The sequence below is a fragment of the Spinacia oleracea genome, chromosome 3, assembly GCF_020520425.1.
Source record: "Spinacia oleracea cultivar Varoflay chromosome 3, BTI_SOV_V1, whole genome shotgun sequence".
Classification (NCBI taxonomy): Eukaryota; Viridiplantae; Streptophyta; class Magnoliopsida; order Caryophyllales; family Amaranthaceae; genus Spinacia; species Spinacia oleracea.
The window spans coordinates 110,761,557-110,833,645 of record NC_079489.1 but is presented as its reverse complement, the minus strand read 5'-3'; the positions used below and the strand labels follow the sequence as shown (position 1 = coordinate 110,833,645).

The 72,089-nt window shown below is 37.1% G+C and overlaps 2 protein-coding genes, 2 long non-coding RNA genes and 1 other non-coding gene across 6 annotated transcripts; 3 read left to right on the top strand and 2 right to left on the bottom strand.

The window, feature by feature from the left end:
- Window positions 1-29,277: 29,277 nt before the first annotated feature.
- LOC130469957 (uncharacterized) lies at window positions 29,278-29,982 on the top strand. The gene is made up of 2 exons (XM_056839503.1): window positions 29,278-29,692; window positions 29,816-29,982. The coding sequence occupies exons 1-2, from the start codon at window positions 29,278-29,280 to the stop codon at window positions 29,980-29,982; spliced, it is 582 nt and encodes a 193-aa protein (XP_056695481.1).
- Window positions 29,983-34,731: 4,749 nt separating this feature from the next.
- On the top strand, window positions 34,732-34,834 carry LOC130471158 (small nucleolar RNA R71). The gene has a single exon (XR_008931821.1). It is a non-coding gene; the product is annotated as a small nucleolar RNA R71 (small nucleolar RNA).
- A 13,220-nt stretch (window positions 34,835-48,054) lies between these two features.
- LOC110797932 (uncharacterized) lies at window positions 48,055-51,277 on the top strand. Its single transcript, XR_002535970.2, has 4 exons — window positions 48,055-48,213; window positions 50,549-50,627; window positions 50,724-50,861; window positions 50,929-51,277. It is a non-coding gene; the product is annotated as an uncharacterized lncRNA (long non-coding RNA).
- Window positions 51,278-51,982: 705 nt separating this feature from the next.
- Window positions 51,983-55,745, bottom strand: LOC110797942 (uncharacterized). 2 transcript variants are annotated; one of them, XM_022003076.2, is made up of 3 exons: window positions 53,792-55,745; window positions 53,385-53,711; window positions 51,983-53,308 (listed from the first exon to the last, which is right to left on the bottom strand). In XM_022003076.2, exons 1-3 carry the CDS (start codon window positions 53,967-53,969, stop codon window positions 53,049-53,051), a joined length of 765 nt encoding a protein of 254 aa, XP_021858768.1. In that variant the 5' UTR covers window positions 53,970-55,745; the 3' UTR covers window positions 51,983-53,048. The 2 variants fall into 2 exon arrangements, with proteins under 2 accessions (XP_021858768.1, XP_021858769.1); XM_022003077.2 differs by having other exon boundaries at window positions 51,984-53,296; window positions 53,792-55,742.
- A 9,149-nt stretch (window positions 55,746-64,894) lies between these two features.
- LOC110797944 (uncharacterized) lies at window positions 64,895-67,717 on the bottom strand. Its single transcript, XR_008929704.1, has 4 exons — window positions 67,355-67,717; window positions 67,085-67,222; window positions 65,755-65,927; window positions 64,895-65,669 (listed from the first exon to the last, which is right to left on the bottom strand). It is a non-coding gene; the product is annotated as an uncharacterized lncRNA (long non-coding RNA).
- Between the last annotated feature and the right edge of the window lie 4,372 nt (window positions 67,718-72,089).

The following is a 72,089-nucleotide window of genomic DNA, read 5'->3' as shown; positions in this document are numbered from 1 at the left end:
TCAGATTAACTGTTCATATGCAGCAAAAGACTCCAAGATGCAGGCCTACCTAGAGGTAGCCAAAAGGCTCGTCGGTAAATTCGACTCATGCACCCTGCAACAAATACCAAGAGACCAAAATACCCAAGCTGATACCCTAGCTAATCTTGGCTCAAACATCAAAACCAAGCTCACCTCAATCCTCGTAGTCCATCTGATGTACCCAGCCATCACAAAATAAACCTTACCCATTAGTGAACAGACCTCACCAACTCAAACTCCCACATCATGGCGCGATCCCTATATACACTGGCTCAAACACCATACCATCCCACCTGAAATCACTCATGAAAGATCCTTTCGTATGAGAGCCTCCAGATTCATCTTGATCCATTGGGTGCTATTCAGGAAATCAGTTGCAGGACCATACCTCAGATGCCTAGACCACGACGAGATCGAGTCGACATTGAGGAACATCCATGATGGCGAATGCGGAAACCATGCCGGAGGGCGAAGCTTAGCCCACAAAACATTAATCGTGGGATACTTTTGGCCAACTATGAAGAAAGATGCAATCACCTTCGCCAAAAAATGTGACTCATGCCAGCGGTTCGCATCTATCTCTTGCCAACCTTGTGAAGAGCTTCGTCCCATCTTGTCCCCCTGGCCCTTCATGAAATGGGGAATGGACATAGTGGGCCCTTTGCTACAATCTTTAGGACAGCGCGTCTTCATGTTGGCAATGACCGATTACTTCTCTAAAAGGATCGAAGCAGAGGCGTTCAAACGTGTACGAGACACTGAGGTCATATCGTTCATCAAACGAAACGTCCTTAGTCGTTTCGGAATCCCATCCGAGATCGTCTATGACAACGGTTCTCAGTTCATTAGCAACAAACAAGAGAATTTTGTGCCATGTACAACATTACCTTGCATACTTCAACACTAAGGTATCCTTAAGCCAACGGACATGGAAGATGGGCAGACACAAACACAAACAATTCACACAAACCAAGCATAAAAATTAAAACCATCCACAAATATTTACACAACTTGTCCCCATGGACAAGCCCAAAAAACACACAAAAGCCTGTTGCCTTAAAGGCGAAAGACAGCCACAATATTTTTTGACCTCGTCAAGACCAACCATAAAACCATTGTTTAAAAAGTAACCACAAATTATATATATATATTTTGAAGGGGGTGGGGAATGGACTACTCCAGGGGGTCTGATGGTCCCGCATTCTCCTCTTGCTCGCCATTACCTAGTGCCGCCACCATCTCGGCATTGGGAATGGTTGCAGTTGCACCCTCCTCAACGTCCTCTTCATCACTAACGGCACCAGGGGGGACATACTCCTCGGGGAATGCGGTTTTGAACTGAGCGATGTCTTTCTCTGGAGTCCAATCCGCATGCCTGCCCGCAATGAAGTCCTCCATCATTTCTGCCCGGGTTTTCCAAGTGTAATAACCAGCACACTCGAAAATCCTTGCCTTGACTTTGGTAAGAGACATCTTCAGCTCGTCAACTTCAGCAGCCAACACCTCCTTCTCGGCATTCAGCGCAGCAATATCAGCAGCCCCCTTTGCTTGCTCTGCCTCCAGCATCTCGACCTTAGCCGTCACCTTTTTGGCAACGCCACCAAGTCGACCGACCTCCTTCTTTGCTTTTTTCATGTTGTTTTTCATTTTTACTAACTGATCTTCCAATGTTATGACATGATGGCGAGTAGACAAAGCAGATTGCAGGGCCTTTTTTCAAGATAAAGGAAAAACAAAAAGGCATTTCAGTCACCTACGTCAACCTAAGGATGGCAGTACAAATAAAAGCTAAGGCAGAAGAGCAGAACATACCTTGCAGGCATCCGAGACGCTCTCGACAGTTGCAGCAACTGGAGACAGGGTCTCTTGACGCTCACGGCTGGACGGCATCCAGAGGCGGTCCACTTCTGGCCATAGCTGGTGCAGAGGAGCATCAGCCGACCCGAAGTCGTCGGGGAACTCGACAGTGAGTTTCCTCTTCCGAGATGGAGGCGGAAACTTGAATTCCGGAACCGAAGACGTTCCCGTCTCCCCAGTCACAGTAGCATCAAGGGAAGCCTTTGGCAGCTTCCGAGGTGACACCACGGTGATGGGTTTAGGCCGGACTACACTCCCCAGTGTCTCCAGCCTTCTCTTCAGCAATGCCTCCGCAGACGGGGCCTTACCAAAGCGTGTCGACGGACCAGTTCCTGCACAACAACATTAAATAGACAACTCAGTCTCGTCAAAACAAACTTGTAATCTATTTTTTGAAAAAAGGGCAACGAACCCAACTTGTAAACTAACTCTAACTCGTTTACCTGTTGAAGTCGACATGTTTGCAGGTTCGGAGTATTCCTCTTCCTTTGAGAGCTCTTCGCGCTCGAACTTCACACCACATAAAGACCTGTCCTTCAAAGGAACCCCCAAAAGAACAACAGTCTTTTCTACCGCTTCGGCGCTGACCCCGACATTGTCGAATGATGCCCCTACAAAAACAAACAAGTGAGACAAAGTCAATCAACAAGTATCCCAAAATACAAAGTAAAACAAATTATACCTCTAGCCATCCATTCCCCAATCAAGAAATCGGAGTCGGGCCCCAGACTAGCCAACTCCACAAAGAAGAAACGACCCATCCACCCACAATCGTTTGACTTGTCCAAACCCAAGAGAGCTTCCCTGTCATCCTTCACATGCAGCAGGTACCGGTCGGCCCCGTAATTTTGGACTTTGTAGGTGTAAACCAAGTCCTCCACCCGGAATTCCATATCCAACTGGCCGTCCAGATGATCGACGAGGTGCATGACTCACCAGACCTGCGGAGGCACCATTAGGGTTTTCAAAACCCCCCCTTACCAGCGGCGTGAAAGGGTAAGTGTACCCAATCTTGAAGGGGTACTCATAGAAGCACACCCAACCGTCTGATACCCAATCGACCCATTCATCGGGCTGCGGCAGGCGAATCACCGCCGACGGAGGAAAGCCACACTCGACCTTGAGCGCTGCCACATTCTGTTTCCCCCAGGTGGCCGCTCGAGCGTTTTTCTTGTCCAGAATATTGGTCGGGCTAAAAATCGGCCCCTCATCTAGATCACACTCCACCACCACCTTTTGGTTCTTTGCACGAGTAGATTTTGTCCCCATCTTTGCGACATAAGGAATGAAAAGGGAAAAGAAAGAAGATGAAGAGGAAGCGGTTACCTGCAAACAGGAAGGAGAAAAACCACCGACTTCTTTTTTGCAGTTGAGAAGAGAGAGAAAGAGGAAGTTTGAAGAATTAGGTAAGGAGGGTGGTTGTATTTATGGAAGTTTTGGGCGGTTGAGTTACCGAAATCATCATTGCATTAACACCGTCATGAAGGAAATAATGCCCTTGGTCCAAGTATGCATTCTATGTTAAGTCTAATAAATGCGGTTCAGTATTAATTAACAAGTTAATAATTCAGTGAGATCAAGTGAGCTGAATGCCTAGCTAGAGGCCGCTTCAGTTCAAGTGGAATTAATGATATTAATCCACAGCTTACTCTTGACTGAACCCGTAGGGTCACACAAATAGTACGTAAACGGATCAAGTATTTAATGGCATTAGATACTCCATCTATGGATATTCGGAATCGACGGATCTTGGTTTCAGTGGGAGCTGAGATCGTCACAGGCAAGAAATGAATACTCCGGAAACGATGATATTGCCGGAAACGGAAATATGGATCGTATCGGAAATATAAATATTATCCAAGTCGTAGATGTTGCCGGAAACGGAAACATGGTACGTATCGGAAAATATTATCGGAAATGGAAATATTACCAGAATCGGAAATATTGCCGGAAACGGAAATATTGTCAGAATCGGAAATATTATCGGAATCAGAAAATAATTCCGGAAACGGAAATATTAAATATTTGTTCGAAACGGAAATTGATTCCGGAATCGGAAATATTAAATATTGTTCGTATCGGAAATGAATTCCGGAACCGGGAATTTAATCGGAAGCGTATCGTACGAATTAGCATCTGACGAGGCCTGCCGGACGAAGGCCCAGCACGAAGTCGGGCCATCGCCCAGCAAGCCAAACGCGCACCCAGCCAAGGCAGCGCCCAGGCCCACCGCAAGGCAGGCCCAGCGCGCGCCTAAGGCCATGGGCCTCGCTGCGTGGGCTGCTGCTCGCACGCACGCATGGGCGGCCCTCGTGGCTGCCGTGTGTGTGTGTGAGTTTGTGTTCATGCACGATTCCTAAAACTATTAGAATTAGTATATGATTAAATTCCTATTCCTAAAAGGAAAAATTAATTAATTAGAGTTCTTATAGGATTCTAAGTTTAATTAATTCGTATCCTACTAGGATTTAAATTCCCTTTCCATAACTCTATAAATACGTGCCTAGGGTCACATTTTTTCAGAGATTAATTCAAGTATTCAAAGTGAGTTTTAAGAGAAAAATTCAGCCACATTCCTTGCTCAATAGTGCCGAAAATTCTAGTACCTTAAGGGCGATTCTAGTTGGTCAATCTTAAGGCGGATCCAGACGTGCTGTGGACTATCTACGGAGGGACGACACTTGGAGTCCTAAAGACTTGTTCTTGTTCGGTTCGGGCGCAGCTAGGGAAGGCACGCAACAAAGAGTATGCATCTAAATTATGCTATATGATTATGTGTAAATAATATGTATTCCTGGCTTAATGGTTGTTTCCGCATGATTTATGTATTATCATATGTATCATAACCTGACAGTGGTATCACGAGCCCCTTATTATTTTCATAATCTAAATTGCATGAACATGGTTAAATATTACAAATTTGCAAGAATTAAAAGGGGTGATTAATTTTCGTAATTGTTAATTAATTGCAAATTGCGTTTATTTAATTATACGTACGCAGTTTTTCGGCAGTTTCTTCGTTACTCATCCAAATCGAGTGATTTTTGAGTCAATTCCGCATGTAAAAGGCATTCTAAAATTTTGACAAAAAAAAAATATTTTTCTGCCGAACCCAGAATTCTCAAATTCGAAGCCTAACTATGACTTTTCGAAGGTTTTAGTTTTTCGAATGCAAAATTTCGTAAATTTAAGATGTTAAATTAAATATTTGCGATTCTTGTTGATAAATCTTGAATTTTTGATTGACCTACTGTATATGTTTAACAAGTTTGAATGCCTAGCCTTGTTAATTATGCAATCTAATTTTTAATTATGATTAATTTGTTGAAAATTAGAATAATTTAGAATTAATTTGATTTTCATAATTAATTATAATTTAATTAGAAACCTATGATTAAAAACCACCATAAAAATTGTAAATTTATGATAAATTTTAAATTTTTATGACCTAGACTTGAATCCAAGACAATCGGAAATCAATTGAATAATAAATTTTCAATTTTTCGCCCTAAAATTATGAAATTAATATTATTTATTAATTTGTCATTAATTTTAAATATAAATTTTAAATTTTTATGCGATTCGTTCATATAACTTGCACGCACAAAGCAATGGACGCTTCGTGTTACCCTTAAGGGGTGTTGTATAGTGCGGGCATGCGACGACGAGCAAGGGAGCTCGTCGCCCGTGCGGCACGAATGCAATGAGCAAGGCATGGTGCACGAGCACAAGGTAGCAGCCCTGCCTTGTGTCGTGGGCCACGAGCTATGGACGAATGGGCATGGGCGAAAGGCAAGCCATGGCAGTCGCGTGTGGGCAGCAAGCGAGCTGCGCCACAACGCGCACTGCCTCGCGCAAGAGCGCGCAGCCTCGCGCGCAGCGAGCGCAAGCTCGCGTGCCACGAGCGCTGCGCCCAGCGAATGCTCGCGCGCACAGCGTGCGATGGAGCGCGCGCAGCGAGCGCTGGCGAGCGCGCACAGCGAGCGATGGCTCGCGTGCGTCGAGCGCTGGCGCGCGCGCAGCGAGCACCACAGCGTGCGATGGCTTGCGATGGAAGATGCAGCAGCTATGCGACGAGCGCATGGGCTGCGCGCACATGGCCAGCAATGGCTGTGTGCGTGCGGCCCATGGGCGTGCAATGCGTAGGGTGTTTGCGTTGCGATTAGATCGTTTTGAATGTTTAATTTGAAATTTTTCAGTTTACGTAATTTTAATTAATTTTAAAATTAATAATTTAAATTATTTTCTTGGATTTTAATTTTGAATATTGTAATTATAATAAATTTTATTTATTCTAATTATTTTACTAAAATTAAAATCATGAATTAATTTAAATACGACTGAAATTAAATTAAACTTTTGGATTCAATTATAAATTTATATGAGCTTTAAATTTTAATTAAATTTGTATGTTTCCGGTTAGACTTGAAATACATTTTTATGTTTAAAATTAGTAAAGCATATGAATTTATTGGTTTGAGTGGGAGCCCTTTTAGTCATAAAACTCTTGATTAGGTCTACAAATCCTTAAGGTTAAAACAACTTGATTAGAATTAATAAGGACTGAATAATTGGTAGATTATTGGTGCCCTTGATTAATTGCTGCAAATGTTTACGTGATGCATAATGTGTTTTACTAACCAGCTATGTGGGCCATTCATGATAATGAATGGGTGAATGGTATATATTGTATATGTACTGTTTTGCAGGTTATGAAGTGACTAGTATGGCCCAAATAGGATAGAAAATATGGTCTGCGTACCATTAATTTGAATGTAATTGGTCTAAAGTACCAAAGTTATTTTTCAATTCAAATATGGTCTGCGTACCATCAAATAGTTGTAATTAGTTATAGCTTATCCTATTTGAAGAAAATGGTGCCTCCCACGGAGATTTTCAAGACGGACTTTGAAGTCAAAGCTTCAAGATGAAGTCGGGCCATACTAGATCACATCTATCTTATGCATGCTTTAAGTTATTTATTGCTTTAAATATGTCTTAATTATGCATAAGATTGTGGCTTGATTATGTTGCATGATTAAGGATTTTAGTTCACTTAAAATCTAACCAACATAGTAAGAGCCTTAAGTTCCAAACTTAAAAATTGAGTTAAAAGGTGCCATGCCAAAATATACACTTGCTTGGATATCCTTTACATCAATCTAGTAATAGTTTTCGCTCAGCGAGGTGTTACTTATTGGTCCTAAAGGGGCAAGGTACACAAATAAATTGTGAGTACATGTTAGTTTTGGTGAAACTCAACGATATAAGTAAGGAGTCCTTTTATGTCGTGGCAAAATCGATAGGTTTACCTAATAAGTTCTTAGACGTACCTATCAACCAAGAATAGTTTCTAGACTATTAGCAAAAGGCTTTTGCTTACCTAAGATGTTCTAGGATTAAGTCGACAAACTGTGCTTAGTTCTTCAATGATTTTAGGATCTTGGAATCATTTTATTCACACCTGCCGGAACAATAAAATCGAATAAAATGCTAATAACTTGTTTGAATTGCATGGTTGCTTTAATTTCAAGTTATTATTCATGATAAATGTTTAGACTTTGCATGCTTCAATGTATGTTTTAATTATTGTTTATAATTAAATATCTTGCACTGCAATAAATCCTTTTAGAAAGGTAACAGTAAATTTCCTCGATTGGTAGTGAATCCAAGAACGATTCACGGAAATGAGAGAAAGTGAGCAATTTAAAATGTACGTTTCTTATAGCGACTTTTATGGTTGTTTTCGAACATCAAAGTCGAATGGCAAACCAATTGGTGCTTGTGAATTCAAAATACACTGTAGTTTTGAGATCATAAAGCATTGAGTTTAATACGCTCAGCTTTACCAATGGTTAACAACCTAATATCTTTGTCCATTTAATTCTCGAATGAGTCTAGTCCCTAGACATTCGAATAGATCGATGCTTAGAGAACTTTAGAAGCTTCTGGTAAGATCATCTAGTTGAAACAGAATATTCAACATAAATTAAATAGAAAGAACCTTGTTGGAGTGACATTGGACATGTCTAACAAAATATAAAAGTCAACACTAGAGAAATCAATTCTTAAGGCTATAAGAAAGGGTACAAGAAATAGGAAAACAAAGGAACAGATGAAAGGAATTTACAATTCCGTTTCTACCTGTAAGTTTATGTTTAAAGAGAAGTGACCTAGCAATCAAACTTCCTTGGTATCATATACCGCTTGAGGTTCTTACTTCGGTAATAACTCAAACAATGGAAGCTAGGATACACTAATGACCTACAAGTGGGAAATGAAGCATGTCAATGCTACATTAGTTGTAGGGTCATCTAGTTTGTTTTAAGTCCTTTCAAAGGCTGGAACTTAATGGCTATTTTGTTCCATAATCAACATACCTAAATTTCTGTTTTCAAACACAGAAAGACTCACATTCAAGAAAAACAAAAACAATGTTTGTTTGTTTATTTGAATGAAATGGTCAATTACAGGTTGAGTCAATATGCTTGATTAAAACAAACAACTCTTTAACAATAAAAGTTTACTAGGTTCAAATCAACCCCTTGATTTGAGTTCCACTAATCTTTGGCATTGTTGCTTAGACCATATCAACAAGTTAACATTCATAAGCTCTATTTTGATGGACTTTTTGAAAGTTGGTTGATTTCTAGATCAACTTAAGACAAGCCAGTCTTACTTGTTGAAAGTAACAAAGAATATGAACTATTGTTAGAACGCCTACACGATAGAGTTCAAAGCTAAAGAAAGGTTTTATGACTTTATTATTTCACATGGATTTGAGTGAATAAAGGTTTATTTACTCAAATGTGATATAAGTTGAATCTGTTTGGCTAGTTCAAAGATTCAGAAGTATAAAATCCACTTGGCAAGAAATCATAAAGATCTAGGTTAGATCATGTTGATGATTACTTGAGACCAAATATGATCATCAATGATTGTGTGTTGTAATTTCACAATCTAGGTCCATAAGATATGGCATATCTTAGTTGGAATAATCGACGTCAATTAGTACTTGATTCGATCAATGATGGATCATAAAGACTTTTCCTATAATTTCTAAAACAAAATGCTCAACTACCACCAAACTAAACCAAATTCGTCAAAGCTATTGAAAAGTAATTTCAGGATATCTTTTCAATTATATATATCTAAAGAGTTGCTAAACTCAGTGGGAGCTTAGTGTTTGTTATTCAACAAACAAAGGCCCAAGTATAGATATATGTTTCATTGTGATTTATGAGACACAAGGGTATTGTTTCTACCACGAATTTTTGAGAACATAATGTTTGTTTGCTCGAAATGATGTCCTTTTGGAGATTCGTTTCCAAAATGACAAGTGGGAGAAGATAGACCTCGAAAGTCTTCGAGGCAAACAACAAACATAAACGGACATTCCGGAGGCTTTTCGAAGTGCTTCAGAAAATCCGAACATATTCTGTAAGGACTTTACAAGTGGCTTTAAAGAATAGACATCTCTTAGAAGACTTTACAAGTGCTTCAAGGAGAACAGAATATTCAAAGGACTTTCAAGTGGCTATTGATATTCTATTGTTTGATGTTCTATACCCAAGTAGGCATAGAATTCAAGTCACTGAAACTATGAGATTCTTCTATTAGATAGTGAAGAAACATAGAGATCAGGTCAATGAAACTATGAGATTCTTCTATTAAATAGTGAAGAAACCTACAACTTGCAGTCAAACTATTATCATATAGATTAATGAGTTTGTGACTTGTAAGAAAGCTATGACGAAATATAGATTCCCTAAAATGGTTAGAGACCATATATAGACTATATGTTTAAATGGTTAGAGGCCATAAAACATACTCAATGTTTTGATGACAAAATTGAAATTTTGTTGATTTGCAAGAATAGTTTCACACCTATTGGTTGCAAGTTTGTTTTAAGGATAAAAACCATCAAACATGGAATTGTGTTCACACACAAAGCTAGATTAGTTGCTAAAGGTTACAAGAAAATTCATGGCATGGATTGTGTTGAAACCTCATGCATAATCATAATGCTCAAGTCTATAAATCAAGCAATGATTGCATATTGGTACATATGGCAATTGGATGACAAAACAATTCCTCAATAAAATGTTGGAATAAACTATGTACATGGTATGTCATAGGATTTGTGGATCCAAATAAATGCTTGAAAAGGAAAGCTAGCTTATAAAATCTAAGTACAGATTTAAGCAAGAAATTGGGAATTGGAACTGTATTTTAAGTGAAGCTAATAAGCATTTTAGTTTCATAAAATATACATGATTCTTATAGATATATAAGAAGTTTAGTGGGAGTACTTAAAACTTAATTGGTCCTATGTGTATTACACACATATCTCTCTATTGTGAAATAACATTCAAATGCTAATGACTTAGATTTGAAATTATTCATCAATGATGGACCATGGCGAAACTTAGTACATACTGGGTATTAAGATCTATTTACAAAGATCTTATGATATTGTTTTGGATTAAGTAATGGCATTTACTAAATCAAACACGAAAGTCTCCATTGGAGATATTCGACCCATGTGAATAAATCTAAGTAAAGGATGTTTGAACTATGTATAAGCATTTACTAAGTTAAACATCAAAGGATCTAAATAAGATTCTTAACCTATATTATATGTCAAAGAATTTAGCTGAATTTAGTATGTGCTGAAACTAGATAAGCTAAAGTTACATGAATAGAATTCAATTGGGAATTATTCTGCAAAAGAATTTATCATGTATGATACAATATGAGGATCGCCAAAAACGTATCGTATGACTTTAGGCATGACGAACATATACCAATCTCTATTGATCTAAGTGAAGATCAACTAGATTGAGATAAAGAATACTTATGGTACTTGAAAAGGTACATAGGAATAGTTCTTGATTCAAGGAAATAAAGATATGCTAAATATTGATGCTACACGCATAAACGCTGGCAAAGGATCAAGCAAGACCCTTTGGAGTTAACCATTGATAAGGACGAGCTATAGAGCATCGTGTTTTAAAATGGCAACATGGATTGGAGACCATGAGTTGTTGCGTGGGAAATTAAAATAATAATTTCTATGTTCTAAGATATAGTTGGAGAGTCTTCCACATATCTATAAACTACTTGGATAGGTAGATCCAAACAAAGCATCACTAGCAACCTATACAGTTGAAGTAAAAGTAATTATTGCCTAAGAAGCAATAAAACAGGGTTGTTTAAAGTTCTTCACTGAACTTGGGTAGATCACCTATCTGCTGGCTTGATGGTTCTTCATTGAAAAATGCGTAGAACCACTCTTGAAGCAAGAAAAACGTCTGCTAACTTAATGGTTCTTCATTGCAAAATGAGTAAAACCACCATCAAAGTAAGAAAGACTAGATCACATAATAAACAAACTCGAAAAGATCTTATCATCATATCTCGAAGAACATTCGATGAAAATGATATTAAGATTGGCAAAGCATGATAACTAAACCTATGCAACAAGTGAGAAGCAACACTCACGTTGTAGCACAAGAAATCAAGCATAGCTTTGAATTCCATGAACTGTTTTAAAGATGGGTTTGAGGCCCATGGTTGTAAAACAATGGGGTTGAACATTTATCATATATGAAATGTATTTTCATATTCCATTTAATCTTGGTTTAGTATTAAATGATGAGTCCCTTCAATTTGACGATATATTCAAGATAGACTGTCAGGACCAGTCCTGTGACTAAGAAATGTCTATCAAGTGAACTTGGATGTCAAAGGTTGAAAATGGTCCCTAGTCGGAGTTTTCTATAAAATTGGACGCATAGAAAACGTTAGACGATTAGAATGCAAGATGACCAGTAGTTCTGTTTCTTGAACTATGTGGACATGGCAATGTCATAATCATTTGCATAGATACTTACTTTGGGAAGACTAGTATCGGACAAGACCTATGAAACTTTACTGTAAGAGATGAAAATCTGTCATAAGTAAATTTCATTAAAATTATTAGACACTAAATCCTCAATACCTGAGTGATTTGAGATTACTTGTTTGAGAACTGGTTGCTTTGACGTTGACCAACCGTCGCACCGTAAAAGGAGGCTATAAAGGCAACGCTCAGGTAATCACCTATCAAACGAAGTCTAATCTCAAGATCGCAAGATTGGGATTGTCCTCCCATAAATCGGGATGAGATGCTTAAAAGTTGTACAAGGCCACTCGGAGAGCTAGAAACTGTGAAATGCATGGCCGTGCTCGGATGAATCATAGGCTATGATTATCTGTTTATTTGATCAGTTGAACTCTGAAACCGAGGAACACCTCTGGACATAATAAGGCTGACAACTCTTACCTTATGTTCAAGAGCAAGCATCGAGCGACAAAGGAATTAGGAAATGCACACTTGTCCCTAAGGACAAGTGGGAGACTGAAGGAAATAATTCCCTTGGTCCAAGTATGCATTCTATGTTAAGTCTAATAAATGCGGTTCAGTATTAATTAACAAGTTAATAATTCAGTGAGATCAAGTGAGCTGAATGCCTAGCTAGAGGCCGCTTCAATTCAAGTGGAATTAATGATATTAATCCACAGCTTACTCTTGACTGAACCCGTAGGGTCACACAAATAGTACGTAAACGGATCAAGTATTTAATGGCATTAGATACTCCATCTATGGATATTCGGAATCGACGGATCTTGGTTTCAGTGGGAGCTGAGATCGTCACAGGCAAGAAATGAATACTCCGGAAACGATGATATTGCCGGAAACGGAAATATGGATCGTATCGGAAATATAAATATTATCCAAGTCGTAGATGTTGCCGGAAACGGAAACATGGTACGTATCGGAAAATATTATCGGAAATGGAAATATTACCAGAATCGGAAATATTGCCGGAAACGGAAATATTGTCAGAATCGGAAATATTATCGGAATCGGAAAATAATTCCGGAAACGGAAATATTAAATATTTGTTCGAAACGGAAATTGATTCCGGAATCGGAAATATTAAATATTGTTCGTATCGGAAATGAATTCCGGAACCGGGAATTTAATCGGAAGCGTATCGTACGAATTAGCATCGGACGAGGCCTGCCGGACGAAGGCCCAGCACGAAGTCGGGCCATCGCCCAGCAAGCCAAACGCGCGCCCAGCCAAGGCAGCGCCCAGGCCCACCGCAAGGCAGGCCCAGCGCGCGCCTAAGGCCATGGGCCTCGCTGCGTGGGCTGCTGCTCGCACGCACGCATGGGCGGCCCTCGTGGCTGCCGTGTGTGTTTGTGAGTTTGTGTTCATGCACGATTCCTAAAACTATTAGAATTAGTATATGATTAAATTCCTATTCCTAAAAGGAAAAATTAATTAATTAGAGTTCTTATAGGATTCTAAGTTTAATTAATTCGTATCCTACTAGGATTTAAATTCCCTTTCCATAACTCTATAAATACGTGCCTAGGGTCACATTTTTTCAGAGATTAATTCAAGTATTCAAAGTGAGTTTTAAGAGAAAAATTCAGCCACATTCCTTGCTCAATAGTGCCGAAAATTCTAGTACCTTAAGGGCGATTCTAGTTGGTCAATCTTAAGGCGGATCCAGACGTGCTGTGGACTATCTACGGAGGGACGACACTTGGAGTCCTAAAGACTTGTTCTTGTTCGGTTCGGGCGCAGCTAGGGAAGGCACGCAACAAAGAGTATGCATCTAAATTATGCTATATGATTATGTGTAAATAATATGTATTCCTGGCTTAATGGTTGTTTCCGCATGATTTATGTATTATCATATGTATCATAACCTGACACGTCAGTCATTGGGGGAATAAAAGGCCCCCTCCCCTTTCTCGTAACCAAGGAAACCCATATCTCCTTTTGAACTTCCCGGAATAAATTCAAAATGGGTTTGGGGACAATTGTTAGGGGGGAAAATACCCTCTTGGTGACATATCCAAATGTGACACCATGGAGCACACGTGGCTGCCAGCAAGGCAGAACGGTACATCTTACCAACTTGCTCGCAACGGTTGAGAAGTCAGTAGCGGTTACATAACCGAATGAAATACGGCCCTAATTGCCTACTTTATGTCTAATTATGTGTATTTATTATTTAGACGTTACATTTGTTGTGTAATGCCTACAAAATGGCTTAGATAATTCCGTTTGTACAAAAGAACTTCCCCTTGATAATAATACTCTCACTTATGCTCTTACGACTTACTCTTGTCACTTTGCATTATCTAGCTCAATCGATTGTTAACACCATCCTCAAGACAACTTCGGCTCTAAGCAGAATTTGTCCAAAACAAAGGTCGAACCTTCATAGGGATCCTCCAATATTTCTTGTTCGACCTCTTTTCCGGCCAAGTGTTACGACAATAGCCTTTGCCACATTCACACATGCGAAGTTTATCTAAGAATGCATAAAAGACACAAACCTGCCAAACAATAACCATTACAGTAACAGTAACCATTAACATAACGATATTTGATATAGACAAAAGGGGAAAAAAAGTACGCCTAATCTTACATTATCAGGGCATGCGAGATATTTCCTCTCGTGGTTCAGCCCTGCTTTCATCGTTGTTCGTACACTTAAATTATATTGTCCGCATGGGCACGAATATCGTTCCGAGTCCATGACGAGAAAACCTAAGCATAAGCATAAACGTAAGCATGTTTTTTCCGGCCTAAAACAGATGATGAAAACTTGTACAACATAATATTGAGTCTTCTAAAAATATCCAAAATTTTCCAGGATGGATATCACTTTGGAAACCAAAGGTGTGTTACCTATGTAACTTTAACAAAGATGAAGGATTAGGATGGGATATCAATTATCCAAATCATGAGGGTTACGACACTTACTAGACATCATGTGAAGAAGGGTTAGGATTTTACTACAGGCACTAAACTGGATTTCCTACTAATTCACTACGTTGTAAATAAATTGATTTCTTATGATTTATTCAATTGCAGAGGCAAGCTTTAAATAGATAGAGTACAAGCTAAACCCAATGTAACTAGACTGTACAAGCTAAACCTAATGTAACTAGACTCCTATACTACGTAACAAACTGTAATATTGGGTTTAATTTGTTGACCTAATTCAACACTTGGCCTTGTTACTTAACTTTTCCATGTGTTCGATCAAGATCGGATCGGATAATTATCGGGTCGGTTAAAATTCAGGTCCGGTTCACTATTTGACACGGATTCAAATCGGGTTTGATAACTATCAGGTCTAGTCAATTTTAACCTTATAATTAACTTTTATAAATTTGGTTAAATTTGGTTTAACGCTTTCACTTGTTCCGGATTAGGGGTCAAGCCCGCTTAGCAACGGGTCAAGCCCGTTTACCATAATTCTACTGATGTAGCACTCGCTTCCAATGTTTTTCATTACCGATGCATGTGAGCACCACGCAACACATACTCAGCTACTTTCCCCTACCTATTATCGAGCTGCTCTTGATTGTCAGCGCCACGGTGGGCCCCAAATTATTTTGGACAAATTCTACTTAGAGTCGAACTTGTCTTGAGGATGGTGCTAACAATTGATTGAACTAGATAATGCAAAGTGACAAGAGTAAGTCGTAAGAGCATAAGTGAGAGTATTATTATCAAGGGGAAGTTCTTATGTACAAACGGAATTATCTAAGCCATTTTATAGGCATTACACAACAAATGTAACGTCTAAATAATAAATACACATAATTACACATAAAGTAGGCAATTAGGGTCGTATTTCAATCGGTTATGTAACCGTTGCTTACTTCTCAACCGTTGCAAGCAAGTTGGTAAGATGTACCGTTCTGCCTTGCTGGCAGCCACGTGTGCTCCACGGTGGCACATTTGGATATGTCACCAAGAGGGTATTTTTCCCCCTAACAACCTTTATTTATTTTTACAAGTAAATAAAATTATTGCAAACATCAACGAATTACAGCTTAAACTGGCCCAAAGAGATGAGCGTACCCTCTAGAAAGGTATTCTCAGAGCTTAAAGGGGAAAAGGACCAGACATGCCTAGATTGATTACAAACTCTTAGTCCAATTTACATCAATTCTGCTGATTTCCTTACCGATGAAACACTTAACTCTAATTCTGATCATGTTCTGAATTCTGCAATAACAGTGTAAATGACACTCTTTCTAGAGTATGCGGACATGACATCCCCTTAAGCACTTTATTTAAACTCTTAGTGTTGTAATGACAATAATAGTAACAATAACAAGATGACCATGAGTTTTTGTATGCATTTCCTAGGTCAGACACATAGCATTATTTTATACCCCTATTTTGTGTAATCTATCTTTTGTTTGCAGCCTACGAGACTGTCTCCATTAAATAAGCTAGAACAGACTGCCTATTCAAAACAGCCTTATTCAATAAACCCTATGCTTGGGAACAGCCTTATTCAATAATTATATCGACAATGCAACTACATGACTTTAATTAAGTGTATTGCCTTGCCAGGGTAAGAAGGGTTGTGGTTTTATGGCGGTGGTTACTAAGCTTGCCCCACCTCCACGAAGCCCTGCCAGCATTGTCAGCCTTCTACCGGAACCCCGACCACCATCTAATACCCCAAAACAGCAAATACCTTAAAAAACATCTACGATTTGAATCCTAAATAGGAGTATACAAAACATTAATGAAATGAGTAGAACAGTGTTGCATAATATAAATCACACTGCCGAACAGTGGTGAACAGTGTTCCATAATATAAATCCAGCTTAATATACAATTCAGAAGAGCACCTGCATGATAAATATAGATTCTTAGGATTGTGCAACATAACATCAACAGGTGAAACAAAAAGCAATTTTTGTGCAACGGAGGAACTTAGTTTGCACTACAAACCTCTCCTAAGGCATTGTTTATCCGTTGGCTCAGCTTGCAAAACAGACTTAATACTATGGACAGACTCACGAATCGAGGTATAGTGTCAAACATGTGGATTTAGTGTTCCTCTGGGATGAAAACGTTGATAATGTCCCACATTGATAATGTCCTATGTTACTGCTGTTATACTACAACAATCTGGAAATTCAAATTGGGTATATATGTAATGTATGTGATTTTGTCAATGTGTTGTGTAAGATTCAATAGTGTCGACATCTTTCATGTAATGTTGTTATTTTGTCAAAATGAAACGATGACTTTGATGTTATGTTGAGTGTGAATTACTCAGGAAGGCGAAGAGAAAAATGGAGAGTGGTACGAGAAAACGTAAATTAATGGAGAGTGGTACAAGAAGATATGGGCGGCCAATAATATAAGTCTAGTCTACGTCTTCTTGTACCACTCTCCATTAACTTACGTTTTCTCGTACCACTCACCATTATTTTCTCGCTTTCCTGAGTAACTTCACACTTAACATAACATCGGCGACATCAGTTCATTTTGACTAACATAACAACCTTACATGAAAGATACCGAACTATTGAATCTTACACAACTCATTGAAAAAATCACATAAACCCTAAACTTATCCCAAAAAGGTAATAAAATAATCTCGAACTACAGTATACCAAAACGGTAATTAACTTAAACCCCAAAATGATATAGTATCCCCAACACATATACGTACCCCAAACACACCCCCAAAAACATTTACTTATCCTAAAAATAACTAGAATCTCAAATAACTTAAACCCCAAAAAGATCTAAAACCCCAAAAACTTTAAATACCCCAAAAATAGCAAATACCCCAAAAACATATACTCCCCTAAAAGATCTTATGCCCAAAAAATAGATTAAACGACAAAAAGATATAATAGCCCAAAAACAGCTAGAATCTCAAATACAACTAGTAGCCCAAAACATCTAGAATCCCAAATAACTTAAACCCCAAAAAGATCTTACAACCTCAAAACATCTACAATCCCAAAAAGATCTAATACCCCAAAACAGCAAATACCCTAAAAACATCTACGATCTGAATCCAAAATAGGAGTATACAAAACATTGATGAAATGGGTAGAACAGTATTCCATAATATAAAATCACACTGCAGAACAGTGGTGAACAGTGTTCCATAATATAAATCCAGCTGAATATACAAGCAATAAGCAACTAGGAGTTGACTCTTTAAATAACATTCAACCTATTGGCACATGGATAGTAAAATGTATATTTTATTCAAAACTCACACATTCAACCTATTAGAATTTTTTTTTATAACCACTTAGCTAAACAACAACTATATCATAATAAAGGACATCAAATAAAGTCGTTTAGTCACACAAGATCATCAATGCAAAAAATAGTACTTTTGTACTACAAGATCATCAACATGATATTTCTGTACGATAATAATTTCTTATTCATCCAAAAATTAAACCCACTATTTGTTCTTCATTGTTTGAAAAAAAAAAGTTAAATAAAGAAACCTCATTCTTTAGGAAAAAAAATTAAATAAATGTACCTCATTCTATGTCATTAAAGGTATCGTTTAAGTTAAGTAACAAATTTTTTTAGATTCAGCATAACCCCAACAAATAACGAAACCGGGCATGCAAATTCATTCTCCCGCAAAATATTTCTTTTTTTTAAAAAGTCAACAAATACCAATGTATCACATTGCACTAACAAGTGCAAAAAATAAAAATTAAAATAAATTAAAAATTCATAAGAAAAAAGTAAAGGGTACTTACAAAAGGCGTCAAAATGTGAACTTTGTTGGGCTTAAAATCATCAAAACAAATTTCAGAGATGATTTTTTACAATTCCTTCTTTTCCCATAAAAATTTTCTCTTGGGTTTCTTCGAAAGCTCTGTTGGCTCCAAAATAGCAGACATTTGTCCCTCATTTTTTGAACAAAAACAAGAACACATGTAAAAAGTATCTTACATGGCCAAAATAGCAGACATTTGTCCCTCACTTTTTGAACAAAAACACCCAAAGAAATACTCTCATTTTCTGGGGTTTTTTCACAAATGGTACATTTATTCTATTGGACAAAAGAATATCAAACCTGTAAAATTTATCCTCTTCATCGTCATTTTGATTGTTAATTTTTTTAACACTCTGAAATTTCATCTTTTTTTTCGTTCACTTTTTAGTCAAAATTCAGCTAAGTAAAAATGAATACCTAGGTAATGCATACAGAAACTCATGGTCATCTTGTTATTGTTACTATTATTGTCATTACAGCACGCAGAGTTTAAATAAAGTGCTTAAGGGGATGTCATGTCCGCATACTCTATAAAGAGTGTCATTTACACTATTATTGCAGAATTCAGAACATGATCAGAATTAGAGTTAAGTGTTTCATCGGTAAGGAAATCAGCAGAATTGATGTAAATTGGATTAAGAGTTTGTAATCAATCTAGGCATGTCTGGTCCTTTTCCCCTTTTAGCTCTGAGAATACCTTTCTAGAGGGTATGCTCATCTCTTTGGGCCAGTTTAGGCTGTAATTCGTTGATGTTTACAATAAATTTATTTACTTGTAAAAATAAATAAAGGTCGAACCTTCAAAGAGCACCTCCAATATTTCTTGTTCGACCCCTTTTCCAGCCAAGTGTTGCGACAATATCCTTTGCCATATTCACACATGCGAAGTTCATCTAAGAATGCATAAAAGCCACAAACCTGCCAAACAATAACAATTACAGTAACAGTAACCATTAACATAACGATATATGATATAGACAAAAGGGGAAAAAAGTATGCCTAATCTTACATTATCAGGGCATGCGAGATATTTCCTCCCATGGTTCATCCCTACTTTCATCATTGTTCGTACACTTAGATTATATTGTCTGCATGTGCACGGATATCGTTCCGAGTCCATGACGAGAAAACCTAAGCATAAGCATAAACGTAACTTTTTTTTTCGGCCTAAAACAGATGATGAAAACTTGTACAACATAATATTGAGTCTTCTAAAAATATCCAAACTTTTCCAGGATGGATATCACTTTGGAAACCAAAGGTGTGTTACCTATGTAACTTTAACAAGGAAGAAGGATTAGGATGGGATGTCAATTATCCAAATCATGAGGGATACGACACTTACTAGACATCATGTGAAGAAGGGTTAGGATTTTACTACAGGCACTAAAATGGATTGCCCACTAATTCACTACGTTGTAAATAAAATGATTTCTGATTATTTATTCAATTGCATAGGCAAGCTTTAAATAGATAGAGTACAAGCTAAACCCAATGTAACTATACTGTACAAGCTAAACCTAATGTAACTAGACTCCTATACTACATAACAAACTGCAATATTGGATTTAATTTCTTGACCTAATTCAACATTTGGCCTTGTTACTTAAATTTTCCATGTGTTCGATCAAGATCGTATCGGATAATTATCGGGTCGGTTAAAATTCAGGTCCGGTTCACTATTGGACACAGATTCAGATTGGGTCCGATAACTATCAGATCTAGTCAATTTTAAACTTATAATTAACTTTTATAAATTTGGTTAAATTTTGTTTATGATAGGATGTTTTTCCGTCGTTGATAGATCAACACCTCACCAAACAAAATTTATAGAACCGCAAGACTAACCAACTATATGGACTATAGTGGAAAGTATAGGGATTGTCCCAAAGAAACGGTGGTTATCGAGTTTAGAGTTATGCTAGTTCGAACAAGAATTTGGTTTGAATTATCGCTAAGAAACTAAAACTAACAATTAAACTAGATTGAATCAAGGAAGGGAAACGTTAGGGAGTTGGGGATAGGCTAGGGAAATCGGGGGAAATGAACTACCATCTAATAATCATGAATATGTAATGACATAGCACATATGGGAACGAAATCAAATGACGTGCTCGCCACCTCTCGGATAGAGCACGCGAAGCAACCTAGCCTATAGAAAAGCTTTCGCATAGTCCTAAGCTAGATTAGCTTGCATATAATAGGAACTATCATTCACTTGCATGAATTAGGCTCACAATGTCTTGCCAAACCTAAATCGCACATTCGAATCCAATCCAATCAACTAGCATTTGCAAGTACTACTCAATTGGTCATGGAAAATCCTAGCACTAAATCAATTTAATCACATCAATCATTCATCAATTCAATCATCTATTTCCCCTAATTAAGCCCCTAGATTCTCCGCTTTCCCTAACCTAATTCTACTCACTAATCATTCTACAAATCAAGAAATCCATTAATACTAGGCTAGCAAGCATTAAATTGAAGGAATAAGAGGAGAGAATCAAGAATTCAATTGCAAACTAAAATCAACAACTAGAGAATTGAGAATTAAAATCAAAGCAAAAGAAATTCAAGAAGTTGAAGAACAATCAAAGAATTATGACAAATTAGCATGAACAAAATACTAAGAACTTGAATTCAATTGCAAGAAAAAAAGAAGAGTTGAAGAAATTACAAATTTGAAGCTTGAAATCAATGAGTTTCTCTCTCTAGAACACTAGCTTGAAGAGCAAACCTTCTAAAACTTCCTAAATTCTATTTCTGAAATTAACTGACTAATAAAAATAATGAAAAATATATTTATATTAACCCCTAAAAATGAGAAGTTTAAACTCGAAAAGGGAATCCCGCGCAGCCGTGCGAACGGGCATACCCAGATGCGATCACATCAGTGCGAGCGGGCTGTGGTTCAGTGCGAGCGAGCTCCGCGACGAATCTTCTTCTTCGATCCGTGCGATCGTGCCCACAAGCTGTGCGATCGTACGGGACTGACTTAGCCAAATTCTCAGAAATCTTCATGTGCTCGCACGGAAATTCAATGCGAGCCCACCAAAAATCCGTGCGAGCGGGCTCTTGTTCTGTGCGATCGCACGAAATCCCAAATAGTTCCTGCATCGTTTTTTCGATTTCGTGCGAACACACGATTTGGGAGCACGAGCGCACAAGCCTGCTTGACTTTGGAGGCAAAGTTGTTGACCCGTGCGAACACACAGAAATTCTGTGGGATCGCACGGGCTTATTTCCAACATTTCCAACATTTTTACCTGAAAAGTTCATAGATGGAATAAGGGGATAAAAAAGAAACAAAACAATACAAAACTATCAAAAAGCATAATAAAATCCTAGGCCTAGAGCGACATAAATGCCGCTCATCAAACTCCCCCAAGCTAAGCGTTTGCTAGTCCCTAGCAAACCAAACATGAAAATAGGAGAGAATGAGCCATTATTCAAAATCTAAAACTAAGAAAACAAGAACTACAAGAATGCACACTAACTCACTTTCGTAGGAATCACGGTTGCATTTAAGCGCATGCAACAAGCTCTTTGAACCCCACAATCGCTCATGAGGGCGAGTGGGATCTCGCAAGGGTTTCCCAAGAGAAACACCCATAACTCTTCCAAAAATTGAATTAAGGCAAGACCTAAAAATGAAAAACAAACCAAGAAAAAGAAAGGAAAGAAAGGAAAAAGAAAAGAAAGAAAAGGAAAAGAAAACAAAGAAAACAAAAAAAATGAAACTACAAAACTCAAGATAAGGGCCTTTATTATGGAACGAGCACAAAAGAATTCTAATATTACTAACTAAATAGACGAATGCACGCTAACCAATGTCCTAAATCGAGTGAAAGATTTAAGAGTCAAGCAAAGCGAACTAAGGGAAAACACTAGCCAATTCCCCTTCAACCAAGCATACCACGTCAAATCTCTAGATCTTATCCACCCTTGAGAATAGCGTCTCGAGACGCCGCGAAGGCGCCAGAAAAATTAAGATTAGGCTACCCGACATCTTAGCATGACAATCCCATTCCATAAACTTGACCAAATCCTCCCTCCACCGACAATGACTCAACTCAAAAGGGTCAAGAGGACTTTTTAGGGTGTAACGTAGGCTAGGGGCAAGGTGTGGAAAAAATTTGGGATTTGGTGCTCATACCTAAAGTGAAGCGCAATCAATGAAATGAACTCAAGCAAATCGAACCAAAAACAAACTCATACCACTTATTTGGGGTACCCCCAAGCTTATTCAACAACTACTCTAAACTACAACTCTTTTTTCCACTTTTCTTTATTTGGTTTTCTCTTTTTTTATGTTTCAATTGAAACTTTTCTTAATGCCTTGTTTTTCTCTGTTTTATGGCTTTTTCAAAACTTTTACTTTCTCTTTTTTCTTTTGCATCAGTTATTCACTATATACACCATACTTCCCAAACATTGCCATTCATACCAATAACTATCATTCCTCAACTTTGCATATTCATTCAAAACCTCAAGCATCATAACAGAAAGCTTCACTATCACTTCTAAGGGTGAAAATAAAACAAAGGCTAATAGGCTTGTAATGTGCTCATAAGAAATGAAGGGGAAAGGCTCAAATGGCTAGCAAAGGGGGCAAATGCAAACAAAAATATATGAGAAAAAAATAGAAAATAAAGTCCTAAACTAAAAAGAAAAATAGTCACCGAAAGAAAATGCCTCTATCGTCCCCTAAAGTAGTTCGGTCGCGGTCTCGGGAAGGAAGTAGTCAAATTCGGGAGATAAGAAAGTCAATGCTAAGGATCCATGCCACTCAATATATGTATATGTGTTTGGGATAATTTGAACATGAACCTCACATGGGAACAAATACCATTCTCTCCGGTTTCAAATCACTAGAGAGAATCGACACCATCTTACCACAAGCCAAGGGTTCAAGACGCATGCTACCCAAAGTTCAACCAACTTTCTTAACACCTAAATCCTAAATTCGACCCAAGACATTGAAAATCGTGCAAACATATACCAATTAAGAATAAAAGCATTCTAACCTACAAGTTCCAATTTTATTTGCCCAAATCAAGAATATTGCCTAAGAAAACCTAGAAAAACTTGCCTTGGCAAAAGGAAAGGAAAAAGTGGAAAAAGAAAGAAAAAGGAAGACAATAAGAAAACACACCAAAAAGGAAAACAAAAAAGAAACAAACAAAACAAACGAAAAGAAAAGAAACTAAAATCGAACTAAAATCAAACTAAAAACAAAGAAGCTAATATATACAAGTGCACAAAATGGTATGGTTTCAAAGAAATGAGAATCACAAGTAGGCAACCACACAACAAAACTCCCCCCAAGCTAGAATTAGGCCATGTCCTCAAGGCCTAAAACTAAAGAAGGAGGGGCACAGCTACCTATCCAACCAAATGCCCCATAAGCAAGATGCCCATCCCAAAGAATGCATTAGAGTTAGAAGGATATTACCGGGTGTGTCGTGGGAGCAAGTCCCGCAAAGAACCGGTAAAAATTGAACAAACTCACCAAAGAATTGACGAACAAGGCATTGGTGGGAAGTGTGAACCCACCGCAATGAAACCAAACCACAAAGAACACTTCAAAAACAATCAAGAAAAAAGTTAGTAGACAAGGCCAAATGGCCAAAACACACCAAAAAGCTCATCATATATACAACCACTCAAAGTGGTAAGAACACCAACAACACCAACCATCATCAAAGGCATCTCCAAAGCAAAACCCCCACGCGCAAATCTCCCCCAAGCTAATCACAAGCATACCATCACATCAAGATGGGGGAGAAATGGAGTGAAACCTAAGAAGAAGGACCCGGGGCATGCCCTTTTCCCCTCGCATCACGAATCCTCCAATAGTCATCCCGCTCAAGACGATGAGCACGAGCCTCGTCTTCGGTGAACGGGGTGAAATTGTAGGTGGGGTCCACATCGGGACCTGAAGCGTCGGTATAGGGCGACCAACCATATTCGGGCACAAGGGGGTAGTTGCCATTGGGTGGCTCTCCTCGGGGGCCATCCTAAAAACCCATATATCCCCTAGGCCACCCGGTGAAATCTTCGGGCCACTCACTAGGCCGATCCACCGGTGGGGTAGTGGGGTACATAGGGTCACCACGGTACTCACTACCGCCCATCATAGTATAGTCATAGGGCGGAAAGGAGGGGGGAGTGACACCGGGTTGGGATGGACCTGTCCCATACGGGTAGGTGGGTGTACGCTCCTCATTCCAACTAGGGATGGGCCCTTGTTGGGGAGGGTGATAAGGATAGTTGACATAGGGGGGAAAGTCCCCTTTGTCAACATGGAAATCGTACACCCGCCTACCGTAGTAGGACGAGTCAAAATCGGGATAAGCATCTCCCGTGCGGCTCCCTTGAGGAGCGAGAGTGGCCAAGGTACGAGCTTGGTCCTCTTGCCCTTGCAAGATAGCCGCAAGGGTAGAATGTAAGCCATGTAAATCAAAAGGAGAGGAGGAAGATGACATACCACCCTCATGAGGGGAAGGCTCCGAGATAGGAGGAGGACCACGGGGAGGACGATGAGGAGGAGACTCCGGGGCGGGTTGAGGAGGAGGAACCCTTGCCTCTTGAGCAATGAATTGAGGATCGCGGGGAAGCAAATACCGCACATTGGGTGTCCAATAAGTGATGGCGGGATTGGGAAGGATGCACCAATCTCGTTGCTTGACCGACCAAATATACTTGTCATTCTTGGTGGCCTTGATTCACTTGGCATTGGTGAGAGTCCGCAATTAGGAACTCCCCTCCGGAAACTTCATCCAACTCTTCTAGGGCGGTCTTGTAAGGATCATTAGGAAGTGCCCTCAAGAGAAGGGTGAGCATCCCACCAATAAGGATATCACCACTAGTCGGTTGCCCATCCCGAATTTCAATAATCCGGGTGATCAAGAGCTGCCCAAAATCCAAAACGCCACGATCCTTCTCGGTGGCCAGCCATAAGGCTCCAAGCTCCGGGCTAGACAAGGACCCGGTATCTCCCTTAGCAAAGACCGCATATAAGAGCATGCGGTTCAAGTAACGAATGGCGGGGTGATGAAATGAAGATGACTTTGCCGAAGAGGAAATGAACTTCCTCTCCTCTCCCGTGAGGTCCCCCCACCAAATGTTCTCATCATAGGAGTCCGCATACTCCACCACCGGGTTAGTGACAAGACCCCGGTTTGGAAAGATGGTGAAGAAATCATTGATCTCTTCAGCGGTGAGCTTGTGTTGATTATTGAAAGCCTGAAAGTGAAACTCCACCGTCTCTTTCCCATCCTCAAAAACCCTTCGCCTAATTAAAATCAAGGTTAGAGGGTTTTCTCTCTTCTCTCTCTTCTCTCGAGCTGGGCGCACGTTAAGGGGTTTCACTAACGTACACCAACCTCCATTGATGGCGAAGAAGAAGAAAGCAATCCCGAATATTTCTTCGTCGAATGTTGCGGTGAAGATTCCTTCAATAACTTCACACACTCTAATCATTGCTCGAAAGGAAGCCCAAATCAAAAACCCAGATGCTCTGGTTTACGATTCAGATGGAGAGGAACTGATGCATTCTCCTCTGGTCCACCCATCGGCTGGTATGGTTCCGCGCAGACTCCATGATACTATTTTGCAATTGGATCATAATATGGGGATTGTTCGTAATAATATTTTGGGTGGAACACCTAACCCTTCTCAAGGAAATGGAGAATGTGATGTTAATGGTAATATTGGGGAAAATAATGTCGATTATGGGGTAGTTGAACCTCCAATTGTTAAGGAACCATGGAAGAATCTGTTCACTGGTTCTAAAATGGCTTCAAAAGGGGTTTCTCTATCCTTTGTTACACCTGTTCTACAGGATTGGAAAAAAATTGCTCAATTGTAGGAGGATGAAATGACTGAACTAACTGAAAAATGGAAGTCCTCTATGGTGATGTATGTGGTGGGGGATTCCCCTACTATAGCTTCTGTGAAGAGGTATATGGAAGGGATGTGGAACTCTGTTACTCAACCTCAGGTGTTTTTCCATGATGATGGTTACTTCATCATCAAGTTTATGAACATAGAGGATAGAAACCAGATCATTGCAGGGGGTCCTTATACCTTTTATGGCAAGCCAGTGATCATAAAACCCTGGACAACAAACTTCAACTTCTATGAAGAAGTTCTTAGGGTTATCCCTTTGTGGGTGAGATTTCCAAATTTTCCTCTCAACTGTTGGGGGTGTGACTCCTTAAGCAGGATTGGTAGTCTGTTAGGGGTGCCACTTTTTGCTGATCAATGTAGTACTAGGCAAGATAGAGTATCTTTTGCTCGAGTATTGATAGAGATGGACATCACTAGTCCATTGCCTGACCATGTCTGGATAGAGGATTCAAATGGGGAGGTGTTTAAGCAAGCAGTTACTTATGACTGGAGGCCAAAATACTGTAAGGTCTGCTGTACTACAAGCCATGATTGTGACAAGAAGTCTAAACCACCAGTGCCAAAACCTGTAACAAAGAAGATGTGGGTCCCTAAAGCTGTTCAAATGGAAAATCCAGTGACAAAGCAACAGGAACAACACAACAGTACTACTGTTGTGTATACTGCTGAGGTGCCTGCTCCCAATGGGACTGATCCAACTCCATGGAAAATTATGACAAGGAGGACTAAGGGACTGTCTAGGATGAGGGCTTTGAGCCCTAGCAATCCTTTTACTGTGCTGTCTGCAGAATTGGGCTTCAAAGAGCTAACAGGAGGTGACATGGAGATGCATAATCAAACAGACCCCCCTGATGAAGAAGGTTAATCTTTGTAGCTGGAATGTGAGGGGACTTAATGATCCTATTAAGGTCCCAGAGGTAAAACACCTTCTCAATTCTCATAATATTCATGTTGTAGCTCTGTTAGAAGCTAGAGTTAAAGAAAGCAATTTCAATAGAGTAGTCAATAAATTTGGGAGAAGCTGGAAATGGGAGAATAATTACACTAAGAACCCTAGAGGTAGAATCTGGGCAGGGTGGCAGTATCTTGAAGTTGATATCCATGTGTTACAGGTTCATGAACAATATATTCATTGTGAAATTAGGGATAGGCATGGAGTGGTGGACCTGTATGTCACTCTGGTGTATGGGCTTCACTCTATAGACACTAGGAAGAGCTTGTGGAACTCTCTTACTACTCTTGTCTCAAGTGTAGGTAGGTGTCCTTGGATTATTACTGGAGATTTTAACTCACCTCTGTATGCTGATGATAGAATCAATGGTGCTCCTGTCTCAGCTGCTGAAATGAAAGACTTTAATGATTTCATCACAGGTGTTGGTTTGTGTCCTTTAAAAAGTGTAGGGCATTATTTCTCTTGGCACAAAGGTACTGGTGAAGGCAAAATTGCAAGCAGGATTGACTGGTGCTTGAGAAATGCTGATTGGATTCATAAATTCAGTAATGTTCAAGTTGAATACCTGAACCCTTCTATCTCTGATCATTCCCCTTTATGGATAAACTGTTTGCCAGATAAAGCTCAGGGGGGCAGGCCTTTCAGATTTCTTAACTATCTGGCTGAACATAGTAATTTTTCTGCTATTGTTCAGACAACCTTTTCTGATGAGGTCCATGGCACTCCTATGTTTAAACTTTGGTGTAAGTTGAAAAAGGTCAAGGCAGAACTCAAAAAGTTACATAAAGATGACTTTTCTGGTCTTACTGAGAAGATTGCCCTTGCCAGAAGTGAGCTTGATAATGTTCAGCAGAATTTGCAAATTACCAGCACCCCTGAACTTCTCAATCAAGAGGTTGTTTGCATTAAACAGCTTAGGCATTGGTTGAGAATTGATGAGATAGCACTGAGACAGAAATCCAGGATATAGTGGCTTCAGCTAGGAGATTCTAACAATCACTTTTTCTTTTCCACTGTGAAGGAAAGGGCTAGATTCAATAGAATTGCCATCCTGTATGATGACAATGGCACCAAATTGGTTGAACCTGATCTAATTCAAGCAGAAATTCTGAGCTTCTATAGAAAGCTGCTTGGCACTTCTGCAAATACTTTTCCCTCTATTCACCTTCCAACTGTGAGAAATGGCCCTAGACTGAACAATGATGCTAGGCATGAGCTGTGTAGGGATGTCACTGATGATGAGATTGATTTGGCAATGCATGGGATTGGTAATGATAAGGCTCCTGGTCCAGATGAACTAAATGCAGTCTTTTTCAAAAAAGCTTGGCCTTTCATTAAGCAGGACATTTACAGAGCAGTGAAGGATGTTTTTGCTACTAATTCAATGCTCCCTCAGTACAATTGTACCTCTATTACTCTCATTCCAAAAATTCCTAATCCAACCAGAGTTAAAGAGTACAGACCAATTGCATGTTGCAATGTGGTGTACAAAATTGTTTCAAAAATTCTCACTGCAAGAATGCAAAGGGTGATTGGGCAGGTTGTAAGTGAATGCCAATCTGGTTTTATTCCTGAGAGGCAAATTTCTGACAATATTTTTCTTGCTACAGAACTGATCAAGGGTTACACTAGGGCTCATTTATCACCCAGATGTATGCTCAAGATTGATTTAAAGAAAGCCTGTGATTCAATTGAATGGCTTTTCTTGGTTAGTGTTATGGATGCTTTGGGTTTTCCTCACAGATTTGTACAATGGGTGTTCACTTGCATTTCCACTGTCTCTTACAGTCTGCTCATAAATGGGAAGCCTTGTACACCTTTCAAAGCAAAAAAGGGTTGAGACAAGGAGACCCCATGTCTCCTTTTTTATTTGCTATTGGTATGGAGTATCTTTCTAGACACCTCCACCAGTTGCAGTCCCAGCCTGATTTTAACTTTCATCCAAGATGTGGAAAGCTGGCCCTTACTCATTTGATGTTTGTTGATGATTTGCTCATATTCTGTAGGGCAGATCCAATCTCTATTGACATGATGTTGTCCTCTTTTAAGAATTTCCCTTTGGCTTCTGGTTTGGAGGCTAATATGGATAAAAGTAACATCTATGTTGGGGGTGTATATGGGGAGGATAAGGCTGAAATTTTGAATGTTGTCTCTATTCCTGAAGGTACCTTTCCCTTCAGATACCTTGGTGTTCCTCTCTCAACTAAGAAATTGAAGTATAATCAGTGTAGGCCTTTAATTGAGAAGGTGTTGGCTAGAGCTAAAGTTTGGACTATCAAGCACCTTTCTTATGCAGGTAGGCTCTAGTTGGTTCAGACAATCTTGCTGAGTTAGCAATCTTTTTGGTGCCAGATTTTCATCTTGCCAAAGAAAGTGATCAAAGAAATTCAAGGATACTGTAGAGTGTTCTAGTGGACAGGTAACACTGATCCTTCAAAAAAAGCTCTGGTTGCTTGGCACATTCTTTGCTTGCCTAAAGTTGCTGGTGGTTTAAATCTTAAAGATATGTGTTGGTGGAACAAAGCAGTTGTTGCCAAATTGCTTTGGGCTATAACTTATAAAAAGGACAGGCTTTGGTGTAAATAGGTTCATTCCTATTACATAAAGGGGAGGGATATTGGGAGCACTCACTGGCCTGTTAACATGTCTTGGCCTTTGAGAAAGATTCTGAATTCTCAGAATTTAGTAGATAACATTGGAGGTTGGAGTGCAGTGAGTAAGGGGGGTATCTTTTCCATTAAAATCATGTACCACTTGCTGATGGGGCCTTGTGATAAAGTCAGCTGGAGGAGAATCATTTTCCATAACAAAGCTTCCCCAAAAAGTTTGTTTATCTCATAGCTAGCTGTGTTGGGGAGATTGCCTACTTTGGATATACTTCTCAAATGGAAAGTTGTGGATTCAAATGTATGCCCATTATGTTCTTGTATGCCAGAGTATGTTCAGCATCTGTTTTTTGAGTGTAGCTACTCTGCTACTATCTGGTCCTCAGTGCTTGCCTGTTTACAGTTTCACAGACATGTTTCTCGGTTGGATAATGAAGTGAGGTTAATGATTAGAGCTGCCAAAAGAACTGGTGACAGATTCAAGCTGCTTCTGATGTTCTTTGCAGAATGTCTCTATGGTATATGGCTGCAAAGAAATTCAAAAATTTACACACAATCCTGCAGAAGTCCCCATGATCTTCTAAGAGATATCAAGTATAGAGTGGCTTGTAGAGCTACTGACCAGCAAAAATCCATTCTCTTGATGTAATCCTGTAGTCTAGCTATTTCAGTTTGTGTGTTTGGGCCTGATGGCTTGTTCTGTGGTGTTTGTTGTGTTTCCTTTTTTGCTTTCTGTAGCTCCAGTTGTTCTGTTGGCTTTTGGGGCCTTGTACTGATTGTATGCTAGTTTGCTAGCTTTTCCCTTAGTAATAATATATTATTATTTGCCAAAAAGAAAAAAAACCCTTCGCCTCCGAGCCGAGTCAAGAAACTCGAGGGTGACCCTCTTGTATCTCTTAGCATTCATCTTTACGAACTCCTCAAGATCGAGTCCGTCAATCAAAACATCAAGCTCCTTCTTAAACCCCAAATCACGAACGGTCTTCTCATGATAGAACTTTGTCGGGCGGATGGTCCGCTTAGACAATTCTTCAAAATGGGTCCAAGACCGTTGTTCCTGAAAGGTAATGCCATAAGTTTCGAACTCCGGCGGGGCGGGTGCCTTGCGCTTGTTTGGTTGGGCGTTGGGCCCCTTCTTGGAACGTTTTGTCATCATGATGAACTACTAGAGAACAAAAACCTACACACAAACAAAGAAAACAACCACAATCCAAAACAAATGGAAAAACGAAGTTAGTAAAGAAAGCTAGCAATCTATCACCAAGACTTCCACAATTGAATGCCAATACATCACTCAAGTTCAAAGCGAACAAGTATACTCCAACAATACTCATTAACCAAAAACAACAATCCCAACTATAATTCCATCAACATTTCACCAAAAATCTATCAATAGACTAGACTTTTTACAAATATTAACAATGTATCATGCACAACAAGTCTAGACTATCAAGGAGCAAGCACAAAAACCAACATGCATCTCTAACCAATCAAAATCAAAAAATTTAGAAATTCACCCAAATAATATGAACAATGAAATCAATATGCAAAGAAAAATCGAGAAGAAAGGGAAAGAAATCGTCACCCACTAGCAAAGGAGGAAGATAAGATCACCCAAAAGCACACTCCAAAGCTCCAATTGCAACAAAGAATCACAAAATCAAAGTTCACATAAAACCCTAGAAATTGGGGGTTTTTGAATAAAAATCTGAAATTAATGGTTTTAAAGTGAAGAGAGAGAATGAATTTGTGGAATGTGATTGATTTGGAGTGAAATGAGTGAGTGAGATTGAGTAGGAAATGGAGGTTGAAGAGTTTGAGTAGAGAGAAGAGTGGAGAGATGGTGAAGAAATGAGAAAAGAAAGTGAGAAATGAAGAAAATGGGTGCGATTTTTCTGATAACACGATCGCAGAACCGGGTCACCCGACCCGTGCGAGCGCACGAAAATTATGTGCGATCGCACGGTTCGAGCTCGATCGCACAATTTGCTAGCCCGATCGCACGAACTGCTGGGGAGCTACTGATCCATATTTCCAGTTTTGTGCGATCGCATGAATTAACTGTGCGATCGCACAGAACTGGATACATGCCTATTTTAGATGTGCTCGATTAATGCACCCCATCTCATCACTTTTATTTAATAAAAAGAAAAATAAAACTATGAAAACAAAAGTTAGTGAACAAAAACAAATTAAGACTAGAGTTAGGCAACCGGGTTGCCTCCCGGGAAGCGCTCGTTTAACGTCATTAGCTTGACGAATCCCCCCAAAGCTCATGGGGGGAACGAGAGTGGAAATGAATACACGGGTTGCCTCCCGTTAGCGCTCGTTTAACGTCATTAGCTTGACGGACCCCCCAAAAGTCAAGGGGGGTCAAACACAATAGACCTTGGGTCAACACTAGTCAACAAACCTTTCATGTCCTCCTTGGGCACAAACAACTTACCAAGTCACCACTTATGGAGTGGGGACCAAACCAAGTCTTCCTAGGCATAGGATTGCCTTGCTTAGACTTCTTTCTCATACACTTCTTACCATTACATGCCGGAGTGGGTGACCTTACATCATCAAGATCCATCCCGAATGTGTCGGGAATGGTGATGACGTCATCATAGGGATCACCTTGCACAAAGGAGCTCTCGTGCATATCCTTCTTCACCTTCCTATCAAACTCAAAATCACACTTAAGAACACAAGGATTGTTAGAAGCAATAGCACAAGAATGATTGTGCTCAACACAAGCTAGAGTTTCAACTTTCATACAACTTTTCATCTTAGAGCAACAATGTTCATCAATCGCAAGCTTGACACTAGCCTTGGCGTCTCCCGCTTTCAAGGTGATTAGTCCCCCTTGCACATTGATAAGTTAATAGGGGCATGGGAATCCTCATCAATGTCCAAGACGACGAAATCCACAAGGAAAGTAAGCTCCTCAACAACTAGGGGAACATCCTCAACCTTGCCAATAGGGTACTTGACCGAACGGTCGGCAAATTGCAAGGTGATGTTGGTTGGGACAAGATCACCAACTTCAAGCTTGGCAAACACCGAATAAGGTATTATACTAACGCTAGCACCCAAATCACACAAGGCATTATTGCTTATTTCAAGCTCCTTAATAGCACAAGGGATAGAAAAACTTCCCGGGTCTTTGAGTTTGGGTGGCGTTTTGTTAAGGATGATAGCACTACAATTTTCGGTGAGGTTCACCGTCTCCTTTACGTCAAAATATCGCTTCCCACTCAAGATTTCCTTAAGGAATCTTGTGTAGGTTGGCATTTGTTTCAACGCATCCGTAAAGGGGATAGTGATATACATTTGTCGAAGAACCTCAAAAAAATTTGAGAATTGCACATCTAACTTGTGCCTATAAAATCTTTGGGGATAAAGGGGAGGAGGAGTTGGGAGAGGAGGAAGAGGAGTCTCCTTCGACTTATCACCATCACTCATATCGTCGACATGAGACTTCTCTTCCGCATCATCACGGTCCGAGGACTCATTTCCCATAGAACTCTCACCCCTAGAGCTAGGAGCTTCAACATGCGTAGCAATATCATCTAAAGTCTTCCCACTCCTTGTCAAAATTGTATACAATTGCTTAGGAGGTTGACCTTGGGGTGGGAGACTTGTGTGCACTTGTTGCTCTTTCATAGTGCTAGCAAGTTGTGCTAGTTGGGTCTCAATCATCTTCAAGTGAGTGTTGGATTGTTTGAATCCATCCTCAAACTCGACATTCTTCTTGGCTTGCGCCCCCACAAACGACTCCATGAGAGCCTCAAGATTAGACTTGAGAGGCGGGAGTGGTGGAGGTGCAATGACATAACCACTAAGGTTTGATTGATATTGGTTGCCAAAGGTCCTCGGTCCATTGAATCCGGGAGGTGAGATTTGAGATGCACCATAAGGACCTCCCGAGTTCAAAGGATAACCCCCACTTGAGGCACCCCTAAATTGCCCATAGGAGTAGTTATAACCCCCTCCACCTTGATGGTTGGGATTATAACTCCCTTGGTTGTATTGGCCTTGATTGCCAAAACCTTGAGGTTGACCATAGGGCGCTTGGCTTTGATAGCCTTGTGCTCTATAGCCACCTCGATTTTGGCTATCATACCCACTTCCTTGGCCATAGCCTTGGTGGGAACCATACATGAGGGGCCCTCTAGGTTGCCTAGAAAAATTCTGATTGTTAGGGTTATCATTCCTAGACCTCTCATTTAAGGCATTAGCATACTCCACATCAAAATCGCCTTCATACGAAGGGCCATAATCCACAAAAGACAAATTATGAACTAGGGGGCATGCATTGGGGGAATGACTATAGTCTTGGAAATTTTCGCAAAAGGAAGTGCCCAGAGGCATTATATCATAAGAACTAACCTTGCTCTTCCCCTTTTTGAGAAGAGTGGCCGAAGGAGGTGGGATTGTAGATGGTGATGGCGGTTGGCTTGGTGTGTTTTCAAGCTTCACCAATCGCGACCTAAGCTTCTCTATCATCCGTGCTTGCTCCATGGCGTACACCGAAACCTTGCCATCATCACTCCTACCTTTGCCATCATAATTCCTTGTGCCTACATGCCAAGATTGGTAGTTTTGAACTACATCCTCAATGATTCACTCTATTTGATCCTCAGTTTTGTTCGTGATGGGGCCTCCCGCGCCCGCATCAAGACTTTTCTTTGAACTTGGACTCAACCCCAAGTAGAATGTTTGAAGCAACAACCATTTAGGGATCCCATGGTGAGGGAATTCCCTTTGGTACTCCTTAAAATGATCCCAAGCTTCGAAGAGTGACTCATCTTGCATTTGCTCAAAGGATTGAATCTTGTGGCGATACTCCGCCGTCTTCCCATGCGAATAGAATTTGTTTAAGAATGCACTCGTCACCTCGGTCCAAGTGCGAAGTGAGTTGGGCTTGACCTCCTTGTCAAGTCAATCACTTGCTCTCCCAAGTAGAGAGAACCGAAACAATGTCAACCTCACGTAATCCGATGTGACACCATTGTGCTTTATTGCGTCACAATAGTGCTCGAACTGTTTGAGATGTTCGTGAGGTGATTCATTGCTCTTCCCACAAAAGGGGTGGCTTTGGACCAAATTGATCAAGGCGGGCTTGATCTCAAAGTTGTTGGCATTTGTTGTGGGGGCTTGAATACCGCATATAGCTTCGAATGCCCCCGGTATTCCCAAGTTCTTAACCGGGAGGGCCATATTCTCAAAAACTTGCTCACTCTCTTGTTGTTCCTCACCAACACTCAACGATTCGAATCTGTTATGGCTTGATGAGCTAGACCGTACACGCCTTAGTCTCCTAAGTGACCTCTCCAATTCGAGGTCAAGAGGATGGAGGGTCCTTTGACGAGCACGCCCCCTAACAAGCATACAAACTCAAGAAAAACCGTGAGCAATGCCAAGGAAAAAGAAAGCTAAGAAAAATTGCAATGTTTTTGTATTTTCTAATAATGAACTAGTCTCAACTAACTCAACAAACAACAACCGTTCCCCGGCAACGGCGCCATTTTGATAGGATGTTTTTCCGTCGTTGATAGATCAACACCTCACCAAACAAAATTTATAGAACCGCTAGACTAACCAACCATATGGACTATAGTGGCAAGTACAGGGATCGTCCCAAACAAACGGTGGTTATCGAGTTTAGAGTTAAGCTAGTTCGAACAAGAATTTGGTTTGAATTATCGCTAAGAAACTAAAACTAACAATTAAACTAGATTGAGTCAAGGAAGGGAAACGTTAGGGAGTTGGGGATAGGCTAGGGAAATCGGGGGAAATGAACTACCATCTAATAATCATGAATGATGTAATGACATAGCACATAGGGGAATGAAATCAAATGACGTGCTCGCCACCTCTCGGATAGAGCACGCGAAGCAACCTAGCCTATAGAAAAGCTTTCGCATAGTCCTAAGCTAGATTAGCTTGCATATAATAGGAACTATCATTCACTTGCATGAATTAGGCTCACAATGTATTGCCAAACCTAAATCATACATTCCAATCCAATCCAATCAACTAGAATTTGCAACTACTACTCAATTGGTCATGGAAAATCCTAGCACTAAATCAATTTAATCACATCAATCATTCATCAATTCAATCATCTATTTCCCCTAATTAAGCCCCTAGATTCTCCCCTTTCCCTAACCTAATTCTACTCACTAATCATTCTACAAATCAAGAAATCCATTAATACTAGGCTAGCAAGCATGAAATTGAAGGAATAAGAGGAGAGAATCAAGAATTCAATTGCAAACTAAAATCAACAACTAGAGAATTGAGAATTAAAATCAAAGCAAAAGAAATTCAAGAAGTTGAAGAACAATCAAAGAATTATGACAAATTAGCATGAACAAAATACTAAGAACTTGAATTAAATTGCAAGAAAAAGAGAAGAGTTGAAGAAATTACATATTTGAAGCTTGAAATCAATGAGTTTCTCTCTCTAGAACACTAGCTTGAAGAGCAAACCTTCTAAAACTTCCTAAATTCTATTTCTGAAATTAACTGACTAATAAAAATAATGAAAAATCTATTTATATTAACCCCTAAAAATGAGAAGTTTAAACTCGAAAAGGGAATCCCGCGCAGCCGTGCGAACGGGCATACCCAGGGAGCTGTGGTTCAGTGCGAGCGAGCTCAGCGACGATTCTTCTTCTTCGATCCGTGCGATCGTGCCCACAAGCTGTGCGATCGCACGGGACTGACTTAGCCAAATTCTCAGAAATCTTCATGTGCTCGCACGGAAATTCAGTGCGAGCCCACCAAAAACCCTTGCGAGCGGGCTCTTCTTCTGTACGATCGCACGAAATCCCAAATAGTTTCTGCATCGATTTTTCGATTTCGTGCGAACACACGATCTGGGAGCACGAGCGCACAAGCCTGCTTGACTTTGGAGGCAAAGCTGCTGACCCGTGCGAACACACAGAAATTCTGTGCGATCGCACGGGCTTATTTCGAGCATTCTTCAAGTGTTTTCCATCATTTCCAACATTTTTACCTTAAAAGTTCATAGATGGAATAAGGGGATAAAAAAGCAACAAAACAATACAAAACTATCAAAAAGCATAATAAAATCCTAGGCCTAGAGTGACATAAATGCCGCTCATCAGTTTAACACTTTCACTTGTTCCGGATTAGGGGTCAAGCCCGCTTAGCAACGTGTCAAGCCCGCTTACCACAATTCTACTGATGTAGCACTCGCTTCAAATGTTTTTCATTACCGGTGCATGTGAGCACTACGCAACACATACTCAGCTACTTTCCCCTACTTAAGCATTTTATTTTTAATTATATAGGTTTCCTTTCAAACTTAAGTTACATTCCCCCAATCATGAATTAGCTTCTTCGTCACTATATTTCAACTCAATTCCTTTCTCATAACAATTCTTAACCTAATTAATTATCATCCTCAAGACTTGTTGACTGTGTGTACTTACACCACACACACCATAGTGAACTAGTTAGGACATGAACACTTTTCTTGATTTACTCTTTTGATTAAACTTCTTAAACCACCAAGTCATAATTTGACTACTAATGTGACATCCTTAAACATATATCCACTTGATACTCTAATATAATCATGATTAGACTCGTAGTACAATTTATCTATAAAAGTAAAATTAGGTGAGTTTAGTGTGCCTGAAATGTGTTTTTTAAAACATTTAAATAAATTGTGATGTTTAAAACCAATCTTTACCAAGTAAATGATACTTATTAGTTTCTTTATAGGATCACTAGTTTTAAAAATTCCATAGTTTAGTTTCTAAACAAAAATCATTTCATCGTTCCTTATCAAATCATTGTTTGTCATTAAACTTTATCGAAAGAACTATTTTCCTTTATAAAATCATTATCATTTAAGAAAACATGTTCACACTAAAATAAGAAAACATGTTCACACTAAAATATATATTTCAAAGCCTAGTGTGCGTAAGGTATATAAATATATACTTATAAAACATTAAAATGACTTTGGTATTAAAACAATCTTCATTTAAGCGACAACTAGTAGTTTTCTCCTAGATTAACTTGTTTTGAAACACTATAGATTAGTTCCTAGTTAAATTCAAAGTTCATTTCCTTATTAAAACTCTTTTAAAACTTGTAAAAGATTTCTTTATTTGCAAACTACTGGCTTTTGTAGAACCCAAAACAAAATTGAAAACATCTTTAGTTATATTCATTCTAACTTTTTTTTATGTGTAGATTAATGATGATTTAGGTGGAAAAGGTAACAATTAGATCAAGATATTGAAGCTCCAATCTCAATCGCGGGGATTCAGGAACAAACGTTGTTTTTTATGTTATTAAAGGAACAAATGCTATGTTAGTAGGATAGTACTAAGCATTTTTATAGTGTGATTTGATAAGTCAAAAATTCGATGTATGGATATGTAATATAGGATCCTATTGTTACTTTGTTATGTTCTTAACTAATTTGATTATTGGACAGTGCAAATATGCACATAGATGTTTTTGTATATAGCATGTCGCAGCACCTACAGCTTTTCTAGCATACCTCTAGTATAATGGCCAGTAAAGAAAAGATTGTTCTATATTGTTGTGGGATGCAGAATGATGATATAAGTAGATTTGTTTCAGCTTCAGGATTTTCCTTGGGATCTTAGCCATTTTAGGTACCTCGGGGTACCTATTAGCTATCTTAGCCATCTTAGCCATCTAGTCTTAACAGATGCAGAGCTCCCATATATGTTGTTACATTCTGTCACCCAACATAACGTAGTTCATTATACGGATACAAAATACAAAGTATTAAAGATACAACTGCTCTACTGCTTCTGCAAGAGGAGGGGCTTAGTCGCGTAGATTGTGTTTTTAGTTTTGTAATTTCAAGGAGCTTTACTTAAAAGTGAGAGCGTCCGTCTCTAAAATAAATAATTCTCTGAGCATTTACTTTGCACAATTCGGTTTAAGCGGGTATATGAAGGCCTTAGATTCAAGCATGTAGATTTTACACATAACAGGCCAAAATATGATGACTATAAACTTTTAAAACATAAGCTTATGCATAATAAATACCCCATAATATCACTCTACTACATATAGTGATCATTATAGATGGTATAGTTACCCTTATTATTATTAAGAGTTACAAATTCCATTAATTCTACACATGGAGACTAAATGGTAATATAATGACCTTTAAATTGCGAATAGTGACTACGACTAACCTGACTAACTATTATCTGACCAACACTCTGCAAAATCACAAAATCATACATAATAAAATGCAGTAAAATAACATCAAAGTTATTATTTTACATTCAATCCCTAATTTTGTAAATCAGTAAATCAGGACCAGAAAACTTGAAATTAAACAAAAACCCAATTAAAAGCAACTAAAACATTAATTGCGAAAATATAAACACAAAATACATTTATATCAACAACAAGCGTTTCAAATTTGAACGTAAATTAGCGAATTTAACTAAAGCGAATTCAAAAAATAAGAAAAATTAGGATGAAAACCGACCTCGATCAACTTACCTTGCGAACGTCTGAAGTATGGGTGACTCTTCGAGCTCCAAGTGTAGCACCTCTAGTTTTCGGAGAGAAATTGTAGAAGGGAGAGTTGTGAGGAGAGACAAATCGCAGAGGATCGGTCGTGAAGAGAGGAGAGGATGAAGAAGGAAACGCTTTTGTGAAATCAGAAAGGAGGAGGATCTTTTGGTGAGCTTCACACGTGCGATATGAAAAGAAAAGCGGGCATGCTTCTACATTTGGGCTTGGTCCACAATAATTTTATGTGGACCAAGTTCATTTAAGAGTTTTACCATTCAACATACATATTCCATTTGCAGTGTGGGTAGATTAGACCTGGCAAACGGGTAGTTTGCATCGGTTTCGGATCAGCCCATTCGGGTCGGGTCATTTTAGGTTATCAAATCTCAAAATGACCCGACCCGAATGGACCGATCCAAAACCGATGCAAACTAATTTAACTGGACCTAATTCATGAAATGTTGGCCTTGTTACTTAACTTGGGACATGTAATGTTGGGTAATAGAAATTTCTGGGATCCTCCTACAAGCTAATTCTAAAAAAATTTGTTACTAAACTTAAACGGTACCTTTAATGACATAGAATGAGGTACATTTATTTAATTTTTTTCCTAAAGAATGAGGTACCTTTTATTTAACCTTTTTTTTTCAAACAATGAAGTATAAAAAGTGGGTTTAATTTTTGGATGAATAAGAAATTATTATCGTACAGAAATATCATGTTGATGATCTTGTAGTACAAAAGTACTATTCCGTGCATTGATGATCTTGTGTGACTAAACGCCTTTATTTGATGTCCTTTCTTATAATATGGTTGTTGTTTAGCTAAGTGGTTATAAAATTTCTTCTAATAGGTTGAATGTGTGAGTTTTGAATAAAATATTCATTTTACTATCCATGTGCCAATAGGTTGAAGGTTATTTAAAGAATCAACTCCTAGTTGCTTGTTGCTTGTATATTCAGCTGGATTTATATTATGGAACACTGTTCACCATTGTTCTGCAGTGTGATTTATATTATGGAAAACTGTTCTAATCATTTCATTAATGTTTTGTGTACTCCTATTTTGGATTCAAATCGTAGATGTTTTTTAGGGTATTTTCTGTTTTGGGGTATTAGATCTTTTTGGGATTGTAGCTTTTTTTGGGTTGTAAGATCTTTTTGGGTGTAAGTTATTTGGGATTCTAGATGTTTTGGGCTACTAGTTGTATTTGGGATTCTAGATGTTTTTGGGTTATTATATCTTTTTGTCGTTTAATATATTTTTTGGGTATAAGATCTTTTTGGGGAGTATTTGTTTTTGGGGTATTTGCTATTTTTGGGGTACTTGAAGTTTGGGGTTTTAGATCTTTTGGGGTTTAAGTTATTTGAAATTCTACCTGTTTTTGGGATAAGTAAATGTTTTTGGGGTTGTGTTTGGGGTACGTATATGTGTTGGGGATACTATATCTTTTTGTGGTTTAAGTTAATTACCTTTTTGGGATACTATAGTTTGAGATTATTTAATTACCTTTTTGGCATAAGTTTAGGGTTTATGTGATTTTGTCAATGGGTTGTGTAAGATTCAATAGTGTCGACATCTTTCATGTAACGTTGTTATGTTAGTCAAAATGAACTGATGTCGCCGATGTTATGTTAAGTGTGAAGTTACTCAGGAAAGAGAGAAAAGAATGGTGAGTGGTACAAGAAAACGTAAGCTAATGGAGAGTGGTACAAGAAGACGTGGACTAGACTTATATTATTGGCCGCCCACATCTTCTTGTACCACTCTACATTAATTTACGTTTTCTCGTACCACTCTTCATTTTTCTCTTCGCCTTCCTGAGTAATTCACACTCAACATAACATCGACGTCATCGTTTCATTTTGACAACATAACAACATTACATGAAAGATGTCGACACTATTGAATCTTACACAACACATTGACAAAATCACATGCATTACACATATACCCCATTTGAATTTCTAGATTGTTGTAGTATAACAGCAGTAACATAGGATATTATCAATGTGGGACATTATCAATGTTTTCATCCCAGAGTAACACTAAAGCCACATGTTTGACACCATACCCCGATTCGTGAGTCTGTCCAAAGTATTAAGTTTGTTTTGCAAGCTGAGCCAACGGATAAACAATGCCTTACGAGAGGTTTGTAGTGGCAAAATAAATTCCTCCGTTCCACCTTCTGAAAATTGCTTTTTGTTTCACTTGTTGATTGTTATGCTGCACAATCCTAACAATCTATATTTATCATGCAGGTGCTCTTCTGAATTGTATATTCAGCTAGATTTATATTATGGAACACTGTTCACCACTGTTCTGTAGTGTTTTTTTATTATGGAACACTGTTCTGCTCATTTCATTAATGTTGTGTATATTCCTATTTAGGATTCAGATTTTAGATGTTTTATAGGGTATTTGCTGTTTTGGGGTATTAGATCTTTTTGGGATTGTAGTTGTTTTTGGGTTGTAAGATCTTTTTGGGGTTTAAGTTATTTGGGATTCTAGATGTTTTTGAGATAAGTATATGTTTTGGGCTACTAGTTGTATTTGGGATTCTAGTAGTTTTTGGGCTATTATATCTTTTTGTCGTTTAATCTATTTTTTGGGTATAAGATCTTTTTAAGGAGTATTTGTTTTGGGGTATTTGCTATTTTGAGGTACTTGAAGTTTTTGGAGTTTTAGATCTTTTTGGGGTTTAAGTTATTTGAGATTCTAGTTGTTTTTGGGATAAGTAAATATTTTTGGGAGTGTGTTAGGGTTACGTATATGTGTTGGGGATACTATATCTTTTTGGGGTTTAAGTTAATGTCCTTTTTGGGATACTATAGTTCGAGATTATTTAATTACCTTTTTGGGATAAGTTTAGGGTTTATGTTATTTTGTCAATGGGTTGTGTAAGATTCAATAGTGTAGACATCTTTCATGTAATGTTGTTATGTTAGTTAAAATAAACTGATGTCGCCGATGTTATGTTAATTGTGAAGTTACTCAGGAAAGCGAAAAAAGAATGGTGAGTGGTACGAGAAAACGTAAGTTAATGGAGAGTGGTACAAGAAGACATGGACTAGACTTATATTATTGGCCGCCCACATCTTCTTGTACCACTCTCCATTAATTTACGTTTTCTCGTACCACTCTCCATTTTCCTCTTCGCCTTCCTGAGTAATTCACACTCAACATAACATCGACGTCATTGTTTCATTTTGACAACATAACAACATTACATGAAAGTTGTCGACACTTTTGAATCTTACACAACACATTGACAAAATCACATACATTACACATATACCCAATTTAAATTTCTAGATTGTTGTAGTATAACAACAGTAACACAGGACATTATCAATGTGGGACATTATCAATGTTTTCATCCCAGAGGAATACTAAATCCACATGTTTGACACCATACCCCGATTCCTGAGTCTGTCCATAGTATTAAGTCTGTTTTGCAAGCTGAGCCAACGGATAAACAATGCCTTAGGAGAGGTTTGTAGTGGCAAACTAAGTTCCTCCGTTCCACCTTCTGAAAATTGCTTTTTGTTTCACTAGTTGATGTTATGCTGCACAATCCTAACAATCTATATTTATCATGCAGGTGCTGTTCTGAATTGTATATTCAGCTGGATTTATATTATGGAACACTGTTCTGCAGTGTGATTTATATTATGGAACATTGTTCTACTCATTTCATTAATGTTTTGTATACTCCTATTTAGGATTTAGATCGTAGATGTTATTTTAGGGTATTTGCTGTTTTGGGGTATTAGATCTTTTTGGTATTGTAGCTGTTTTTGGGTTGTAAGATCTTTTTTGGGTATAAGTTATTTGGGATTCTAGATGTTTTTGGGATAAGTATATGTTTTGGGCTACTAATTGTATTTGGGATTCTAGCTGTTTTTGGGCTATTATATCTTTTTGTCGTTTAATCTATTTTTTGGGTATAAGATCTTTTTGGGGAGTATTTGTTATTTTTTTTTTTTGGGGGGTACTTGAAGTTTTTGGAGTTTTAGATATTTTTGGGATTTAAGTTATTTGAGATTCTAGCTGTTTTTTGGATAAGTAAATATTTTTGGGGGTGTGTTTGGGGTACGTATATGTGGTAGGGATACTATATCTTTTTGGGGTTTAAGTTAATTACCTTTTTGGGATACTATAGTTCGAGATTATTTAATTACCTTTTTGGGATAAGTTTAGGGTTTATGTGATTTTGTCAATGGGTTGTGTAAGATTCAATAGTGTCGACATCTTTCATGTAATGTTGTTATGTTAGTCAAAATGAACTGATGTCGTCGGTGTTATGTTAAGTGTGAAGTTACTCAGGAAAGCTAGAAAAGAATGGTGAGTGGTACGAGAAAACGTAAGTTAATGGAGAGTGGTACAAAAAAGACGTGGACTAGACTTATATTATTGGCCGCCCACATCTTCTTGTACCACTCTCCATTAATTTACGTTTTCTCGTACCACTCTCCATTTTTCTCTTCGCCTTCCTGAGTAATTCCCACTCAACATAACATCGACAACATAACAACATCACATGAAAGATGTAGACACTATTGAATCTTACACAACACATTGACAAAATCACATACATTACACATACCCAATTTGAATTTCCATATTGTTGTAGTATAACAGCTGTAACATAGGACATTATCAATGTTTTCATCCCAGAGGATCACTAAAGCCACATGTTTGACACCATACCCCGATTCGCTAGTCTGTCCATAGTATTAAGTCTGTTTTGCAAGCTGAGCCAACGGATAACAATGACTTAGGAGAGGTTTCTAGTGGCAAACTAAGTTCCTCCTTTCCACCTTCTGAAAATTGTTTTTTGTTTGACCTGTTAATTGTTATGCTGCAAAGTCCTAACAATCTATATTTATCATGCAGGAGCTCTTCTGAATGCGTCCATCGACCTTGCAAAGAAGATGGGACCGGGCATACTTGGTCCATTCATAGAGTCCTTAGGTTCAAATCAAAATTAATTCTTGAATGAAATATTGGTAGCTAATCTATCTCTGTCTCAACTTTATTACTCAACTTTACTTAATTATTAAATTTTCTCGTTAACTTTTTGTTACATACTATTGTCAGTCACTCCTTTTCTTGTTCAACATGGAACTACGGATGCAAGTAACTAACTGGGAGTTAATTGAGGCTCTAGCTTCTTATCATGGTTGAGAAAGATCAAAGAAAGTTGTTCAAGTAAATTTGTCTAATGATGATGGTGATGATGTGAGGAAGAGAAAGAGATTAAATGAAGAAGAGAAAGGCTTGATGTGGTTAGAGCTAGATTGAGTTAATTATTTCATCGATTTTTGTCTTTTTACTCTTTGAAAAAACTAGTTTAGTTCCACTAAAATTTTCTTATTATGCTGAATTTTACTTAAAAGTGAATGGGCAAAATTAAAGTTTAGTTTCATGGGCAAAGCAATTCCATTCTAATGGGGGTCGGTGGAGTTGAACATTGATTCAACAAGTCAATCTTTCAATTATCTTAGTGGCACAACAAAGATATGTTACCTACATGATTAATTTTATAACAAAAAGTCCAATTTTGAATTGCCCCAATTGTTTTAAAAATAGGCCTGAATCAGATATGAAAAACGGGCCGAAAAATTATGTCAAAATCCCTTTTTTCGGGTAAGGATCAAAATTATCAAGTCCCTCCCTAAAATCAGTTTCTAAGTTTTCGGAATCATGAACCTCATCAGAAGCAACATAAGCAGCTACATCAACATTTTACCTCTCCCTTCTCTTTCACGTGTTAGTGTAGAGTATTTGTCTATTTTCTTACTATCCCTAATTCAGTCCAAGTTCGTTTCCTTGGTGTCCAAAAATTTTATTTAAATTTCATGTAGTATCTAGCTCTTAATATTAATTTAAGTATACATGTGAGTTGTAATCTTTAATTTGAAAAAACATAATTACACGGAATTGCTAATTTTCAATTCTGAGAAAATTACGGATTTCGATCGAATCGGTCCAAAAATACGGAATTACTCATTTTCAAGTAACAGGAGGACCGAACCGGGTCAAGAGAAGCTACATGCCTTGATAATTGTGTGTACGAATACATTTTGTAATCTACATGTCATGATAATTGTGTGTACGGATACATTTAGATGTAAAAATTAAACGATATGTAATCTAGATGCCATAGATTACATTTTGTCTAAAATTTAACAAAATGCTATACCATATCCCTACAACATTTTTGTTCTACTTGTAATTTTTAATCTGAACTGGGTCCAAAAATGTAAATAATTTTTTTTGAATAATAAATGTATTTTTGGAATATGACGTGATTCCATGTTTGTGTACAATGGCGAGAGCTTCATGTCTTTTTGTACTATTTCATCATTGAATCTCCTATCTATAAGTCTCTTTGCATCTGCCATAAATATGGAAGTTGATTACGAGCATACAAGGGTTCTAAGCATCAGGCATAGTGTATTTTACACAGAAATTAGCATCCATTTAAGTCTTCAACCTTTAGTTTTAGAGACATTCTAGGCCTTTTCTTACAATAACAAAAACAACAACAGAAAGTCACTCATGATACTACATACATACGTGAACTGAATATTTAAATCTCCATAGATCGACCTCATTCTTAACGCTCATCTCCAGTTCAGATTAAAAATTACGAGTAGAACAATAATGTTGTAGGGATGATGGACCATATGCGAATGATGTTAGATTGAAACATTAAAGGCAACAACTGATCTCAGAAGTTTTTAAATTTCCAATTTAATCAACTACGAAGTACAACCTATAGGAGAGTGTAAGCTATATATATTATACGAGCATTTTGTAGTTGAAACAAACTTAAATCTCCTAGAAAAATGTCATTCAATGATAAGAAAGGAATGAGAACAATCCTCAAAGCAGGCGAGTGAAAAACAGATGATTAGTCCTTACAAGATTTCTGGATTTAAATAGAAAGAAAACAGGTATTTGTTCAAGTTCAAAGAACAATATCATTGTTAGATGCATATTAACCATCAAGCAAGATATCACTCACTTCTTAAATTATTTTATCCCAATGCCAAATAATTCCCAATACCATTGTTCCAATGAATTGCATGTAATTTGTATTGCGTGAATGCCCGAAACTGAAGAAATTTTGCTACACGAATTTTGGGCTTAACATGTAGCTCATCTGGTTGTGAACAGAACTGGAGTGCTTTTGAGATGATAAGTTTTCGAAACATAATTGATTCAAAAGCAATAGCTTGTTGATTAAATTTAAGTAAGCCTTGAGTATTAAATAAAATTCCATTTCTTTTCCAATGTTATAATAAGGTGCATACAAAGAAGAGGAACCATTTACAACCACAAAGGATGAATGATCTAGTGTTTATAAATTGAAGTAAAAACAACTAAAGAAAGCTTCCAAGTATCAATCTACGGTTGTTCCCGTTTTAGATGAATTGTCATCAGATTATGAATGGATAACAAAAATTGAGGAGCCCGTTCTTCCAAAATATGGAGCATGGTTGAATGTCCTTGATAGAGCAACAAGAAGAGTAGCTAGAGAAGCCTCGGATATAATGCCTGGCAACGAGGAAGAAATAAATTTTGTGGTACAAATCATTTTTGGGATAAATAAACGTTTTGGGGGTACGAGATGTTTTTGGGGTACATATATAATGTACTTTACATATTTTGTGGGTTTCTTTACATATATAATGTATTGTACGTATCTTACATCGTTAAACTTTACTTTTAATTTTTTATATGATTTACAATTCATTCTTGTATATACGGGTGTCGAGCAACTTGTAATTAGTGACGACGACAATGATGATGTAGCTGCTGCTTCTAATTAATGAGGTTCATGATTCTGGAAACTTAGAAACTGATTTTGGTGATGGTGAAAATTGTGGTAATGATTATGATGATCTCAATTCCACGGGAACAGGAATATCGAGGGTATTAAGTGATTTGCCGATGACAAAAATTTCGGCTATGATGAAAATTAATTTGTGTTGGTTATTTAGATTAATTACTAAAAGTTGTAATGTTTAAAAAATATTTTCTTTGTATGCTTGTATCAATCTTTGAGTATTTTTTTTTGAATTGTATGCTTTAAAATAACATTTGTAGAATTGTGTTAACTATCTATGCCACTAATTATCCCTGGACTCTTTTAACGTCGAGTGACTTCGTAACCTTTGCGTAATTATGTGAGCAAAAGTGTGTGGTTGGGTATTATTTTATTAGAAATTATGTACTAGTTACCTTCTATCATTTTGATAGCTCAATTATAATTAAAAAAAAGTATAATCAGAGATGTTGTCAAATTTGTAGGATCTTACGATCCTAGGATCCGATCCTACCCACAACAGATCCCAAGTGGGACCCCAATCCTTATAACCTTGCCCGCGGCCATGATCCGGCCCAAACCGCTAATTTGGAATAAATCAGATTAATACCCGGTTATTTCTTACCGGGTCAGCGGATCACCAGGTCGAGTATTTTTTAACACCCATAGTGAATAGTGCGGCTGGTTCAGCATCAACTGCAGATTCTCAAACACGCACATTATTTCTATCTCAACCCACGACGCCTTGCACCACTACTGCCGCACCACCGATTGCGATTCTGAAGGCTTCCAATTCAGGACTTACAAGTTTCTTCTTCTTCGCGTCAAAAGGTTAGGGTTAGGGTTTTTCTTTTCGTGGTTATCGTGAGTGTTAATTAGTTAAGTATCCTGCTTGAATATCGTGAGATTTCATGGTTATTCATCAAAATTATGCATATATTTGTTATTATATAGAATTTTGAACTCTAGACAATGCATCGGCTTGCCACATTTTCCTTGCCTGGTCTGTATTGTATTTCATAATCAGAACCCATAAGCTTCGAAAGTCAGAGTTGCTGAAAAGGAGTAGAGATCTTTTGTTGCAAAAGCCATTTTAAACTCTTCTGATCTATCTTAATCACTGCATAGAACTTCACAAATTTTCATGTGAGGTATTGCTCCCATTTCTGAACAGCAAATACAATTGCTAATAACTCCTTTTCGTACACAGACAAATTCTGCCATTTAGGACCCAATGATCTACTTATAAAAGCCAATGGATGATCATCTTGCATTAATACCGCTCCAATTCCCACCTTTGATGCATCCGTTTCTGAAACCAGTGCTTTCTTTAGTGCTTCAAAGGGACCTTGAGCTTTTTCACTCCAAACAAATGCCCTTTTTATAACATTTCGGTCAATGGTTTACTTATCACTGCATAGAGCCTCACAAATTTTCTGTAGTAGCCGGCAAGACCTAGGAAGCTTCTCAATTCTTTCACTGATGATGAAACTGGCCAACAAGAAACTGCAGCTGTTTTTTAAGGGTCTGTATCCACTCCATTTACTGAAATAAAGTGCCCCAAGTACTCCACCTTTTCAGTAGCATTAGAGCATTTACTTGCCTTTGCATACATCTGATTTTTTCGCATCAACTCAAACACTACTTGCAAATGCTTCCAATGTTCCTCAATTGTCTTGTTGTATACTAAAAAATACAAGAACAGACTTCCTTAAAAGTGGCTTAAATACACTGTTCATCCAACCTTGAAAAGACGCAGGAGCATTCTTTAAACCAAAAGGAATAACTAGAAATTCATAGTGACCGGTGTGTGTTTTAAAAGCAGTTTTAAACACATCATCAGGGTGTACCCTCATTGATAATACCCCGCCCTCAAATGTAACTTGCTAAACACGACCGCCTTGATAATTCATTTATCAGTTCATCTATTATAGAAATCGTGAACTTGTTCTTGACAGTTCTCTTGTTCAATTCCCTGTAATCTATACACAGTCTCCAAGTGTCGTCCTTCTTCCCTACTAGTACAACCAGTGACGCAAAAGGACTAGATCTATTTTGAATTATGCCCCTATCACGCATTTCTGTGTAGGGCCAAATGTTCACTGGACCAGAACCGAGATCCAATTGAATGGTGTGATCAAACACACCCCTGCATGGAGGTAACTCAGGAGGCTCCTCAAACACACTGCCAAACTTCAATTTAAATTCTCCAACTCTGGATAACTAACGGTTGATGCAGTAGCTTGTAACTGTATTACAGGTTTTTAGTAAGCCATATCCTTGACTTATAACAAACATAGTTGAGCAGCATTCTCTATCATCTTATCGGTAGGAGAACCTTCCAACACTTTCAGTTTCTTAGGTGGAATTCCGCTAAGTACCCTTTTCCTATTCCCCAAAGAAAACTCCATTATCAATTTCTTAAAATCCCAATACACATTTCCTATTGTACTCCACCATTGTATTCCAAAGACCATGTCACAACTCCCTAGAGAAATCAACAACACATCAGTAGTGAATTCTTCTCCAACCATGTCCCATTTGAAATCTTAACACATGTACTGACATGGTAAACGATTCACATCAGGCACTATTACAGCTTGTGTAGCAATAGGCTCCAATGTACAGCCTAACTTTCTAGCCATATCAATATCTAGAAAGTTATGAGTGCTACCTGAGTCAATCAAATTATGTAAAGGTCTTCCCACACAGCCATACCTTTGATTCTCATTGTATGATAATTTTGGTTTCCTGAGAAAGCATGAACAGAAATGCAGGGTTCACCAATTACCAACCCTTCATCATCACTTTCCATCTCACTTCCATCTCCATCCACCTCACAAAAACCAGGTACATCTACCGTAAATAATTGTGGTTCCTTAAACTGACACTGTTGTCACAAAAGTAACATAACCCTTTAGCAATTTTTTTTGCTCTGACATCGGTTGGGATGTGTTTTGTGTTTCTTCTTGGGTTAAATTTGGTTACAGAAGTCTAATTAGGATTAGTCTGGTAGGAAACAGATTCTAACTGATTTTGGAGCTAAAATCCCCAAATCAGTTCAGCAACTCTTCTTTACTACTGTAATACATGGCCTGCACTCTCATCTACAACTCTTCTTTACTACTGTAACACATGGCCTGCGCTTTTTATATATTTTATGCAGCATAGAGAAGTCATTTGAGATTGATCAACTGAAACATGCACTTGAAGTGGCAGACTATGAGAAGTGGAATTGTGAAGATGTTTGTTTCTTGCTCTCTTCAAATTCTAGCTCTCTCAAGGATTCTGTTATTTGACTTTGTTTTATAATACTGATTATACTGACCTCTCCTTCACAGCTAGTGAAGTCCAAACTTGACGTCTTATCTCCGGAGCATATTCTGTCTTTTGACAAAATAGAAAAGCTTCAGACGGAGTTAAATACATGTAGAATCAAAGAACAAGAGCAAGCCTCAACTTTGTCAATTGACATGCAGGTCTCTTTAATGTTTTCTATTGAATGTATAAATTGTCCATTGGTAGCTAAAATTGGTTTACTTGCAGTTAGAACATAATTCAAAGGAGATGACAAAGCTAAGAATGAGAATCCAATCGACAGAAGCTAGAAGAGTTTCCTTCAAGAAGTGGTACGAGAAGGCTTTAGATGAGCAGAAGTTAATGCATAAGAAAGTTGAGGCACTTGGCCTTTTTTGTACTAGTTAGCCTTGTTTTTACTAGCGTATGTTAATGGGTCTCAATAGTCTACAAAGATAGGCTTGAAAAACAAATGAGAGTGAACCATCCCTCTCATTTGTTGGAACAAACTCGTGGGATAATCCTGCTAGAACCAAAATATTTGAATGTTTCATTGTTTATAACCAATCAACAGCTAATTAAATATTGTTAAACACAAGCTTTGGCTACTAGCTTTTTTTTCATTCTAATGAAGAGATGAACTCCCAAAAAAAAAACCAAGCAGAAGCAAAACACGAACAATTTACAATCAAGGAGGTGCTAACATTTGCTGAGATTTGTAAGCCAACTCACCGCTCTATTTCCTTCACGATAGACATGGGACCCTTTCATGTCCCAACCTTCCTCTTTGAGCATTGATCTACATTGGTTCAGTTCGTGTGTGCATATGTCTCTGCCCATCTCTGCGTTGTTGAGAAACTGAACACTGCTATTGGTAAAATAGTCTAGAACGTTGCTCAAAAGCAGGATTCACTTTGGGTCAAATGGGTGAATGGTGTTTATGTGAAAGATAAAGAGTGGTGGTGTTATTGGTGACCACAGATCTCAATTTGGAGTTGGATGTATATGTAAAGTAAAGAAATGTTTGCAGTAACAAACATTGCAGGAGCTGGAATGTGATCCAACAGTACTCTCTTGTAAAGGTGTATGCTCAACTTCAACTGCATGGGCGAAGAAGACTTAAAACTAGAGCTATAGTTAGTGTATGGAATATGGGATAGAGCTGTAACACTAAACACAGATTTATCCTTTGGCTTATATTGCATCAAAAACTTCAAAATACAGCAAAACTTCATGAAGAACGATGTGTGTGATTTGTGGCACTGAAGCACAACAACATATGTTAGGAGAGTGTGCGTACGGTAAGAGTTGTTTTATGAGCATCCTTGAATGGTTGCAGATCCCAGTACCAAAAAACATTTTTTTTTTTTGCAGTTTTTTTTTTTGGCAAGGAAGTTAAGATTTCATCAATATTACCCACAATTTACATCAAACACAAGGAAAACGGGGAGACAAACCTTCTAGGAAGGATTCTCTGTCCCACTGAACTTGAAAACTGAAGGGCTAAAACAGTCTAAGACAACTTGTGACAGAAATTACAAAGCATAAAACCAATCTAGATCACAACTACTTTCTTTCTTGCCTAGGAGGTTCTGAACTCTCATCATTTTACAACACTAAAGATCCCTTTTCTCTTGAAGAGAAACCTCGGAAAATACCTTGATTAAAATGACAATCACAACCGCCTTAAATTGTTCTAACAAGGCATCTCTCTTCTCTTGCTGCATCTTTTGCTCCAACACAGCTTTTAAAGAAGCATGAATGGTAGAAACCCGCTGAGATTCTTGCTGTAGTGATTCATCTAATTGCTGTTGTTGCACTACAATTTTCACTTTGATAGATTTCTCTTTAGCAGCCAACTGTTCTTGCTGTACATTATTGTCCTTCAGGTGTAACTGGAGATCAAACAAGGATGATTCAGTAGCACAAACGGTAGCTACGGAGCTATGACTGTCCTATACTAGATCATCAAAATTCGGTGAAGCTATCACAAGTTGAAGGTCTGAAGTTACTATATCAGAAGCTTCATCCCGTTGAGATTCTAGCTCCATTTTTCCAATTTTAGCAAACAGTGACCAACATCCTACACCTTAGGCAACCAATTTTTCCATTAAGACAACCAGTTCGTGGAAATTGTTAAAGTTGTCAGAAGTCATTTGTCCCATCCGAATTGTGTGCTCCATCTTTTGCAAGAGCTGGTTGCGCGTCAGAGGTGCATCACTTACAATGTCAGAGATCTCTCTCTTTTCCCTACAAGTATGAGTCAATGCAAGAGATGGTACTCGCTGAGAGGATTCTACACAAGACGAAGAACCCATAAGTTCAACCGGAGTATGCAGAGGTTCAGCTGATGATGCTTTAGATGCTTTCTAAGTCGATTCAACCGAAGTATGCAGAGGTTCAGCCGATGATGCTTTAGAATTTGGCGATTCAACCGAAGTATGTAGAGGTTCAGCCAACGATGCTTTAGAATCTGACGATACAACCGAAGTATGCAGGGGTTCAGCCGATGATGCTTTAGATGCTTTCTGAGCCGATTCAACCGAAGTATGCAGAGGTTCAACCGATGATGCTTTAGAATCTGGCGATGAATTTTCCTGTCTGCGCCTCTTCATATCTATCAACACTCCTGTTACAAGAAAATAACATGATTAAGAGACAAGTCATCAGGAAATTTTTAGAAGGAGTTCAGATAGGAAAATGACCTGATAATAGATGTCCATCCTCGTACAATTCGCCTTTGCTCAAGGTATTTGGGACGGATGCAGCAACATCAGGAATAGTTTGGGACTGCACGAGCTGCCTTTTCCTCGAAGGTCTTTTATTTTCTAGAGGTTCAGGACAATGTCTTTTTATCCGAAAAGAGGCAACCTTAGTGTGCTTTACCACTTCAGTCCTTAATTTATCATCTATAGGACTTCTTCTGTCGCCAGATTCAACCTCGGGTAGTAACATTAGGGATCCAACAGGCCTAGAAAAGTCCACATGAACATTACAGAGCTTGCAAACTATAGGTAAAGACTTCTTTCTACCTGCACAATATATGATTTCCAAATTATATACAGAAAAATCAAAATGTCTGATAAAAATAACACAAAAAGTAAAGTCCCACCTCTAGCTTTACTAACAGCAGTTCGGAACCTTGACAAAGCACTAGAGATAGTATTCACCTCCGTCAATGGAGTATGCTCCCACCAATAATCATAACTCCTAGTGGTTAAGAAATTCCAATCCCAAGAATATAAAGTATGAGGAGTGATCACCATTGTTTCACTATTGTATACATCCATCTCCTTAAACAAACCCCTCTAATCCCAAGGATTGTTTTGAGTGGCCAATAGTGGGACTGCTAGTGATTGACACAGACCAAACTGTCTGGCAACCAATTGAGGATTATAGAATTCAAAGCCAAATTTCTCTGGTTCAGCTGCAGGAAGATATCTTCAATGAAGAATAGCATACCAAAAGTCACTATCCTTCTTAAACACCCTGCTGGTTGTAATAAATTTCAACCATTTGGGGGCTGCGAGATAGGCGTTAGGGGTGTTGTTGAAGTCTTGGTCTTTACTGTCAATGTAATACCAGGATGCTATTTTAGCATCCAGAAGACAATGTATGATCTGATCAGGATCTATAACTGCATCATGGTCATGAATATTGAAGTGGACTTCCCCAGAGAAGAACATTGATAAGGCCAGTGTTTCTCACATAAAAAAGTCTCAAATGTTTCCTTTTCTTCCCTTATTTCCTTATAAAGTTCCTCGTTGGATTTGGTGACTGTTAACAGAGGGAAATACAAGTGACCCCAGCAGGTTATAATCCATATAGGGCGCCAAAGACTATTAGTAGAAGATGAAAATTTTACCAAAGCCTCTCCATATCAGAATAAACACCTGTATAGTTGGCCTAATATTATAGGTCCTAAAGCTACAACAGTGGTTTTAGAAGCCACATTTGCAGCAAGAGTTAGGTATAATGTACTAACCCCTCCAGACTTGTTCATCATCAATCGAGTAAAAGCAAATAAAAGGAAGATTACCTCTTCTTCTAAAGTCACCTTAGAACTTGAACTGAAGTATTGAACAAATAATGAGAAACCAATCTTCTTCCCATAATTTGTAATTTCATTGTATAGGTTCAAAGCATTATAATAGAGCTTGTTGGCTTGAGGAAGCAAGGTGAAGACAGGGATATTTGAATGTTCATCGCTAGTTGGTGAAAGCCCAGTTATGAAGGCGATGTCGGCTAGCGTTACGGTCATGAGAATTTGCCTTAACACAAAACAATTCAGCACAGGATCCCACAGAGAGACCAATGTCGATGTTAATTCCCCGTCAAAGGGAATGTTGGTGTACGTAGCCAATTGCAGGAAGCTAATAATCCTTTGGTTCTCCCACTTCTCATGGAAAGACTTTAATCGTTCAAACCATCTTTTAGCTTTGACAGTTACCCATCCTTTGATATTTGGTTTGTTTGACAAAATCATCCAACTGCAATTATAGTTGATATTGCCAAACAATAAAGGGCGCAAAGAACTATTCAAACCCAAGATACCTTTATCGAGTTTCATTCGGATGTGTTCATTAAAATCAATTTTCTTTTTTTCATCACTAAGACTGAAACTAAACGATGGTATCATGATTGAGCTTCCATAAAAGCTCTGATCTATAATGATTAAGGTTATCCTTTATCATAGTGCAAAGTTCTTTGCTATCATCAGCGCAACAATCGTTTTTGTAGAAGTCTATGACTTGTCCAATCTTAAGTAATGACATAGTAACCTAAAACTTGAAGTTTCTTCTAAAAATGGAGGGAAAAGATTAAAATTGAGCAGTTGGTTTTGAAACTGCTTACCTCCAATTGTTGAAAGGGCTTACTCCGCAAGTGGTTTTGAAGCTGCTTACTCCCCCAACCTCCAATTGTTGAAACGGCGCAAGTGGTTTTGAAGCTGCTTACTCCCCCAAAAAGATCATTGCTTGGAACTCATACCGGATTTGATATTTAATGTATTAATGTTTTTGGGCACATAGGTTGTTTTTGGGAATACGTAATGTTTTTGGTATTTTTAATGTTTTGGGATCCAATATGTTTTGGGGAGCAGTTATGTTTCTTGACACAATATATTTTCGGGATACATACTGTTTTTGGGATACTATATGATTTTGGGATACATAATGTTTTTGAGCATTGGATCTTATTGGGATATACGTTGTCTTTGTGGGGGTAATTATGTTATTGGGATGCATACAATTTTTGTTACGTTTTAATGTTTTTGGGATCATGTAAGTGTATGTTTTTGGGATATATTATGTTTGTGGGTTATTCTAAACTTTTCTCCATCCTCAATGTTAGTTTGATTTCAATAGATTTATCGGTTTATATCTTGGATTCAAACGTGTTTTAGGGTTTTAAACCTCTGGTTTAATGGGATTTAAGGTTTAAAGCTGTAAATTTAATGTTTTTTAGGGATACTTAATGTTTTGTGCACATAGTTTGTTTTTGGGGATACATAATGTTTTTCTGAAATTTAATATTTTTGGTATCCTATATGTTTGGGGAGTAGTAATGTTTTTCGGAACCAATATGTATTTTGGATACATGACTTTTTTGGGATGGTTAATGTTTTTGGGGATGCTTAATGTTTTTGGGTACATAGATTGTTTTTGGGAATACGTAATGTTTTTGGGATCCAATATGTTGTTGGGGAGTAGTTTTACCTTGGGATATTATGTTTTTGGGTTAATGAATGTTTCTGGGATCTAATATGTTTTTGGGGAGTTGTTTGTTTTAGGAATCCAATACTCCCTCCGTCCCGGAATACTTGACCTGTTTTCCTTATCGGGTCGTCCCTTAATACTTGACCTGTTTCTAAAAATGGAAATATTCTAACAATATTATATTATTTCTCACTCCACCCATATTAACCCACCTACCCCTACTCCATACAAAAAATAATTAAAAATTCAACCCCTACTCTCCCCCAACCCCACCCCTTTACATATTTCCCACTAACTACAATAAAATAATACCCCACTATCAACTACTACCTATTAAATTAAATAAGTCAATTCAAGTCCCTTAAACTCTGTGCCGGTCAAACTGGGTCGAGTATTCCGGGACGGAGGGAGTATGTTTTTGTGACGTTCAATGTTTTTGGGAGTAGTTATGTTTTTGGGATACATGATGTTTTGTTTATTTGTTGTTTTTGGGAACTCAAACTTTTTTGGGCCTTTTTTGTTTCTGGGATCCAATATGTTTATGGTACATTTACTATTTTTGAGAATACTTACTATTTTTGGGGATAGTTACTATTTTTGGGAATACTTAAGACAAATTTTTGGGACTTTTAATGTTTTTGTGAATTTATTGTTTTAGGGAGCCAATATGTTTTTGGAATCCAATATGTTTTTTGGGATTCTTAATGTTATTTTGAATTATGTTGTTTTTGGTATCCGGTATGTTTTTGGGAAATCTACTATTTTTGGGAATACTTAATGTTTATGGGATCCAATATATTTTTGGGAGGATCCCAAATATGGGTTTGGGATTAGTTATGTTTCTGGGATCCAATATGTTTTTGGGACATGCAATGTTTTTGGGATATTTAGTGTTTTTGGGATACAAAATGTTTTCGGGACATGTAATATTTTTGGGATATTTAAGGATCCCAAATATGAGTTTGGGATTAGTTATGTTTCTAGGATCCAATATGTTTATGGGACATGTAATATTTTTGGGATATTGAAGGATCCCAAATATGAGTTTGGGATTAGTTATGTTTCTAGGATCCAATATGTTTACATGTAATGTTGGGTGGTAATAATTTGTTACGTAGTATAGGAGTCCAATATTTGTACTAGTTGTCTGGTAAGTATCAAAGTAATTCATTGCTAAAAGTGTTTGCGACATTTACAAAGAGATTTGAATATAACAAAAATATAAAAATTGAATCAAATAAAACTATCTTTCAACAAATCTTTGATGGTTTATATCGAACATCTTTATACCTTTTTTATATCGTTGTGATTTTTACAACCTTATTCAACGAAAAAGTTTACAGATCTATTGTAGCCACGTTAAAGATGATTTATGTCTGGTTTATCTAAAAGTACTCGATGGATTAACCTATTTTTCTGTCACGCATGAATCTTTACCCAAAAAATATACTAAACTAAACTCACAACACTTAACTAGAAAATTACCCACCACAAGGCCACCTAATACAATGAAAAGGTATATTTTTATTCATAACCAGAACATAACCAAATAAAAGAAAAAGGGTCCAAAGTAGCCAAATATTGGAAAAAGTTTGGCTATTTTCGACCTTAAGAACCCAAAAATCATTAAACCTTGGGAAGAGAAAGAAAAGAGGAAAGAAGAGAAGAGGTTTAGAAAATGATCGATGCATACAAATATTAGCAAATATCAATTATAGATGCTTGAATAAGTAGTTTTTAGTTATTTTATTTATTAATAATTGGATTTGGGCTAATAACAATTTTCTTAGAGGAAGAGATAATTTCTTAACTAATATTAAAAATTGGAATTCTAATATTTTTGGGAGTCTGGTTAAGAAAAAAAAAAAGACTCTTAGCTAGGATTAATGGAATACAAATTGCGTTAAGTTAATATAATTCTACGTTTTTGGTTGATTTAGAACAGATGTTGCTTATAGAGTTCCAAGATATTTTTAAGAAGGAAAGATTAATATGGGCTCATAAAGCTAGGATAAATTGGAGGAAATTTGGTGATTTTAACACTAAATATTTTCATTTATTAGCAAAAATTAGGAAAATTAGGGGTAAAGTCCTTGCGTTAAAAGATAATAATGGGGATTGGATCACGAATTCGAATGACCTTAAATTATTAGCTTCTCATTACTTTGATAATCTTTTTCAAACTACCATGTCTTCTAGCCTTTTGCAAATTAATATTAATGTAACCCATACTACCCTTTCGAATGATGAGGTGAATAAGTTATTGGAGCCCATAACTTTGGAGAAAGTGAAGGACAATTTGTTTCATATGGACCCAATCAAAAGTCCTAGACCAGATGGCATTCAGCCCGTGTTTTTTCAAAAAATTTGGCTAGATTTGGGGAGGAGTTTGTTGGATTTTTATGCCCAATGTTTTTCTAACTCTAGCATTCCCTCAGATATTAACAAGTCATACATTACTTTGATTCCTAAGAAAGATAATCTTGAGAGTATGGGGGACTTTCGTCCAATTGGGTTGTGTAATACAGTTTACAAATTAATAACCAAAATCATTTCAACTAGATTGAGACCTCTGTTAAATAGGATCATTAGTCCCCTTCAATCTAGTATCGTTAAAGGGAGGGTCATCGAGGATAATGTTATTGTTGTTAAGGAGATTGCTCATGTGTTTCATAAATGTAAAAAAGGGAGAAATATTATGGCTCTTAAATTTGATCTGTCTATGGCTTATGATAGTTTAGAGTGGAGTTTTATTCATGATACTTTAGTTAGCTTTATGTTCCCTCCTAGTATTATTAATTTAATTATGTGTTGCATTATGAATCCGCAAATCTCGGTGTTGTGGAATGGGGAAATAACTAATGAGTTTTTGCCTTCTAGAGGTATCAGACAAGGGGATCCGTTGTAGCCATATATTTTTGTCTTATGTCTTGATAGGCTTTCTACCCTTATCGAACAACGAGTACAACAGGGTCTCTGGAAACCTTTAAAGATAACCCTCTAGTATTAAGTTGTCTCATGTCTTTTATGCTGATGATGTGCTTCTCTTTGGGTCTGCCTCTGTGGATAATATGCATAACATAATGGATACTCTGACTACTTTTTCAACAATGTCTGGTCTTCGCAAAAATATGAATAAATCCTCTGTTATTTTCCCTACTCGAATGAGTCATGTGCTTAAGAATCCTATAGTTGGACCTCTACTTGTTTTGGGAAATATTTAGGGGTTGATATCCGTCCTAATAAATTAAAAATTGAGAATTTTATGGGTTTACTTGATAAGACCTTAGAGAGGGTTAAGGGTTGGGCAGGCCAAGTTGCTTAATACGGCGGGTTTTTGTACTTTAATCAAGTCCGTTTTAAGTTCTTATCCAATGTATTCTATGCAAACTAACTTACTTCCCAACTCGATCCCGGAAACTCTTGAAAAAGGGAGTAGGAGATTCTTATGGATTAGGGTGGATAGGTCTCGTTTTATGGCTAGAACTAGTTGGGATAAAGTCACTAGACCCATGAATGAAGGAGTTTTAGGTATTAGGAGATTAAAGGAATGGAATTTGGATTTTATGGACAAGTTGGGATGGAAAATCCTCACTGAACCAGGTAAACTTTGGGTTCAAATTTTCAATGAGAAATACTTAAAGCGAAGTGCTTTTTTTGCTTGTATCCCGAATCCGGGTCAGTCCCCAATGTGGTGAGACATCTAAAAAGGGCGACATGTTTTGGAGCAAGTCTTATTGTAGGAATAGGTAATGAAAAAGCCACTTCCCTATGGTACCATCATTGGGTCGGTCCGAGTCCGATTTACAAACACGTGATTAAAGATATTCCGGGTAGGATTGCTTTGGTTCGTTAGTGATATTATTTGTAATGGAAAATGGGATTTGGACATAATCAAATCTTATGTTCCATATTACATATGTGACCAAATTCTAGCCACTCCTTTAGCTAATCAGTCTAATCTTGAGGATTATGTTAGATGGGTGCATTCTCCTGATGGAAATTTTAGCATTAAAACCGCTTACTTTTCTCAAGTCACTTACAACACTCCTTCTCGATCCTTCTCCTCCCATTACTCATTCTTTAAGTTGGAGATCTTTATGGAAAGTTAGGGTTCCTTTCAAATACAAAATGCTTTTGTGGAATCTTTTTCTTCAAATTCTTCCAATAGCTGATATACTATTCCAAAAAAATCTAGTTCATATCTCCTGTTTGTTCCAGATGTGGAGTTTATACTGAGACGCATATGCATCTCTTTAGGGATTGTTGGGAATCTAGCATTGTTTGGAACCTTGTTTTTCAACGCCTTATTCCTAATACTCAAATTGATTTACACTTGTTTTCTAATATCCCTTGGGATTATTGGATTCGTTGGAATATGGCTCAACCTATGAAATGGAAGGTGGTTTTTGTTGTGGCTATTTGCCACCTTTTGTAACACCCCCAAAATTTTGACCTTTTTATATAACCAAAAACCCTGTTTTTATTTCATAAAACAACCGTCCAAACCTTGGGAGTGTTACTGCATATTTATTCTCCACAGAAAATAAATGCAAAGCAACATAACAATTTAAAATCATTAAAATCAAAATTAACTAAGTGGTCTAAAAGGTGGCCAATAAAATATTACAACCAATCCCCATAAAATAAATAACAAAAACCAACTTAAACTGAAATAGAAATTATCTCTTGACTAGGTGGTTATTCTAAGTGTCTCCTCACTTGTAGCCAAATACCTTTACCAACCTGCAATAATAAATAGAAAAGAGACAAGAGAGATGAACTCCCGAAAATCAGATAAACTGAGTAATTCCAACTCCATCTCGTAAAATAAATAACTTTAGTTTGAAAACGTTTTGAGCATATAAAATAAGTAATTAAACAACAAGTATCAATTTAGTAACTCCATCATTAACTTATCACATAATGATCAATGTTAATTAAGTGAGGGAAAAAGAACGATAAGGGTCGCGTGTAACCCTTGAAAATAGCCAAAGTAAGATCAGTACAAAATGTCCCTAGTGTGCACATGCAACAGCCCACGCTTTTGAGCTGCTATTTAGAATTACTCATCTCCCACTAATTACACTTAGAAGTCAATTTACAAAACAAAACCCGAATTAACACTTATAGTCAACTATAAATACACAAGAGATCTTAACCTATCATAATCTTTGATGGCCTCATAACATTTCAGCAAAATTATCCCTTCCTCAATCCCATCTGTAATCCACAACTGAGCTTTACACAATACCTGCAAAATCACTAAAAAGGATTCTGCCCCCACCAGGACAGGTTCAAAGAACAAAGTCAGGGAAATCGAGTACACATTGCCCAACCTGAAACTCATTTTAGTGGCTTAAAATATAATTTCGTGATTTATTTATTTCAAAGATAGAACTGATTCAATATGAATCAAATCATATTCAAATTAAACTCGGTAATCAAATTACAATAATTTTAAGCACATGAAACATTGAACACAACTTTGATGTTTATAATTGATAAATAAATCAAGAAAAGGTTGCACTCAGTCACCAGGTGTTTTCCAAAGATCGTATGATTTATATTTTCAGAAGTCTTCAAATCTATTTTTCAATATAACTAATCTCATATGCTTTGAGAATGAATCCATCACATATTCTCAACTCGTATCTCAAAGTCTACCTAAGCTTAAACACTTAACACGACTTAACTAAGACTAATTCTTCACTTCCCAATATAATATGAAGAAAATCTTCTTGTTGAGGCTCACATCCAAATCACACATGTATATTCCTTTTTGGAAACAATGAACTCAAATACGGATTACTCTCGATAATTTATTTTGGAAATTATATCAATAGTAATATATAAAATGTATTTCTTAGAAATCCTTGATAATTTAAAGCTTGCACAAAAGCGAAGATTTAAGAGATATTTGCTTTTTCTAGCAAATCCTTTACGTTTCAAAATCACACACATTGACAAGCTTCAAAATATTTGCTACGTCTAGCATAATCAACACATTTTATCTTTTAAACATATATATATAATCGGGGAAGAGAACACGGATAGAGACGGGTTGAAGAACCACTGCCTCCAAACTTTTAGGGGTCGTCACACACCTTTTCACACATGCTTGCAAGACTTTTAGGACATGTCCCCACACATATGTACATATGTACATTTACACAGATGCAAATGTGAATTTACACAGATCACACACAAATACACAAGTGTTGTTCATGGCCGTTGATAACGGCTTCTTCCCCACTAAAACACATTTGAAAACTCATTTAACAAATTTAAGAAATATATAAATATAATTCTTCAAAGGCTTGTATCACAAACCAAATCACATCTGAATTAAACACAATTAAACACAGTTGAAAATATTGTCACAATGATACTTATTAAATTTGCCAAATCCATTCAAAATATTTGCTTAAAGATCATAATAGCTTATCCAAAGCTTTTCAAAAACTTTGTATACATAAATCTTGAAAACAAGATAACCTAAGCACCTATATGTCATTCGGTTCGCTTGAAAGCACTCGCATATAGTTAAAATCCAAGATATAGCCGAAATCCTTAAGCTTGTCAGGAATTATACTCGATCACGAATATAAAGTCGTAAACTCAATATTAATCTATTGATATATTCTCGGTCCCAAAACGCAAATATTTAGTTTGTAGCACAAAGATCACCCTTTCAAATTACTCCAACCTTTAGTCACAATAGTATAATAAACTCAAACCCTTATTATACTATGAAACCTTTATAACTCCAAGTATAAGAACCCAAAATCTTCCTTATAAGTAACTCCAAATGCATATAGGTTATACCCAAGTTAGCTTAAGAGCTCAATTAAGACTAGTCAACTTAATTTTATCTTGATCGTACGTGGTTACTTACCCAACACTGTAATTTAGATCTTAAAAAAAATAATTCTCATTAAGAATAAAGTATAAAATGATGTATAAATACACATTCTAATCGTATAAAAATATATATATATATCATTTATATTATTTCATCTTAGCCAAAGGATAATTTTGGTCTGTTAAATTCAAACATACTCTTTACAGAAACCATATAAGTATCTCAAATGAAACAATTTAATAAACGTTGAGCTTCACAACTCGATAAAGAATAACTTGGTAGATATAGGCCATAAATCATAATTCGGAAAATCAAAATACATTATATATTGAGTAGCTCAAAACTGGATTTTTAGAAGATCAATTACTTTATTTATATGGTCACCCAATTCATAAAATTTATTTCAAAAAGCCCTTTATGTTGTAACTAATCCTTATCATCATATCAGAGTTAAAATTATACAATAACTAGTATGTTGGTAAAACTACCGTTTAGTGATAACATTAACTATAACATAAAGAAAATAATTATCTCATAAATATAATTTATAGATCTTATTATAAAATTATATGGCTAAAATAATAGTTCAAGAAAAACAAAAAAATACAAAGGAAATATATTTGCCGCTTATAATTCAATCGATAGTTCTTGTTAAACCTTATTAATCCCAACATAGGTTAATATATATGAGTCACACTCATATTTTCTAATCATGTACTCCATAGGTTATTTAAAAATTTGTCACACCATAGCTCGAATACTTAGAAAGATGCTCAAACACTATTTATCAATCAGACCAACATTATAATTACACTAGCATAGGCATGCCCATAGGTTTCCATAATGCAAAAGACTAATACCTTCACAACCCATATCATTCTTATGTAGGCATAACTATTTGTAACAAAATCTAACATCAATCGTATATCCAAACACACGACCAACTTTCACAAGTCTCACCTTCAAACTCACAAATCTCACAACCGCGTGATCACAAGTCTCATGTTCAAATCAATCAAAATATTTCGATTCAAAACGCAAAACATTGAGTTCATTGAAATGCTAATAATATAAAGATCACACTTATTTTTACGAAATCACAATTTCCAAATCATAATAACGTAACACTTGAAACACTACTAGAAAAATCGGATACAGGGGCAAGTCATAATTGCCTCTAAAAATGGGGATTTAGCCTCTAATGGGTTTCTGAAGCAAAAAAGTGGATGCCTCTAATAAGTCCGTCGCTAATTATTGGTTGCCTCTAAAGGCCCCATTTTGAGGTAACATAATGTATTGCCTCTAAAAGCCCATACATTTAGAGGCAACAATACATCCTTACCTCAAAACATAATTAGAGGCAACCTATATCTTTGCATCAAAATATAATTAGATGCAACTTATATCTTTGCCTCGGATTATAATTAGAGGCAACGACATATTCTTGCCTCAAAATATAATTAGTCGCATTTGTATATTCATGCCCCCAAATATAATTAGAGGCTAACATGTATTATTGCCTCAAAACATATTTAGAGGCAATATTAAAAGTTGATTCTAAAGGCTTACATTTAGGGGCAACCATAAATATCTAAAACTTTCACCTGGTTTTTATTGCAATTTTATAATATTTTTCATTATTTCATTTATTTGACATTATTATATATCTTGCTTTAAATTACACAATTTTACTTCATACATTTCCAAGTAAGATCATTTATAAGACGTAATCATAATCAAATAGCTAAAGCAAACCAAAAAAAATTATGAAAAAAAAATAATGGTATCATTAACTCAAAAAAAATGTAAATATAAATAATTAAAGGCATTACATATATAGTTCCCCTAAAAATGTCATGGTCGAACGACATGACAAATTATTAATATGAGAAAAGTATATTCATTTAAAAATATAAATCTAAAAATACATGTTATTCTCTTTATCCGCTTCCAATTATCTTCCAGCACCCCTCAAAATTTCAGTGTATCTGCAAACGGGAAAACTGCAACAACAAAAAAAAAAAAAAAAAAAGAATAGATTTTGTGTTAGCTTCTGTGAAATATAATCTGATCACCTAAATGCAAACTTATACTAGAAGAGAATATAGTACCAAATTTTAAATTAAAAATAAAACGAAAAAGGATATGAAAAACAAGTACAATGAGCGCAAATGACTTACAAAGGCTAGGCCTCTAGCGACTACGCAGAGTGTCGGACTAAGAAAATCAATACCATGTCCACAGAAAGAGAAAAAATTCAACATACCTGCAAAACATAACTTGGAATCAACAATCTAGAAGCCACCAACAACAATTTCAGTACAACAGTAAGAAACTACCACAAGAGATCCATCAGCCAATCCATCCCCTTTCCAACAATATTGTTGTGGCTAAAATTATCGGCTGTGCTGCAATTAGTGAAATTATGACCTTAGATTACTATGTCGCAATTTTGTAATGTCAACACAAGCCATATTTCAAGTTTCCTCTAACCTGGCATATCAAAGAAATCATCCTGCAATTTGCTCCGTCGACACCAAGCAACAACAATTGCAGGAGCTGGAAAAAGTAATGCAGCACCCGTAGCGACTCCTCTATGGCTCTGGTGGCACTATTACCAACTGAAAAAGGCATCCAGCAGTGAATATTTACAAGGATATGATCACCTGTAGTATGTTAAACTTCAGTTACTTAGAATAGGGGAGAATAAGCAGTCAAATGGGTGCCCGACTACAAGTAACTGATTACTTAATAATCTGGCACAAAATTCCACACATCAAGTTATTCACTACGCTGATCTCTTATATTATAGTCTCCCAAACTACCTAATTAGTTGTTTTGGGCATAGATTTATACGGAGTACTACATACACTGAGTATGTGTAACTGATTAGAGAATATTGAATGCTGATCAAATAAAACAAGTGTAACTCAAAGAAATAAGGCAGCATTAAATTTCAAAAGACAATTGAGAATCTCAAGGTCGATAAAGTATCACAATATAAGACAACATGAGAATCTCAAATTCGATGAAGTATCACTGCATAAGACACATGACAATCTTAAATTCAAACTAGAAAGATCATAGTCAAACAAGATTGAATTGTATTAAGATTTCTCGGCAGACAATTAAGCTAAACATGAAATTTGATATGAATCCAAACATAAAAAACCCGAATACCAGTTTCTCCTTCTCTCTCGAGAAGGGGACTCGGCAAATGTTGCGGTCAAGTAAAAAAGGGAGCAGATTATAAGTAAAACGCTCATGTTTTACACATGACCATACCATCTGCAGTTCAATTTAAAAATAAAAAATCAACTTTCCTTCTATGAAATGCCCAGTTCTAGAAAGATCAGGGCATATGTTTGGAAGCTTTGAGGTGTTTCTACTAGTGACCAAGAAATAATTAGAATTTACAAGCAAAGAACCAAGAATTTCTTTAAAGAAAATAAATTGCAAAGATAAGAAAATGTAAAATAATCACTAAAAAACAGGTCGTAAAGAGGAACACATAATTTAATTTGAAGTGCAAAAGAGAGGAGGGAAGGAGAGGAGATTCACGATTCAGAAAGAATGACAGGAAAGGAAGCAAATGAGGGAAAAGAATATCAATCTGATTTCAGATATGCTTCTATCTTTGTGGCGCAATCAACCCCAGCCAACATCAATCATCCATAATTACTTGCAAGGAAGAAAAACCAACCATCAAAAACTCAATCAAATACACCACTCCCTAAACCAACCCATTCGGTGCCTCTTGTTCAGATAAGTGGAAGTATACGATGATGAACAAAAGAAGAGTGGTGGAGGTCAGTTTTGTTACCTTATAGTTTATGTACATCAGTTCAATCTAATGCTAATTACTGAGATTAGGGAGAGGAGCTCCCCTCACATATGCCAGTCTGCCACATTGATTCTCATCGCGCTCTTGTGGTTCCCCTCCATGGAACCCTCAAGTTACCTACATTAAGAAAATAAGAAACCATTAAATAGTAATTCCAGCCTGTTGTTATTACCTGTCGTATAGACTATGTATGCAAATTATTCAAACTTATTATGTAGTGTTCTTTTTTAAAAGTGAGTTTGCATTTACCAGACAAGCTAGAAGGTCAAGCTACGAGCTGAGGGTGGTATTAGAGCATTGCTTAATTGGGATGGTAAGATGTAGACATCCTGATGTTCTTTCACATATTGAGTCTGCAATTCCGCATTATGTCCATCATCTATCAGATCCAATACTAGTGCAAAAGTTTGTAACAGATAATAAAAATAAAAGAGAATCATAGAACCTTAAATTTCAGAGAACCAAAGTCACAATTAATTGCTAGATCAACATAAGAGCATTATAAAATGAAATGATAATACCAAATTAAGTGGAACATTCCCTGGCTGTCAATTCGAAGTAATTGATGAATCTTCGGCCAAACTTAACTCCAATGGCGCATCTTCGTGACTCGGCAACCTAGGAACAAAATCAATCAAACATACACAACTAATTTCCACAAGAAATTCCTCAATAGACTTAGTTGGAGAAAAAAATACCGTACCCAAAGAAGGAACGACATGAATCAATTTTAAGCACAAATTGCAAGAACAATGTGGAATTGGGAAACAATCGTCAATTTTCATGAAATCAAAAGACCTTGGACGAAATTAGGGTTTAAGCATACAACCCAGAAAATCAAAATTAACCGAAATAAATTTAATCGGAACAACAAAACTAAACCCTAAAATTTTAATAAATCAAAATCATTGAATTTCAAAACAAGAAAAATTGAGAAATAAATAAATTTGAGGAGAAAAAGTACCCACTCTTGCTGAGAACGATGAGTTCTAGATGAGAGAAAAGAGCAGCGGAACAACAGCGAGGGAGAGGAGAGAAGAGCAGGGGGGATCATAACAACTGAAGTAGAAGAGACGCCGACGAGAAACTCAGGCGACAAAAATGGAGCGCAGCGGTGGTGGAGTTGGTGTAAGTTGTGGTGCGCGAAGCAGCATAGACAAGCAGAGAGCCAGAGAGAAGTAGAGAACTATTTTTATTTTGTTTGATAAAGAGAAGTAGAGAACTAGATAGGGCTCTAAAATACTTTTTGACTTAGGCGGGATCTAAATATTGAAGAGTATGAAAAGATTTTTTTTTCAAATTCAATACAAACTAAAAGCATCCCTTTTAATTTTTCGAAGAGCTTGGTTATGAATATGGGTTAGGTAAATATTTGTGAGTAATTTTATTCTTCAAATTATGAATTAATTTCTCCGTATTTTATTAAGTGGTGCACTTTTTATAACTGTATCGTTATACGACGCCCGCGTACGTTAAAATCGCCCGCATTTTTTATGTAAAATGACGATTATACCCTTATAATTATTATTATTATTATTATTATTATTATTATTATTATTATTATTATTATTATTATTATTATTATTATTATTATTATTATTATTATTATTATTATTATTTTAAAAACCAACAGCTACCGTTGATGATCATGTACCGGAATCAAATTTCCTTCCACTTTTTCTATAAACTATATGAATACTTGAGAATATGATGTATAAATTGTGATTATTCATCACCTATTTATAGGGTGGGTTTATCGGAACTAGAAACCTACTAAGATTCAATTTATCTAATTCAATTAGAATTAGAATTAAATTAAACCTTTTGTTTTTAATGTTTAGCTTAACAACTAACTCTAGTAGTTTTAGGAAAATAATCTAACCCGACAAATCCTAAGAAACCAAGGATTCGAGGCTTGCGGGAACCACACACACGAGCAGCCCACGAGGAAGCTGTCCGCGCGCGCGGCCAGCCTGCTGCCTCGCCTTGGCTGGGCCTGGCCTTGCCTTGTGCTCGGTTGGGCCTGCCTTGGTGGGGTTGGCTGCTGTTGTGCTTTCTTACCTTGCGCGGGCTTCGTTAGGCGCGGGCCTAGCTTCGTGCTGGGCCTTGCGTCTAGCAAGCTCGTCCGATGTTTATTTCGTAAGTCACGCTTCTGATTCATTTTCCGATTCCAAATTCATTTCCGATTCGAACAATATTTAATATTTCCGATTCCGGAATTAATTTCTGTTTCGAACAAATATTTAATATCTCCGATTCCGGAATTTATTTCCGATTCCGGCAATATTTCCATTTCTGATAATATTTTCCGATACGTACCATGTTTCCGTTTCCAGCAACATCTATGACTTGGATAATATTTATATTTCCGATACGATCCATATTTCCGTTTCCGGCAATATCATCGTTTCCGGAGTATTCATAATTTTCCTTTTGACGATTTCAGCTCCCACTGGAACCGAGATCCATCGATTCCGAATATCTATAAATGGAGTATTTAATTCACTTAAATACTTGATCCGTTCACGTACTAGTTGTGTGACCCTACGGGTTCAGTCAAGAGTAAGTTGTGGATTAATATTATTAGTTTCACTTGAACTGAAGCGACCTCTAGCTAGGCATACAGTTCACTTGATCTCGATCACTGAATTATTAACTTGCATAATTAATTAATACTGAACCGCATTTATTAGACTTATCATTGAATGCATACTTGGACCAGGGGCATTATTCCTTCAGTACGTAGGTTGTAGTCGGGCGTATAGTTATGAGTTAGTTTAATAACCAGTAATAATGGTAGCGTATGAAATGTTTCTTATTGTACTATATTAAATTATTTAGATATCAGTTAGGATTGTATATATTTATAATCGCATAAGACTATAAGAATATAATAATACAAGATTATAACATATAATAGTGATAGAATACCGTATTTAGTTCACCTTATTACTTATTTCATATCAAGTCATACCTGGCCGGTAATAAAAAATAAGTTTAACTCAAATGTAAACCCATCTTTACATATGTACCGGATCTGTGTAGATCATGTACAAATCATAACCTCTATTGTACAGTTCATGTATAAATAAAAAATACAGATCATGTACAAATTAGAACCGATCTATACAGATCATGTCTAGATAATAACATATCTGTTTGGATTTTTTTCCAGATCATAATCGATATTTATAGATCATGTCTAGTCTTGATCCAATCTGTTTAGATCATGTCCAAATCAAAATCGATCTAGCTAGCAACATCATTTCCAGATAAAAAATACTAATCTAGTAATATCTATGTGGCGCCTAATTAATTATCTATGTGGCACTTGATTTTTTTAATTCAAAAATAAATTAGAAATCTTATTTTTCATTGGCCGAAACAAATAGTAATTCTATGTAGCGCTCTAATATTTCAGCAAATATGTCTCCTTTATATTAAATTTCATTTTTTCCCCAAATTGGAGTACGCTGGTAAGCGGGAGAATTTTGATAATCGCGCCTCTGAAACTTCCCCGTTCTCTGGTGAAAATATAAAGCTCCCACTCTCCTCCCTCAAGACGACGAACATATAATTCTTCTCTGATCCTTCACAGGCAATCCGACGAACTTGAACCTACTGATGGTCCCGCCTTTTCTCGGGCGTCTGCACCGATGTCGGTCTCACTTCAGTAGCATCTTACTTTTTCAGATTTTTGTTCCTAATGGGTTGAGAAATTAGGGTTTCTATATCTATTTATTTTTAATTTTGGGTTTAATTTGGTTAAATTGAATTGAGGTCAGCACACCATATGTTATATCGAATAAGATTTATTTGTTCAAACCAGTTATCTTTGATTTTTTGGTTGAATAAAATATAATATATTACTGTTTATGTCATAATTTAAACAACTCGAGAGACTATATATCCTACTCAGTCATAACCAGTTTCAATTTTAAAATCAAATACTCACTTATTTAGCTCACCCTTATTATAAACTCTTATCTTTTAATTTTTTGAATTTTAAAAATCTAAAAAACGTTTAATCCTAGATTATAAACAAGGGATTAAAATTGAGAATGGCGGTTTCCACCCATCTCATAAAATTTGGGAATGGCGCCATAAACGAAAGAAAGGAGCTGGAGGGCGAATTTTTAGCGCCATTGACAATTGAGGAGTGAGAGCCTGAAAATTTCATTTGCCCATTAACAATTCACCAAAATCTTGAGCGCCATAACCCATCGATCCCAGCGATGTTCCGTTCCCTTATGAAACCCCACCTTCTCCTCCACCTTCTCCTTTTACTCCTCCACCTTCTACCTTTATTCTCTCTCCTACTTCGGTCGTCCATGGTATCAAAGATAACCCTCCTCTTTTGGAGGATTCACCGGCGGAGATCCCCAACGATATTAAGCAGTGCGCTGGTTGTGGTGGACCTTCGCCGGAGTTGGTTTTCGATAGGTTGGTTTTTTCATTTTAATTGTACTGGAGTTTTGACGGTTGTGAGAGATGAGTGGCTTTGTAGGAACAATTATCAGCCATGCTCTAGCTCAAAGTCCTCCTTTCTCTTCTTCTTCTAAACCCAAATTCAAAAAGACAGGTAACTTTTGCATAAATTGAAGTGCCCTTTTCTTTAATTTTGCCAATTTTGATCTTATTTGAAGAAATGCGCATTAATGGTTTTGAATTCGTCTTTAATTTGTTTTTGGGTGTTTTAAAATTTCTGGGTTTTCCAGGTGTTGTTGATTCTTCAAAGAAAATCCAGAAGCTAAATTTGCAGGTTGCACCCCCATAGAGCTGGTAAATTCGTATTTTTTACATCTTCAAATATTTTACTGTCACATTTTATGAGTTTGTTAATTGACATTAATTTTGTATAATTTGTGTAAAAAAATTTATGGTCATGATTTTGTGTTAATATAGTTCATAGAGTGGTTTGAAATTGTGTATTATCTTCTCTATTTTGGTTTAATAGAAGCACTTCTTTGGTCATGGGCATTTC

Coding starts and splice junctions, on each gene's coding strand:
- LOC110797942 (XM_022003076.2), bottom strand. CDS start 53,969: ATGGATGTATACAATAGTGAAACAATGGTGATCACTCCTCATACTTTA. Junction 53,712..53,791: donor TGCTGTTAGTAAAGCTAGAG/GTGGGACTTTAC, acceptor TATATTGTGCAG/GTAGAAAGAAGTCTTTACCT. Junction 53,309..53,384: donor GGATGGACATCTATTATCAG/GTCATTTTCCTA, acceptor TTCTTGTAACAG/GAGTGTTGATAGATATGAAG.
- LOC130469957 (XM_056839503.1), top strand. CDS start 29,278: ATGGAGTATCTTTCTAGACACCTCCACCAGTTGCAGTCCCAGCCTGAT. Junction 29,693..29,815: donor CAAGCACCTTTCTTATGCAG/GTAGGCTCTAGT, acceptor TCTAGTGGACAG/GTAACACTGATCCTTCAAAA.